This window comes from Ornithorhynchus anatinus, chromosome X1, assembly GCF_004115215.2.
Source record: "Ornithorhynchus anatinus isolate Pmale09 chromosome X1, mOrnAna1.pri.v4, whole genome shotgun sequence".
In the NCBI taxonomy this organism is placed as follows: Eukaryota; Metazoa; Chordata; class Mammalia; order Monotremata; family Ornithorhynchidae; genus Ornithorhynchus; species Ornithorhynchus anatinus.
This window is the reverse complement of record NC_041749.1, coordinates 6,414,298-6,477,459: the sequence shown is the minus strand read 5'-3', so window position 1 is coordinate 6,477,459 and position 63,162 is coordinate 6,414,298. Positions and strand designations below refer to the sequence as shown.

At 46.7% G+C, this 63,162-nt stretch overlaps 2 protein-coding genes across 4 annotated transcripts; one reads left to right on the top strand and one right to left on the bottom strand.

Moving 5' to 3' along the window:
• The first annotated feature begins 6,703 nt into the window (after nucleotides 1-6,703).
• ACP1 (acid phosphatase 1) lies at nucleotides 6,704-34,374 on the top strand. Of its 2 annotated transcripts, none has more exons than XM_003428576.5 (6): nucleotides 6,704-6,871; nucleotides 20,419-20,492; nucleotides 20,642-20,755; nucleotides 23,866-23,927; nucleotides 31,905-32,010; nucleotides 32,186-34,374. In XM_003428576.5, exons 1-6 carry the CDS (start codon nucleotides 6,829-6,831, stop codon nucleotides 32,273-32,275), a joined length of 489 nt encoding a protein of 162 aa, XP_003428624.1. In that variant the 5' UTR covers nucleotides 6,704-6,828; the 3' UTR covers nucleotides 32,276-34,374. The 2 variants fall into 2 exon arrangements, with proteins under 2 accessions (XP_003428624.1, XP_001511752.1); XM_001511702.5 differs by lacking the exon at nucleotides 20,642-20,755 and adding an exon at nucleotides 20,803-20,916 and having other exon boundaries at nucleotides 6,705-6,871.
• A 2,662-nt stretch (nucleotides 34,375-37,036) lies between these two features.
• Nucleotides 37,037-61,224, bottom strand: ALKAL2 (ALK and LTK ligand 2). 2 transcript variants are annotated; one of them, XM_029050426.2, is made up of 5 exons: nucleotides 60,888-61,222; nucleotides 58,042-58,095; nucleotides 57,872-57,952; nucleotides 46,671-46,736; nucleotides 37,037-37,724 (listed from the first exon to the last, which is right to left on the bottom strand). In XM_029050426.2, the coding sequence occupies exons 1-4, from the start codon at nucleotides 61,144-61,146 to the stop codon at nucleotides 46,672-46,674; spliced, it is 459 nt and encodes a 152-aa protein (XP_028906259.1). In that variant the 5' UTR covers nucleotides 61,147-61,222; the 3' UTR covers nucleotides 37,037-37,724; nucleotide 46,671. The 2 variants fall into 2 exon arrangements, with proteins under 2 accessions (XP_028906259.1, XP_039766071.1); XM_039910137.1 differs by lacking the exon at nucleotides 57,872-57,952 and having other exon boundaries at nucleotides 60,888-61,224.
• Nucleotides 61,225-63,162: the final 1,938 nt, after the last annotated feature.

Here is a 63,162-nt window from a genome sequence, read left to right as displayed (position 1 = left end):
AGGGGGGAAAGGGAGGGAAAGAGGGAGGGGGAGAGGGAAGAAGGAGGGGGAAAGGGAGGGAGGAGGGGGAAAGGGAGGGAGGAGGGGGAAAGGGAGGGAGGGAAGAGGGGGCGAGGGAAGGGAGGAGGGGGAGAGGGAGGGAGGAGGGGGAGAGGGAGGGAGGGAAGAGGGGGCGAGGGAAGGGAGGAGGGGGAGAGGGAGGGAGGGAAGAGGGGGCGAGGGAGGGAGGGAAGAGGGGGCGAGGGAGGGAGGGAAGAGGGGGCGAGGGAAGGGAGGAGGAGGGGGCGAGGGAAGGGAGGAGGAGGGGGCGAGGGAAGGGAGGAGGAGGGGGCGAGGGAAGGGAGGAGGAGGGGGAGAGGGAAGGGAGGAGGGAGGGGGAGAGGGAAGGGAGGAGGAGGGGGAGAGGAAGGGAGGAGGAGGGGAGAGGGAAGGGAGGAGGAGGGGAGGGAAGGGAGGAGGAGGGAGAGGGAGGGAGGAGGTGGGGGAGAGGAGGGAGGGAAGGGAGGAGGAGGGGGAGAGGAGGGAGGGAAGGGAGGAGGAGGAGGAGGTGAAGGGAAAGGGGGGAGGAGGAGGGGAGAGAGAGAGATTGAGGGCACTTCTATTTGCTGCAAGTTCCTGAGCACTCCCCAGAGCGCATTGTACCCAATGAGTGCTTAATAAATATTCCTATCAATTGATCAATAGTATTTATTGAGTGTGCCCTCCTGACGCAGAACACAAAGCAATGAAGAAGTGCAACACAATAGAGTATGCACCCTCTAGACTGTAAACTGTTGGAGGCAGGGAATGTATCTGCTTATTATTATATTGTACTCTCCCAAGCGCTTAGTACGGTGCTTTGCAAGTGCTCAATAAATACGATTGAGTAAATGAAGGAAGGAAGGAAGGAATTGACGGTTTACAAGGGTCATGTCTTATGCTGTCCTGTCATCTCCGACCCATAGCGACTCCATAGACGCATCTCTCCTGGAACGCCCCGCTCTCCATCCGCAATCATTCCCCGGTAGCGGATCCTCAGAGTTTTCTTGGGAAAAATCCGGAAGTGGTTTACCCTTGCCTTCTTCGATGCAGTAAACTCGAGTCTCCACCCTGGAGTCTCTCCCGTGCCGCTGCTGCCCAACACAGGTGACTTTTGACTTGTAGCAGATGGCCTGCCACTCGCTAGCCACTGCCCAAGTTAAGAACGGAATGGACAGGCCTCTAACTTGACTTTCCCTTCTGTAGTCAAGACGGGTAGAGTACTAGAAACTCTCCAGTGCGACCCTCAGAGGGTTTAGAAGGATAGACAGACATTAAAATAAATTACATCTGGGGAAATAATAGTAGTTATAAATGTATATGTGTGTGTACAAAGGTTCTCTGGGCCTAAGGTGTATCAAAGTTATTAACAGGTATAGAGCTAAGGTTCATTGTCGACACACAGGGGAGGGTGGATAAGAGAAATAAGTGCTTCGTCAGGGAAGGCCTCTTGGAGGGTCTGTGATTTTAGGAGTGTTTTGAAGGTGGGGTGTGCGATGGATTGTAGGATAAAAAAGGGGAGTTCCAGGCCCGAGGGAGGATAGGTGAGATGTAGGAACAGAGAGTAGGTTGCAGGGAAAATGTCTGCCACAGCTGTTATGTTGTACTCCCCCAGGCGCTTAGTTCAGTGCTCTGCACACAGTGAGCACTCACGAAATATGATTGATGGTAGAGGGATGAAATGAAATAGATTGGGTTGGTAAGGTGGGAGGGAGAGAACTGATCGAAGACCTTAAAGCTGATGGTAAGGAGTTTCTGTTTGTACTCAGAGATTCAGCTGAGACGTGAACTTCACATTTTTTCATTAAGATCATTTTTCTACAAAATTGTTCAGTCTGGGTTTCCCGACTCTTCAAGACCCTCCAGTGGTTGCCCGTGCACTTCCACCTCAAATAAAAAACTCCTCACCATTTAAGTTGTCTTGTTTTTGTCCGTCTGTCTCCCCCGATTAGACTGTAAGCCCGTCAGTGGCAGGGACTGTCTCTGTTGCCGAATTGTCCATTCCAAGCGCTTAGTACAGTGCTCTGCACATAGTAAGCGCTCAATAAATACTATTGAATGAATGATACAAGGTAGTCAATCCCCATGCCCCCTCCTACCTCATCTCCCTCCTCTCCTACTACAACCCAGCCGGCACATTTTGCTCCTCTAATGCCAACCTACTCATTGTAAAATGTTGGTATTTGTAAGCGCTTACTATGTGCAGAGCACTGTTCTAAGCACTGGGGTAGATACAGGGTATTCGGGTTGTCTCATGTGAGGCTCACAGTCTTCATCCCCATTTTACAGATGAGGTAACTGAGGCACAGAGAAGTGAAGTGACTTGCCCACAGTCACACAGCGTCAATCTCACCACTCACCTCTTGCCCACATCCTGCCTCTGTCCTGGAAAGCCCTCCCTTTTCCTATCTCTGTGGGAAAGAGCCTGGGCTTTGGAGTCAGAGGTCATGAGTTCGAATCCCAGCTCTGCCACTTGTCAGCTGTGTGACTGTGGGCGAGTCACTTCACTTCTCTGTGCCTCAGTTCCCTCATCTGTCAAATGGGGATTAACTGTGAGCCTCACGTGGGACAACCTGATTACCCTGTATCTCCCCCAGCGCTTAGAACAGTGCTCTGCATATAGTAAGCGCTTCACGTACCAACATTATTAATTACTCCACCCACCTTCACAGCCTCACCGAAGGCACATCTCCTCCAAGAGGCCTTCCCTGACTAAGCCCTCGTTTCCTTTTCTCCCGTTCCCATCCGTGTTCGGCTTTCACATGGATTCACTCTCTTGATTCACCCTTACCTCAGCCCCACAGCACTGATGCTCGTATCCATAATTTATGTATTAATGTCAGTCTCCCATCTAGACTGTACGTGTCTACCAACTCTGTGATACTGTACTCTCCCAAGGGCTTAGTACAGTGCTCTGCGCCCAGCAAGTACTCAATAAACGTGATTAATTAAAATGATCCGGGCAGCAGATTTAAGAACGAACTGGAAAGGGGAGGGACAGTCAGTGAGAAGACCCGTGCGGTAGTCAAGGTGTGAAATGATCCTCTCATCCCCCACTAGATTGAAAGTGCCTTGAGGATAGGGATCGTGTCTACGTATTCTATCGTACTCACCAAAGCACATAGTCCAGTGCTCGGAGCACAGTAAGCACTCAATAAATAACGCGTGACTTTCGGACCCGCCGTCATGTTCTCACACCTGCAGTGAGCCGATTTACTTTCAGGCAAGCTATCCGGGTACTCCAAGGAGGCCCTCTTTCCTAGTGCATCTATCAGAAAGCTCCATCTTTGCAGAGAAGCGACGTGGCTCAGTGGCAAAAGCCCGGGCTTGGGAGTCAGAGGTCGTGCGTTCGAATCCCGGCTCCTCCGTTTATCGGCCGTGTGACTTTGGACAACTCACTTTACTTCTCTGGGCCTCAGTTCCCTCGTCTGTCAAATGGGGATTAAGACTGTCAGCCCCATGTGGGACAACCTCATTACCTTGTATCTCCCCCAGCACTTGGTACAGTGCTCGGCACATAGTAAGCGCTTAACAAATACCATCATCATGATCAATCAATCAGTCATATTTATCGAATGCTATGTGGAGAGCACTGGACGAAGCACTTGGGAGAGAGTACAATATAACAGAGTTGATAGACCCATTCCTTGTCCCCAAAGACACGAGTCCCCACCACGCCCTTTCCTTGCACCCCAATAAAGTTTCCCAGGACCTGGGGTTGTCTCTCCTGGGGTTGTCCTGAAACACATCCCACTGTCAGCGTGTCCAGGAGTAGAGGAAGGCTTCCCTGGAACGGGAGAAATAAAAAATAACTAAAAGTAATTTCTATTAATGACCCCCTCTACCCATCCCTCCATATAACGATATTTGTTAAATACGATGTGCCAGGCACTGTTCTAAGCAGTGGGGTAGATGCCAGCAAATTGGGTTGCACACAGTCCCTATCACCATTTTACAGAGAAGGGGAACCGACGCTCAGAGAAGTGAAGTCACTTCTCCAAGGTCACACAGCAGATGTGGCAGTGCTGAGATTAGAACCCATGACCTTTTTATTGCCAGGCCCATGCTATCTACTACATCATGCTGCTTCTCTAATTTATAAACTCACTGTGGGCAGGGAATGTGCCTGTTTATTGTTGCAACATACTCTCCCAAGTGCTTAGTACACTGCTCTGTATGGAGTAAGGGCACATGCTCCTTCATTTATCCTCCCTCCCTTCCCCTACAGCACACACACACACACACACACACACACACACACACACACACACACATATAATTATATATATAATTCTGTATATATAATAATTGGGGCATTTAAGTGCTTATTATATGCCGGGCACTGTACTAAGTGTTGGGGTGTATACAACTAAATCGGGTTGATCACAGTCCCTGCCCAATTTAGGGCTCACAGTCTCAATCCTCATTTTACAGATAAGGTAACTGAGGCACAGAGAAGTAAAGTGTCTTGCCCAAGGTCACAGAGCAGACAAGTGACAGAACCGAGATTAGAACCCACATCCTCTGACTCCCAAGCCAGGGCTCTTTCCATTAAGCCATGCCGTATGTATCTTTAATTTATTTATCTATTTATATTAGTTTCGATGTCCCCCTCTGGACCGTGAGCCGGTTGTGGGCAGAGATTGTCTCTCTTTATTGCTGAGTTGTACTTTCTAAGCACTTAGTACAGTGCTCGGCACAAAGTAAGCGCTCAATAAATACGATTGAATGAATGAATGAGCTCATTGTGGGCAGGGCAAATGTCTGATGTTGTTCTCTTCCAAGCACTTAGTAATAATAATAATAATAATAATAATGGTATTTGTTAGGCATTTACTATGTGCCAAGCACTGTTCTAAGCGCTTGGAGAGATACAAAGTAATCAAGTTGGACAAGTCCCCATCCCCCATGGGGCTCACAGTTTCAATCCCCATTTTCCAGATGAGGTAATTGAGGCACAGAGAAGTTAAGTGGTTTGCCCAAGGTCACACAGCAGACAAGTGGCTGAAAAGGATTAGAAGCAGCATGGCTCAGTGGAAAGAGCCCGGGTTGGGAGTCAGAGGTCATGGGTTCGAATACCGACTCTGCCACTTGTCAGCTGTTTGACTTTGGGCAAGTCACTTCCCTTCTCTGTTCCTCAGTTCCCTCATCTGTAAAATGGGGATGAAGACTGTGAGCCCCACGTGGGACAACCTGATGACCCTGCATCTACCCCAGTGCTTAGAACAGTGCTCGGCACGTAGTGAGCGCTTAACAAGTACCAACATCATCATCATCATTCTCTGTGTTTCAGTTCCCTCATTGGTAAAATGGGGACTAAGACTGTGAGCCCCACTGGGACAATCTGATCACCTTGTTTCCCCCCCAGCGCTTAGAACAGTGCTTTGCACCTAGTAAGAGCTCAATAAATACAATTAACAACAGCAAATACCATCATTATTATTATTAACCCACCACCTCTGACACCCTCTAGACTTTGAACTCCTTGTGGGCAGGGAATGTCTTTGATGTTATAGTGTACTTCCCCAAGCGCTTAGTACAGTGCTTTGCACACAGTAAGTGCTCAATAAATACGATTAACAATGACACCAAATACCATCGTTATTGTTATTAAGTCACGACCTCTGACACCCAAGCTCGGGCTCTTGCCACTAGGCCATGCTGTCTTTTGCACCCAGCAAGAGCTCAATAGATACGATTATTATATTGTATTATAACTATGATAACGTTAATTTAATAATGATGACAATCAGAATGATGGACTGAAGGAGAAGGCCTAGTCTGGTAAGGGAGCATCCTGAGGCCCAGCCCAAGGTCCACCGTGCCGGCCCTCTCCCCACCCCACTCTCTGCTCCTCCCCCTCCCCTGAACACTGTGCTCATTTGTATATATTATTTATCGCCGTATTTATTTTGTGAATGAGGTGTACATCCCCTCGATTTTATTTATCTTGATGATGTTGTCTTGTTTTTGTTCTGTTATGTTTTGCTCTGCTGTCTGTCTCCCCTGTTTAGACTGTGAACCCGTCACTGGGCAGGGATGGATGGCCCAATTGTCCATTCCAAGTGCTTAGTCCAGTGCTCTGCACAGAGTACAGCATGGCTCAGTGGAAAGAGCCCGGGCTTGGGAGTCAGAGGTCATGAGTTCGAATCCCTGCTCTGCCACTTGTCAGCTGTGTGACTGTGGACAAGTCACTTCCCTTCTGTGGGCCTCAGGGATGTCATCTGGAAAATGGGAATGAAGACTGTGAGCCCCACGTGGGACAACCTGATGACCCTGTATCTCCCCCAGCGCTTAGAACAGTGCTCTGCACATGGTAAACGCTTAACAAATAACAACATTATCATTATTATTATTATTATTAATAATGAATCTGAATGAATGAATGGATGGATGGCTGAATGGATGAATGAATGAATGAATGAATGAATGAATGAATGAATGAATGGCCCGAAACCCCGGATCCCTGGATCGGCCGGCCTGGAGCCTGTCTTTGGAACGGCGCGGCCGGCCCTACTGGGCATGCGCGGGGGCCGCGTCGGGGCTGCCCGGCCCTACTGGGCATGCGCGGGGGCCGCGGCGCGGCCGGCCGTCTCTACGGAGCATGCGCAAGGGCCCCGGTGCGGCCGGCCGATTCTACGGAGCATGCGCGGGGGCCGCGGCGCGGCCGGCTCTATTGAGCATGCGCGGGGGCCGCGGCGCGGCCGGCCCTACTGAGCATGCGCGGGGGCTGCGGCCTGTCCTGCCCATCTGCCGCCCGCCTCGTGGTTGAACCAAACCGAACCAAACCAAACCGAACCGAACCGGGCCATGGCCTCCGAGGCCACCAAGTCCGTGCTCTTCGTCTGCCTGGGTAAGCGCCAGACCAATGGGATTTATGTTGATGACCGTTTATTCTGACCCGCCTCCCCCGACCCCAAACTGGGAGCAGGGATTGCCCCCCTTAAGGGGTGTAGTTCATTCATTCATTCATTCATTCATTCATTCATTCATATTTACTGAGCGCTTACTCTGTGCAGAGCACTGGACTAAGCGCTTGGAATATATAATTCAGCAACAGGTGAAAAATGTTGGGGTTTGTGAAGCGCTTCCTATGTGCAGAGCACTGTTCTAAGCGCTGGGGTGGATGCAGGGTCATCAGGTGGTCCCACGTGAGGCTCACAGTCTTCATCCCCATTTTACAGATGAGGGCACTGAGGCACAGTGAATAATAATAATGTTGGTATTTGTTAAGCGCTTACTATGTGCAGAGCACTGTTCTAAGCGCTGGGGTGGACACAGGGGAATCAGGTGGTCCCACGTGGGGCTCACAGTCTTCATCCCCATTTTACAGATGAGGGCACTGAGGCACAGTGAATAATAATAATGTTGGTATTTGTTAAGCGCTTACTATGTGCAGAGCACTGTTCTAAGCGCTGGGGGAGATACGGCGGAACCGGGCTGTCCCACGTGAGGCTCACAGTCTTCATCCCCATTTTAAAGATGAGGGGACTGAGGCCCAGAGAAGAATAATAATAATGTTGTTATCCGTTAAGCACTTACTATGTGCAGAGCACTGAGCTAAGCGCTGGGGGAGATATAGGGTCATCAGGTTGTCCCACGTGGGGATCACAGTCTTCATCCCCATTTTCCAGATGAGGTCACCGAGGCCCAGAGAATAATAATAATGTTGGTATTTGTTAAGCGCTTCCTATGGGCAAAGCACTGTTCTAAGCGCTGGGGTTGATGCAGGGTCATCAGGTTGTCCCACGTGAAGCTCCCAGTCTTCATCCCCATTTTCCAGACGAGGGACCTGAGGCACCGAGAAGTGAAGTGACTTGCCCAGAGTCACCCAGCTGACAAATGGCGGAGGCGGGATTAGAACCCATGACCTCTGATTCCCCAGCCCGGGCTCTTTCCACGGAGCCACACTGCTTCTCTAATAGTGATGATGATGGGGTTTGTGACCCACTTTCTATGTGCCAGGCACTGTTCTCAGCCCTGGGGTATATAGAAGATAATCAGGTTAGACACAGTCCCTGTCCCACATAGGGCTCACAGTCATAATTCATACAATTAAGTCATACTCAGTCATTCAGTTGGATTTATTGAGCGCTTACTATGTGCAGAGCAGTGTACTAAGCGCTTGAAATGTACAAGTCGGCAACAGCTGGAGACCATCCCTGCCCAACAACGGACTCACATTCTAAAAGGGGGAGGCAGACAACAAAACAATAATAATAATGGCATTTGTTAAGCGCTTACTATGTGCAAAGCACTATTCTAAGCGCTGGGGAGGATACAAGGTGATCAGGTTGTCCCACGTGGGACTCTCGGTCTTAATGCCCATTTGACAGATGAGGGAACTGAGGCACAGAGAAGCGGAGTGAGTTGCCGGAAGTCGCACAGCCGACAAGTGGTGGAGCTGGGATTTGAACCCATGGTCTCTGACTCCCCAGCCCTTGCTCTTTCCACTGAGCCATGCTGCTTCTCCAAAACAAGTAACATCAGTAGCATCAAAATAGATAAATAGAAGCGTAGATATAGACACATCATTAATAAAATAGGGTAATAAATAATAATACAAATATGCACAAGTGCTGTGGGGAGGGGAAGGGGGTAGAGCAGAGGGCTGGAGAAGGGGGGATGGAGAGGAGGAGGGGCAGAGGGAAAGGGAGGGCTCAGTCTGGGCTGGCCTCCTGGAGGAGGTGAGCTCAGTCATATTTATTGAGCGCACACTCTGTGCAGAGCACTATACCAAGCGTTTGGAAAGTACAGTGCAGCAATAGAGACGATCCCTGCCCACAGCGAACTCACAGTCTAAAAGCAATCGATGATAATTTCATTCATTTGTAGTTATTGAATGCTTACTGTGGGCAGAGCACTGTACTAAACGCTTGGAAAGTACAATTCAGCCATGAATAGAGACAGTTCCTTGCCCACAGGGGGCTCACCCCTTTACCCTCAGTCACGTGGCCTGTGATCAATCGATGCTATTCATTGCTAATTTCATTAATTCATTCCATCGTATTTATTGAGCGCTTGCTGTGTGCAGAGCACTGTACTATGTGCTGGGAAAGTCCAAGTCAGCAATGAATAGAGACAATTCCTTGGCCACAACGGGCTCACAGTCTAGAAGAGGGGAGGCAGACATCAAAACAAGTAAACAGGCATCGATAGCATCAATTTAAATACATAGAATTATAGATAATATATGCACCATTAATAAAATAAATAATTTGTTAAGCACTTACTGTGTTTCCGGTACTGTACCGAGTGCTGGGGTGGATAGAGGCAAAAGTCCCTGACCCACCTGGGGCTCGCTGTCTCAATCTCCATTTTACAGATGAGGGAACTGAGGCCCAGAGAAGCGAAGTAATAAGAATGATGGTATTTGTTAAGCGCTTACTATGTACCAAGCACTGTTCTGAGCGCTGGGTTAGATACAAGATAATTAGGTCGTCCCACGTGGGGCTCAAGTCTCAGTCCCCATTTGGCAGATGAGGAAACTGAGGCCCAGAGAGGTGAAGTGGCTTGCCCAAGGCCCCACAATAGACAAGTAGCGGAGCCCGGGATTAGAACCCACGTCCTCTGACTCCCAAGCCCTTGCTGCTGAGCCATGCTGCTTCTCACTGCTTAATGTTTGCAGAGTTGTCAGTCAGTCGATCATATTCAGTGAGCGCTTACTGTGTGCAAAGCACTGTACTAAGCCCGTGGGAAAGTACAGCACAATGAACAGACACATTTCCTGCCCAAAGTCAGTGATATTTATTGAGCACTTATTGTGTGCCGAGAACTGTACTGACGACTTGGGAGACTCCAGTGCAACAGAATTAGCAGACACATTCATTCATTCAATCAACCGTATTTATTGAGTGCCGACTGTGTGCAGGGGACTGTTCTAAGTGCTTGGAAAGTACAATTCAGCAATAAAGACGTCAAAACAAGTCAACAGGCATCAATATAAATAAATAGAATTGTAGACATATACACTTGAAAAAAACCAGGCATCAATAAATAAATAGAATTATAGCGCTGTGGGGCGGGGAGGGGTAGGGCAAAGGGAATGAGTCGGGGGGAGGGGGAGCCGAGGAAAGGGGGGCTCAGGCTGGGAAGGCCTCCTGGAGGAGGTGTGTCTTCAGTAGGGCTTTGAAGGGAGGGAAGTGTGATTGTTTGGTGGATGGGAGGAGGGAGGGCGTTTCAGGCCAGAGGTAGAACGCGGGCCAGGGGTCCACGGCGGGACAGGCGAGGACGAAACCCAGTGAATAGGTTATAGGTCAGCGGCAGCGGAGGAGCGGAGTGTGCGCGCTGGGCTGGAGAAGGAGAATAGGTGAGGTAAGAAGGGGCAAGGTAATAGAGAGTTCTGAAGGCAATAGTGAGGAGTTTTTATTTTATATGGAGGTTGAAAGGAAATCACTGGAGATTTTCGAGGAGGAGGGTGACATGCTCAGAATGTTTCTGTAGAAAGAGAATCCGGACAGCAGAGTGAAGTATGGACTGAAGCGGGGAGAGACAGGAGGATGGGAGATCAGCATGGAGGCTGATGCAGTCATCCAGCCGGGATAGGATGAGTGGCTTGATTCTATTTATTGCTGTTGTTTTCGTTTTTATCTGCCGGTCTCCCCCGATTAGACTGTAAGCCCGTCAGTGGGCAGGGACTGTCTCTATCTGTTGCCGATTTGTCCATTCCAAGCGCCTAGTACAGTGCTCTGCACATAGTAAGCGCTCAATAAATACTATTGAACGAGTGACTGTACTAACATGGTAGCCATTTGGGTGGAGAGGAAAGGGTGGATCTTGACGATGTTGTGAAGGTGAGAGTGGCGGGTTTTGGTGACAGATTTGGATGTGTGGGGTGAATGAGAGAGCAGAGGCAAGGATGACACTAAAGTTACAGGCCTGTGAGACGGGAAGGATGGTCGTGCCGTCCACGGGGATGGGGAAGTCAGGGAGAGGACAGGGCTTGGGAGGGAAGATGAGGAGCTCAGTCTTGGCCATGTTGAGTTTTAGGTGGCGGGCCGACATCCAGGTGGACACGTCCTGAAGGCAGGAGGAGAGACGAGCCTGGAGGGAGGGGGAGAGAACAGGGGAGGAGATGTAGATCTGGGTGTCATCTGTATAGAGATGATAGTTGAAGTTATGGAAGCGACTGAGTTCACCAAGGGAGTGAGTGTAGGTGTTGAATAGAAGGGGACCAAGAACCGACTCTTGAGGAACCTGTACGGTTAGGGGATGGGAAGGGGAGGAGGAGCCCACGAAGGAGACCGTGAATGAACGGCCAGATAGATGAGAGGAGAACCGGGAGAGGACGGAGTCCGTGAAGCCAAGTTTGGATAACGTGTTGAGGAGAAGGGGACGGTCGACAGTGTCAAAGGCAGCTGAGCGGTCGAGGAGGATTAGGATGGAGTAGGAGCCTTTGGATTTGATGAGAAGGACGTCATTGGTGACCTTTGAGAGGGAGGTTTCAGTGGAGTGGAGGGGGCAGAAGCCAGAAGAGAGTTGGAGGAGAGGAATTCGAGGCAGCGAGTGTAGACGACTCGCTCCGGGAGTTTGGAAAGGAAGGATAGGAGGGAGATGGGGCGATAACCGGAGGGCTCAGTGGGGTCAAAGGAGGGTTTTTTTGAGGATGGGGAGACGGGGGCGTGTATGAAGGCAGAGGGGTAGAAGCCCTCGGCCAGCGAGCAAGCGGTTGAAGATGGAAGTCGAGGAGGAGGGAAGGGGTGAGAGTTTTTATCAACTGTGTGAATGGGGTCTGATGCGCATGTGGAGTGGGTGGCACTTGAGAGGAGGGAGGAGATCTCCTCTGAAGCCTATAATGAGATTACAGTGGTGGGGGTGAGGCAGACATTACTATGAATAAATTATTTATGAAATATAAACTAAAATTTAAAGGCACGTACCTAAGTGCTACAGGATGGGCAAATATCAAATGCCCAAATGTCACAGATCTAAGTGTGCTGTACTAATTGCTTGGGAGAATACAATTTAATATATGGTAGATTATTATAATTAATTGGTACAGTGAGTATTATTGTTATTGTTAAGGTTGTTATGCTCTAAGCACTTTGATATTCACTGTACAACATTTATGTACATATCCTTATGCTCTGTTTCTTCTTCTTCCTGTAATTTATTAACGCCTGACCTTCCTACTAGACTGCAAGCTACCAGCTCTATTTAGTCTCTCAAGAGCTTAGTACAGTGCTCTGCACACAGTAAGGGCTCAGAAATACAAGTGATTGATCCTAAGTGAAGCTTCCCCCGGACTGCTGGGGTGAAACTAACTACTTCTCTTTCCCTCGAACTGTAAACTGCAAAATTCTAGGCACTTGTTTTGGTGTGGATTCTCTGACCCATTAGATCCTGGGTACTGTGCAGAACCCTGTACTAGATCAACCAATCCATCATATTTATCAAGCACTTACTGTGTGCAGAGCACTCTACTAAGCACTTGGGAGAGTACAGTATCCCAGAGTTGGTAGACATAGTCCCTGCCCACAATGAGATTACAGTCTATAAGGGGAGGCAGACATTAATAGAAATAAATAAATCACGGATACGTACATAAGCGCTGGGGGGCCGAAGGGGGTGGAAAAAAGGGAGCAGATCCAGGGGCTTGGAGACTACAGCCAAAGTAATCGATATAATAATAATAATAATGTTGGTATTTGTTAAGCGCTTACTATGTGCAGAGCACTGTTCTAAGCGCTGGGGTAGACACAGGGGAATCAGGTTGTCCCACGTGGGGCTCACAGTCTTAATCCCCATTTTACAGATGAGGGAACTGAGGCACGGAGAAGTTAAGTGACTTGCCCACAGTCACACAGCTGACAAGCGGCAGAGCTGGGATTCGAACTCATGAGCCCTGACTCCAAAGCCCGTGCTCTTTCCACTGCGCCACGCTGCTTCTCTATGCAGATATGGCCACTGAAGTAATCGATGTGGTCACTGTCACCAATAAGGTTACAGTAAAAGGGAAGTGACCATTAAAGGAACCTAGATTTTGAAGAATTCCCAGGAGGATGTTGGAAGATGTGTGCCGCAACACCTTATTTTTAAAATGTGATCAAGGTCAATCTACAGAATTTTAGCTACTTTTTCATTCAGCACGGTCAGGAGAAACTCCAGGGTACCTACTGAACGCCGGGCTGTACTATGTGCTTGGGAGAGTACAAGGCAAGCAAGATTCCTTGATGATTTATTCTCCGGTTTTGAGAACGTAGCTACGTTTCTGAAGAATGCTTTATTGTTCAGGTAGAGCTACTTTTGTATCGGCGGCCAGGTGTCTGTTATAGCTAGTTGTGGTCAGGGAATGTGTCTGTTGTATTCTGCTCTCCCAAGCGCTTAGTACAGTGCTTTGAACACAGTAAGCGCTCAGTAAATACCATTGAATGAATGATTCTGGCTATCTTTATTATATAATCTTGTAAGGGGGCCCAAAGAATCTTCAGGCTCACAGTTCTCACCAGGACTTTCCATATTTCCAAAGGCCGTATCCAGACTCAATTCAGTATCGGGGAAATATTATTTTTTCATTCAAATTTAATTGCTCTAATTTAATTTATGCTCCATTTTCTCCCTGGCCCAGTAGATCGCAGAGTTCTTAGTGGTTTCCTAGTTAATTGTTTCACTGAATAACCTGTTGATGAAAGCTAGTTGGGTAGGTCCTTTAAACTTGTAATAAGTAGGAATAATGGACCTACTCCTAAAAGCAGCTTAACAGCTTTCCAGAAGAGTGGATCCTGGCAGTCAATGTGTTCTGAACAATAAGCCTCTATAGTTGTGCTTATTAATAACAGCATTTATTAAGCGTGATATAAGTTCCCGGCAGGAGAGGTACAGGGTTCTGAGAGTGGACTCAGTCCCTGTCCCTCATGAAGCTCCCAATATCCCTATTTGACAGATGTGGAAACTAGGGCCCAGGGCAGAGCTTGGGACTCGAACCCAGATGTGATTCCCAGTCCTGTATTCTTTCCACTAGGCCACGGCACGTTACTGTTCTCAGCGGGACATCACTGCAGAGTAACGCAGATCACAGAACCGAGAACGGTGACCGAGGCCCGTCCGGATTGAAAAATGAGAAATGAGTTCTTGCTTTCCCCAGGGGTCTTCCACTGTTGGAGCGGGGAGACACCTGAACTCAGAACGGGCTATAGAATTCCTAGCTTACTTTAGGGAACGAATCTCCAGAATTAAGTCAGACACAGGCCACAAATCCATATTCAGAGAATCCACCGCTTAAAAACCTGGTCCAAGATTTCACGAAAGACCAAGGGTATTGTTTAAAATTCCAGGTTTCTTTCTCCTGAAACGGGCCTGTGATCTTTCCTGCTGCGTGTAGGACTCTTTTACCAGATGATAAATGTAGTCTTTTTCTGAAATGGAAATTCACTTCCCTCATACAGACTGTCTTTTGGGTATCGAAGGACCTATTTCACCCTCCTTAATGACTTAGTGATTTCTCTGTCTGTCCCGGCGTATCTAGGTAAAGGAAATCTGACCGATTTTACCTTGTTGAAAGGATAATCACTCAAAACTAGCTTTGAAAATCACCACCGTTTAAGCAGGGAAGATGAAATAGATTGTATTACAAATCAGATGAGCGTGAAGGAGATTGAAACTTCACTCAGTTCGGCCAAAAAATGATGGTATTTGTGAAGCGCTTGCTATGTGCCAGGCACTCTATACTAAGCGCTGGGATAGATACAGGCAAATCCTGTCGGACACGTGTGTTTGGGCTCGTCGGGTTGCCTTATGGAAGAATCTGCCTGTGTGTGTGGCATTCATTCATCCAATCTTATTTATTGAGTGCTTACTGTGTGTAGAGCACTGTACTAAGCCCTTGGAAAAAGTACAATATAACAATAAATAGTCATGTTCAAATGGGGTGGGGGAGGATCGTTGCTTAGTGCCAAGTTAATCAAAAACTCATTCCCTCCTGTTATAGAAGAACTGGATGCATGATAATGAGACTCTTGAGTCACCTGGATTCATTCATCTGGGCTGTTAACAATCGCTCACTGGATTGTAACAGCAGGTATTTGGGTTACTAATCGCATTGTTCTCGCTAAAGTGCTTAGCACAGTCCTCTTCCCAGAATGAATGCTCAATAAATATTACCAATTGAGTTAATTGAGGATTGAGTGGACTTGTTTTAAAGGCCAGTCTTAGGGAAAATATAAAGCTGTGGAACTGCCTCTTGTATAAAGGTGAGGCTGGCGACTCAGAGATTGCGTGCGTCTGTGTGTCGTTGAGAGTCAACCCTTTGCCAAAGCGCCCTTGAAAGTCTACCGTACCTTGCCCCGGTCATAAGTGTTCAATATAGTGCTTTGCACACGGTAAGCACTCAGTTTATAAGATTGAATGAATGAATATGGGGTGGGCATTACCTCTCGACTAGAGGTGCTGTCAAATAGAGCTGCGTGGCCCTCAACAAGAGATCAAAGTGTTTCAGGGGACCTTGGTTTAAAGCTGGGAAGAAGAGAAAGACTACTGAGGAGAAACACTTCTGCCAGCAGGATTTTCTTTGGATGGACGGGGAGGTTTTCACAGACCCGTGCATTCCCTGGACTCCAGGGCGGTTTGCTGGATCGAGTACTGGGCAACCCATGTGCAGGCTGAGGTCTTGAGACAGGAGGGTTTGGAGGCCTTATCAACAGGAGCAGATACGGGGGACACACCCATTTCGGAGTTAGAACGGAGGACAGAGATGAGATACACAGAAAAGGAGGGAGAGGATTCAGAAGGGGAATGAGAGAGAAAAGTCAGCGGGGGTGGAGAATAGACAAGAGACAACATGGGGAAGAAAATTGGGAGATACAAAAGAGGGAAAAGAAACGATACAAGAGACAAAGAGGAGGGAGAAGAGTTGAGGCACAGAAAGGGGAAAAGACCAAAGAGAGCCAGCATAGGGGAAGAGGAGACCCAAGAAACACAGAAGGGGGGAAGAAGAGGGGAAGAGAGACATGAGAATTATAGTAATGTGGTATTTAAGTGCTTACAATGTGTCATCCACACTCTACTCTCTCATTCACCCCACACATCCAGTCCGTCACCAACACCTGCCGGTTTCACCTTCACAGTATCACCAACGTCCGCCCTTTCCTCTCCATCCAAACTGCTACCTTGCTGGTACAAGCCCTCATAGTATCCCGACTGGATTATTGTGTCAGCCTCCTCTCTGATCTCCCATCGTCCTGTCTCTCCCCGCTCCAGTCTATTCTTCATTCTGCTGCCCGGATCATCTTCCTATAGAAAGGCTCTGGGCATGTCACTCCCCTCCTCAAAAACCTCCAGTGGTTGCCTTTCAACCTCCGCAAGAAACAAAAACTCCTCAGTCTTGGCTTCAAAGCGCTCCATCCCCTTGCCCCGTCCTACCTCACCCCCCCTTCTCTCTTTCTACCGCCCACTCCGTACATCTCCTCACGTCCCCCCTTCACGCCGTCCCACCGTCGACCCCTGGCCCACATCCCACCTACCGCTGTCCCGGAATGCCCTCCCTCCTCACCTCCGCCAAACTAACTCGCTTCCCCTCTTCAAAGCCCTAATGAGAGCTCACCTCCTCTGGGAGGCCTTCCCAGACTGAGCCCCCCTTTCCCTCTGCTCCTCCCCTCCCAATTCTCCCTTCTCCTTCCCTCTGTTCTTCCCCCTTCCCCTCCCCACAGCACTGTGCATATTTGCATATTCATTCATTCATTCAATAGTATTTATTGAGCGCTTACTATGTGCAGAGCACTGTACTAAGCGCTTGGGATGAACAAGTCAGCAACAGATAGAGACAGTCCCTGCCGTTTGATGGGCTTACGGTCTGATCGGGGGAGACGGACAGACGAGAACAATGGCACTAAACAGCGTCGAGGGGAAGAACATCTCGTAAAAACCGATGGCGACTAAATAGAATCGAGGCGATGTACAATTCATTAACAAAATAAATAGGGTAACGAAAATATATACAGTTGAGCGGACGGGTACGGTGCTGTGGGGATGGGAAGGGAGAGGTGGAGGAGCAGAGGGAAAAGGGGAAAATGAGGCTTTAGCTGCGGAGAGGTAAAGGGGGGATGGCAGAGGGAGTAGAGGGGGAAGAGGAGCTCAGTCTGGGAAGGCCTCTTGGAGGAGGTGATTTTTAAGTAGGGTTTTGAAGAGGGAAAGAGAATCGGTTTGGCGGAGATGAGGAGGGAGGGCGTTCCGGGACCGCGGGAGGACGCGACCCGGGGGTCGACGGCGGGATGGGCGAGACCGAGGGACGGCGAGGAGGTGGGCGGCGGAGGAGCGGAGCGTGCGGGGTGGGCGGTAGAAAGAGAGAAGGGAGGAGAGGTAGGAAGGGGCGAGGTGACGGAGAGCCTCGAAGCCTAGAGTGAGGAGTCTTTGTTTGGATCGGAGGTCGATAGGCAACCACTGGAGTTGTTTAAGAAGGGGAGTGACATGCCAGATCGTTTCTGCGGGAAGATGAGCCGGGCGGCAGAGTGAAGGATAGACCGGAGCGGGGCGAGAGAGGAGGAAGGGAGGTCAGAGAGAAGGCCGACACAGTAGTCTAGCCGGGATATAACGAGAGCCCGTAATAGTAAGGTAGCCGTCTGGGTGGAGAGGAAAGGGCGGATCTTGGCGATATCGTAGAGGTGAAACCGGCAGGTCTCGGTAGCGGATAGGATGTGTGGGGTGAACGAGAGGGACGAGTCAAGGATGACACCGAGATTGCGGGCCTGCGGGACGGGAAGGACGGTCGTGCCATCCACGGTGATGGAGAAGTCTGGGAGCGGACCGGGTTTGGGAGGGAAGATGAGGAGCTCGGTCTCGCTCATGTTGAGTTTTAGGTGGCGGGCCGACATCCTGGTGGAGACGTCCCGGAGGCGGGAGGAGATGCGAGCCCGAAGGGAGGGGGAGAGGACAGGGGCGGAGATGTAGATCTGCGTGTCATCTGCGTAGAGATGGTAGTCAAAGCCGTGAGAGCGGATGAGTTCACCGAGGGAGTGAGTGTGAGTTGCATATATTATTTATGACTATTTATTTTGTTAATGATGTGTATATATCTATGATTCTATTTATCATGATGATATCTACGCCAGACTACGTGTTTTGTTTTGCTTTGCTGCCTCTCTCCCCCATTTAGACTGTGAGCCCGTTATTGGGCAAGGATAGTCTCTATCTGTTGCCGAATTGTACATTTCCAGCGCTTAATACAGTATTCTACACATAGTAAGCGCTCAATAAATAGGATTGAATGAATGAAAGTGCTTAGTTCAGTGCTCTACACACAGTAATTCATTCAATCGTCTTTATCGAGTACTTACTGCGTGCAAAGCACTGTACTGAGCACTTAATTGACTAATCCTATGTATCACCCCACTCCCTATTATCTGCACAAATGGGGTAAGTGATATTTTGCACCATTCAATTCCACAATTAATCCAAGCCCTTCATTTTAGTTGAGGCCAAAAGCCAATTGATAGGCAGGAAAAGAAAGAGATTGAATTCTGGATTATTCATAAACTGGTAAATTAGCTTGTGGAGAAAGAGAGCTGGACTTAAATTTTCTCCATTCCAAAAGTGCCTTCACGATGACGGGGGGTTGGGGGGAGATTGGCCGTACTGCAGATCAATACTTAGGTGGGAACAGGTCTAGGGTTGATTTGTATTATTGCAGCTAGAAGTTCTTCACGAGCTTGAGAAAGGGGCCTTAAGGATACACTTTCACTCTAAAGGGCATTGTCCTTTATTAATTCATTCTTGCAGAAGTAATAAGCACAGTCTGATATTTAGGTAATTAAGTTGGGCAACTGTATGTTCCTGAATAGTTTAACCTTTTCAGCAGTATTTCATGAAGTGACTTCATTTTTATAATTCTGAAAGAGGTGGAAGATCTGAGAATAGATTTTTCTTCTTGCCTCTAACACAAGTCCCACTCTTGAGTACACAAACACCGGAACACATAATATATCGGTATCCATGCCAAATCCCTCTCTCTCAGTATGAATGTACAAAGATAAAGACACACTTGCAGGAAGATAAATAGCCCGTCGTAAAAGTGTCTGAAATGAAGAATTCTCTGTATTGCTAAGCATGAAATGGTTAATACAACTTGAACAAAATGTGAAAGTAATTAAATGACACAGTTTACCAACTTAAAATTCACAGAAGTTGGTAGCTTAATTTTTGCATTCAGAGTACATAGGGAGATAACATGTAAAAATGATGAGGCATTTAGTATCTAATTTAAAGAAAAATTAAAATGATTTGGTGTGTGAGCAATCAGTTTTGTAGTTTTTGAAAATCCTAATTATTTAAAAGTAATTACTTTGAGGGTTTTTCATCCTCCGAGTCAGACACAAAGGTTCTTATTCTGTCACTAGTGAAATAGTAAACTCAGCATCTGGAAATGAGGGGAGAGAAAGTGCTTTCTACAGCCCCCAGCTTTCCTGTAGCCAAAGAACAGGTGACCTCTAAGAAGAGAGACCTATGTCATTTGAACTTGTTTGGAAAAGATAAGTGGAAAAATAATTGGACCAATATCCTGAAAGCTTAGGTCAGATGGGAGGGAAAAAAAGAGAAAAATTTCTTGTGCTGTTGTAAGAGCACAAAAAATGAATGCGTCTCTTCCCTTTATAAACTGATCTTTCTCACCTTCTCTCTGTCTTTTACTCAAGTCTCCAAAAATTGTCTTCCCCAAATCCCATCATGATCTACAGAAACGTTCTGAATGGGATTCAGATGATATCGGGTGAGAGAGAGAGTAATTCGAGGTAGTGAACTCACTTCTTTTAATGGAAAAGAGAGCTTTACAAAGCTGATTTCTGTCATCCAAAAGCCATTTAGCCAGTTAAAAGTATTCCCAGTTTCGGAAAGAAATGGCGGGGCATATCTTCTGAAGTTGAAAAGGGAAATGTTACCACTCTGAACGCGCTACCTATAAGCTGATAACTTTTTTGTTTGTTTAAATTACAAGTGAAAAGAAAGACTTTGCTACGCAGCAGAAGCAAAATGAGCAATTTGAACCAGAAGCTGCAACCAAAACAAAACTCAGGAGTTGCTCTTACAGAAGAGCAGCAGAACCCAAAGATAAATTTACCGCATATAGCTCAGCCCAGTTGGGCTTTCCAGGCCAGCGGTAAGATGTGGACGAGAGGTCACAGTTGTCAGTTGGGATATAGAGTTGTCTGAGGGGCTTGTTTTCTTCATTTGCCATTAATTACGATTCGTAGATGTGGCCAACTGAATGGGTCTTGACAGGACCAATCTTCCATCCGTGGGTGTTTGGAACTTGATGGGCAGCGTGATGCCAAACTAATGTCTGCTAATGGAGGCCCTGACTTTTTTTACCCAGTATTTTAGCTCCTTGTCTAGCACGGCATCCTTTGGCTGGGTACTTTTTTTTGGGACCTTTAAGTTACGCAAGCATCTCACCATTTTTTTTTTCTCCCCCTTTAGGGAACATCTGCCGTTCACCGATAGCAGAAGCAGTTTTTCGAAAACTGGTAACCGACAAGAAGATTGAAAATAAGGTAATCTACGGTTCGGCTGGAACGTTTAGTGTCTCCTTGCACACAACCCCATATGGTGCCTCCGGGAAGGGGTTGGGGGCCGGAGGGTGTTTGGCGGTGGCGGGGGAAACGTGAAACATGAAACGTTACCTTTTCTTTCTCTCCTATAGTGGAGGATAGACAGTGCAGCAACATCTACATATGAAATAGGAAGCCCCCCCGATTATCGAGGGCAGGATTGCATGAGAAAACATGGCGTGACCATGAACCATATTGCCAGGCAGGTACTGTACTTCAATCAAAGTCTGTATGTATGTGTTTTGTGTTGCAGTGGTTCACCGACAGCGGTGCGGTGTCCGACTGGAATGTGGGGCGGTCCCCAGATGTGAGAGCTTTAGACTGTCTAAGAAATCATGGCATTGAGACAGCACATAAAGCCAGACAGGTAGAAAAAGAGCACTTTTAATGTTTACCGTTTAATCCGTGTCTCCAAATGTTGGTTTCCCCGAAGGCGTGAAGTAATGTTGGTCGTGGAAAACCGTAACCGAGGCCAGTTGTTTCAGACACCCGGTAAACGGTCCACGGAGCTTCTTGTTTTAGGTTACGGTCGCGGCGTTCCCGTGTTTTCTTTCTAATGTCGTGTTGTGAAATGTTATATGCCGAGAGTAGTGTTCCAGATGACCCGCACAATGAGTGCCGGTTGTATTTATTGAGCACTTACTGTGTGCAGGGCACTGTACTAAGCGCTCAGGAAAGTACCCTGTAATAGAGTTGCTAGACACATTTATTGCCCACAGTCTATAAGGGTGGTCAGACATTAATATTATTATCACTATTGGCTTTTAGAGAAGCAAAGTGGCCTACTGGACAGAACACGGGCCTGGCAGTCAGAAGGGCCTGGATTCAAATCCCGGATCCGCCACTCCTCTCCTGTGTGGCTTCAGGCAAGTCGCTTCACTTCTCTGTGCCTCAGTTCCCTCATCTATAGGGATTAAGACTGAGAGTCCCATGTGGGACAGGGACTGTGCCCAAACTGATTAGCTTGTATCCACACCAGTGCTTAGAACAATGCTTGACTCACAGTAAGCACTTAACAAATACCATCATCATGTGCCAGGCACTGAATGTGAGCCTTGATCATGTGATTGCCATGTATCTACCCCAGCTCTCAGAACAGTGCTTGGCACATATGAAGCGCTTAACAAGTACCTTTGTTAATTAGCATTATTATAAAAGATAATCAGGTCATGCGTAGGCCCTAATCCACATGGGGCTCCCAGTCTATGCAGGAGGGAGAGCAGGGATTGAATCCTATTGTACAGGTGAGGAAACTGAGACACAGAGAAGTTATGTGACTTGGTCAAGGTCATGCTCAAGGTTCTCTGACTCCCGGGCCCGAGCTCTTTCCACTAGGCCATATTCCGTTCCTACGATTTATCTCCCCGTCCCTTTTCCCCATCACCAGTTAAGCGGCCATGGCGAGACCTTTTCCCCGTCACCAGTTAAGCGGCCATGGCGAGAAAGTAGGAGGTGGCCAGAGAGAGAGTCTACAGTGGAGGTTTCGGGTTTAAGCCAAGGCAGCTTCCAGTTCCTGGGGGATAATTAGGTGGGGCCCGGACCCAGCCGTCCTGCCATCAGGAGACTCCCAGCCAGGACTCCAGAAACATTTCTCCGCCCTGTTCCTGTGTTCATTCATTCACTTGTATTTATTGAGTGCTTATTGCGTGCAAAGCCCCGTACTAAGCACTTGGGAGAGTATAATAGAACAACACACATTCCCTGCCCACAACGAGCTTACAGTCTAGAGGGTTAATCTTCTGTCAGCTCTAATGTCATACCTACTCGTCATTAGGTTAATTTCTCATGCAGTGTTCCACATTTCATTTCTTTGGATTATTTGGATGAATTTCAAAATTTGTGTTTTTTTTTCTTTAATAGTGTTTACATAAGTCACTGGGAAGTTTGGAATTTTAAGTAGAGACTAACCCTAGAAAATGTTCAGAAAATCATGTTCTTGGAGGTGTACATGATTATAATACAAGAAAAAAGATAGAAAGGACAATAAACTTGGAAAATATCCATGGAACAATGAGTGGCTAATAATTTCAAAAATGTACCAAATGCCGCACCTTTACATAAAAGTGAAAAAAGGGGGACTCAGAGTTCTGCCATTGCACTCACCAGCATTCTCTAGTTTGGGTTGTCTAGAAAAATATTTAAGCTGCTAATGGAGGAGACCTGCTTTCTGTTGATTCCCTTCCTTTGGATTCTGAGGGTTCTACATTAATGATGTCACTGTCCTCATACCATAGTCTGTTTATATTGTCTACATTTTCTTTCATTCTAATGACCCTACAAGAGCAGTTCTCCATCGCCTTAAGCAGGATCAACTCTACAAATTATGCTATGAGTAGATCAAAAATATAGAAGCACTAAAGACCTTTATTTTTCAAAAAACCGAGTGCTAGAACAAAGTAGGTGTCTTTCTCATTTTTCTCGCCAAGACAGACACCTAAAATAGTGAACAAATTATATGGATCTGAGTTTGCTTTTTGGGGAAAAAAAAAATTGAAGATTTAAATGTAGAGTTTTGGGAAGAAGTCCATTCATTCATTCAGTAGTATTTATTGAGCACTTACTATGTGCAGAGCCACTGTACTGAGCGCTTGGAATGGACAATTCGGCAACAGATAGAGACATTCTCTGCCCAACGACGGGCTCACGGTCTAATCCGGGGGGACAGACGGACAAAAATAAGACAACATAATCACAATAAATAGAATCAAGGGAATGTACACCTCATTAACAAAATAAGTAGGGTAATAAAAATATGTACAAATGAGCACAGTGTTGAGGGGAAGTGAAGCGGGGAAGGGAGAGGGAGCAGAGGGTGGAGGGGGAGCAGAGGGAAAAGGGGTAGCTCAGTCTGGGTAGGCCTGATGGAATCCAGATAGGCCAGGAATAGATTTCCAGGTTGCTTTACTTGGAGAATTCGAATAATTGGTATTATGGAACTATTGGAAACTAAAGAATAAACTTTGGCCCTTACTGTTCATAAGAATTACCATTACTAAATCAGAGCCATATTCCAGTGGTCCGTCTTCTACTGGGGCAGCCGAGTTATTGGAGGAGCAGTGCGAGTTTGGCTGCTTTAATATCTGTCCCGGCTAACAAGGTGCCTTATTAATTGCCGATAAACTCCCAAAGACAGAGCTGCTTCTCAGTATAGGATTAAGCTCTTCACATTTTAGGAATTAAATCCTGTGGTATATTATGAAAGATTCAAACTACCTTCAAAGATGAGAACTTCTAGAAAATTATTTACCACAGACAGTTATGCCTCACAGTTTACTATAAACTAGACCAAATGTACATGTGCATTTTTTTTCCCTAGGTTACCAAAGATGATTTCCTCACCTTTGATTACATTCTCTGTATGGATGAAAGCAATTTGAGGTAACAGTGACCTTTAAAGAATATTCCCCTTTCTGGTTAATTCTAAGTAAGCCAGGTGATGTACTGTCAATAGTGGCTTCTTTTATTTTCTTTTTTGAAAAAAGTATCCCCCCATTCCTTCACCCTGAGATAGTTAAAATGTATAAAGTAGTCATTGAGAATAAGAAACCAAGAGCATAATTTGGAATTGGTTAATTGGTGTATCTACATGAAGATAGATACCATGATAAGGAGAATTCCAATTAGAATGATTTCATTTGGAAAAAAAAGGCTAGGCTGCATTACCCTGTATCATATAATTAGACTTATGGGTTCTGTGGAGGGAGTTACAATGAGTTATGTTTACATTGAGCTAGGTTCAGTTCAGTTTTTCCATAAACATCCTTGTATACAGAATTTTTCCATTTAAATTGATAAAAAGAATGGCAAAAGCTTTAATGCTGTATTTTACGTGTGATGCTTTTCCCTCCATTTAAAGTCTTTAATTTCATTTTAAGAACAATTGCGTATAGTCGAGATTTTATAAAACTTTGACAAGAATCACGGCCACTGAGCTATTACAAATTACCCCCAAAAACCTGAATTAGATTTTGATTTAGCTAAATAATTTTCATAGCAATGCTGTTTTCAAAAATAGAAACATGTAGCCAAAAGTATTAAGACAACAGTATTTAATGAATTTGTTACAGTCAGTGCCTTACTATGGTCTGAATTAGATTATATCTTCCTAATGGAGAGGTTTTCAAATGTATTATGAATGAAGCTCTCAGGAATATGCGGCCCCGGCCTAGAAGCAGTAGAGGTCCTTTATCAAATCAATCAGTCGTATTTATCGAGCGCTTACTGTGTACTGAGTGCCTGGGAGAGAGGGAGAGAACAATATAACGGAGTTCATAGACACGGTGCCTGCCCGCAACTAGCTTTCAGGCAATGGAACAATTAACTAGATGCAGAATAGAAAAAATATACAAAAATTGCCTTTGCGAATTTTCACTGAAGGTACATTAAAGAGAAGTAGCACAGTCTGAAGTGAAAAATAAACAGTGACTCTCAGTCGCTCCTAGTAATGCAGATACTGCAGAGGTTTATTTCCGAGGCTTTCTTTAAAACATACTCCTGCTGGAACTGATTCTATCGTGTGAAAAGTTCAGTATACTTTTTTGGTACACTAACTTCTGATTAGAACGCCCCAAACTAGGAACCATTATATTATTCTCGCGACACCCGCAGTTTTGCTAGAGAGAGTTCGTCTTTTCCCCCGATTGCCCTTAGCGATGCGTGTATAACTTTGAGCCCGAATCTCGTCCTGGATGGTGGGAAGAATAAGAAGGTTTCCTTCCCCAAGTTTATGCAGGGGAGGGTGCTCCATCTTTCTCTCGGGAGGGAGGCGGTGTGGCCCAGTGGAGAGAGCTGGGATTGGGAGCCAGGAGACCCGAGTTGGAGTCCTAGTCTGCCTGGGCCTGTTGTGTGACCTTGGACGGGTCATTTAACCTCTGTGGGGCTCAGTTTCCCCACCTGTAAAACGTGGATCGGGTAGATGGCGATGAGGCCGGTGTGGGACAGGGACCGTCACCAGTTTGATGACCGTGGCTCAACGTCGTCTTTTCCAAATAGAGGGTTGACTGGTGGATCTGAGCCCACATCACCACCATTCATTGAGTATTCACTGAGAATAAGAAACTCAAAGCATAATTTGGAATTGGAGGATAGATGTATTTACAAGAAGATGGATACCACGATAAGGAGAATTCCAATTAGAATGATTTCATTTGAAAAAAAAGGCTAGATCGCATTACCCTGTATCATATAATTAGACTTATGGGTTCCGGGGAGGGAGTTACAATGAGTTACGTTTACAGTGAGCTAGGTTCGGTTCAATTTTTCCTCAAACACTACCCCACCACTACTTCTAGAATAGTGTTTTGAATTCAGGTATCATGTGCTTATATTTTTGCCAAATATCTCCTCCATTTTCCTGTTTTACCTCCAAAACATTGCCGTGAGGTGGGAATAGACAGGTATTCTCACCCATTTTGCAGATAAGGAAATTAGGAGCGTAAGATCACCCAGTGGGACAGTTATAATAATAATAATAATTATGGTATTTGTTAAGCGCTTACTCTGTGCCAGGCTTACTAGGTGCTGGGGTGGATACCGGCAAATCGGGTTGGACACAGTCTCTGTCCCAGGTGGGGCTCCCATTCTCAATCCCCATTTTTCAGATGAGGGAACTGAGGCATAGAGAAGTGAAGTGATTCGCCCAAGGTCACACAGCAGGCATGCGAAGGAACTGGGTTTAGAACCCATGACCTTCTGACTCCGAGGCACATCCATTACGCCATGCTGCTTCTCAGTTGCGGAGCTAGGGTTAGGACCGGGCCTCCTTTCCTTCTTCCATTAACCCACGGTGCTTAAGAAGGGATGTGGCGAACCCCTGCACTGGGTAATAATAATAATAATGATGATGATGGTATTTGTTAAGTGCTTATTATGCAGCACTGTTCTAAGCACAGGGTAATCAGCTTGTCTCACGTGAGACTCACAGTCTTAATCCCCGTTTTACAGATGAGATAACTGAGGCACCGAGAAGTTAGGTGCCTTGCCCAAAGTCACTGACAGGTGGCGGAGCCGGGATTAGAACCCATGACCCCTGAGCGTGATCATCCAAGAAATTTGGTGCTGGTAGACCAGTCTGGCTCAGAATTCCAGCGGCCTGTGTTTTTAGCTGTTTTTTGTTTCTGTTTTTTTGTTTTGATGGTATTCGTTAGGCGCTTACTCTGTACTCAGCACTGGGGTAGATACAAGCAAATCCGGTTGGATGCGGTCCATGTCCCACATGGGGCTCACAGGCTTAATCCCCATTTTACAGATGAGGGAACTGAGATAGAGAGATGGGACGTGACTTGCCCGGGTCACCTAGCAGATGAGTGGCGGGGCCGGGATTGGAACCCAGGTCCTTCTGCCTCCAGGCCTGCGCTCTATCCACCGAACCACACTGCTCCTCGTGGTGCCCATGAGTGCGTGGGAGGGGTGACTGAATGCTACTCAGCAGCTCTCCGGGGTGTGAAGTTGTCACCTCAGGGAGCCATCACAGTTGTACCCGGGGGTAAAGACACTTTGAGTCTCATACTCAATTCTTCAGGTGTCGACACCCTCGCCAAGGCACAAATGATTTTTCTTTTGGTTCCTTGGGGAGCACTTTTTCCTCCCTGGCGAGCACTGACAGTGATTGCAGAATAAACTCACTCTTGCTTTAGGTCTAGTTAGACAGGCAGATAGATAGATATCAGCTCAGCAGGGGCTGGTTTGTTCATTAAAATGCCCCAAAATTGTGAAATAAAGTAAGTCAAGGATAGACGGGTTATGTACCCTCAACCTCACAGCACTTATGTACTTCTCTGTACTTTATTTATATTGTCTGTCTCCCTTTCTAGACTGTAACCTCCTTGTGGACAGGTATTATATCTACCGATTCTGTTGTCTTTTATTAATATTAATAATTATGGTATTAAGTGCTTACTGTGTGCCAGGCACTGTACTAAACGCTGGAATAGATCCAAGCAGATCGGGCTGGACACAGTCCTTGTCCCATCTGGGGCCCGCGGTCTCAATCTTCACTGTACAGATGAAGTAACCGAGGCCCAGAGAAGTGAAGTAACTTGCCCAAGGTCACACAGCAGACAAGTGGCGGAGCCGGGATTAAAACCCATGACTTTCCGAATCCCAGGCCCGGGCCGTATCCGTTCTGCCGTGCTGCTTCGCCCGAGCGCTTAGTATAGTGCTCTGCACGCAGGAAGCGCTCGGTGAATACCACTGATCGGTAGATGGCCGCAGTCTCTCAGATTCTCTCCCCGCGATCGTTCTAGTATTTCATTCTGTTTATAGTTTATTTGAAATCGGGGCTTTAGCTAATTAAATATATCGACGTAATTGATATTAAGCCTTTATATTTCTATTTCGTAGATAAGAAATAAGTACCATTGGGTACAATAACTTACCCTGGGTCACATATCAATTTAATGGCAGAAGCGGTTAGAACTCTTACTTCATAAGTTGTTCGGGTTTCACCCGGCGTGCTGAGACGTTTGACTTCTGGGTGGCTTGAATGGTAAATTTGCCTTTCCGAAGGCTTACGGTGCCTGCTGCAGTTAATCTACGCTGTATCACTTTACACTAGTTTCATAACTTAATAGGGCTGCCTTACCATGAAAAATAAAAGCAAAACAGTTATCTGGGGTAATTGTTCAGTGAATTAGGAAATTGACATCTTCGGAAGAGAAATCGATCTCTAGCTCTGTACGAAGTAGTTCAAGTGAAAGGTCATGGATCGTTAATCGTCAGACATAAATGATGCTGCTTATTTCAGTGTCGGAAGATTCCGGAATTAGGTGATGCGATGGCCCAAAGAGGTTGACGAAGAGCCCAAGACTCAGCTCTCAGTACGGTGCCCAGCGCTTAGTACAGTGCCTCGCACACAGTAAGCGCATAACAAATACCATCATCATCATCATCCTACAGAATAATAATAATAATAATGTCGGTATTTGTTAAGTGCTTACTATGTGCAGAGCACTGTTCTAAGCGCTGGGGGAGATACGGGGTCATCAGGTGGTCCCACGTGAGGCTCACAGTCTTCATCCCCATTTTGCAGATGAGGGAACTGAGGCACAGAGAAGTTAAATGACTTGCCCCAAGGCAAGTGGAAAGCAGAAAAGTGGAGGACCTGGGATCAGAGCCCTGGTCTTCCGACTACCGGTCCAACCATATTTCCACGAGGCCACGCTGCTCTTTTTACACTCCACTACTAGTTGTAGCTGTTTACATTCCCCAATCCCACTATTTATACATAATGATGTTGGTATTTGTTAAGCGCTTACTATGTGCAGAGCACTGTTCTAAGCACCGGGGGAGATACATGGTAATCAGGTGGTCCCACCTGAGGCTCACAGTTAATCCCCATTTTACAGATGAGGTAACTGGGGCACGGAGAAGTGAAGTGACTTGCCCACAGTCACACGGCTGACAGGTGGTAGAACCGGGATTCGAACCCATGACCTCTGACTCCCAAGCCTGTGCTCTTTCCACTGAGCCACGCTGCTTCTCTAATAGCAGGGCCAGGCGTGTCAGAGCCGTAGCGGATGGGGGCCTTTCTGATTCTTGCCCCGGCGCTAGTGGGGTAAAGCAGGGCTGTACATCGTGGGTCTAGTTCTTTCCAATTTATTCTACTCAAGATGGTCCATAAACTCTCCCGCTGCACCGCTGTGTCTTCAGCTTCCAGCGGGCCAGATAAATTTGGGGATTTGTCTGCTCTGTGACCTTGGGTAAGTCACTTACCTTCTCTGTCCCTCAGTTACCTCATCTGCAAAATGGGGATTGCGACTGTGGGACAAGGAACTATGTCCAACCCGATTTGCACGTATCCACCCCGGCGCTTAGTACAGTGACTGGCACATAGTAAGCGCTTAACAGATGCCATCGTTATTATTTAGACGTCAGTTCTTTCGTCAACGAGAGAAGCTGGTAAGGTATCTTCTTGACCTTGGAAGATGTTAGAGTCTTCCTTTAAGACCTCGGGCCTTCTACACTCGTCTTCATTACTAATGTTATCGTATGTTCTCATTTAGTCCTGTTGGAAAATCATTGTTATTTAAGTGCCGGTTTAAATAGCGTGTTAGGTTAAAATCACTAAATAAGGGTATACAAATATGCTATTTCCAACAGAGCCAAGATTTCTAGCAATCTTTTCGACTTTGACAAACCGGGTGGATTTCCCGAGTTGACTTTGAGAACTGCTAAATAAGAAGTAACATTCAGGGTCCTAGCAGCTTAGAGTCCAGTCACAGCCTCAGGAACCACTGTGACAGCACCGCTACTCTTTGAGCACCTCGAGTATGCGGAGCACTATACCGAGCACTCGGCAGAACTCAACGAAAGGGAGAGACACGGTCCCTGCCGCCCAAGATCTTTCAAGTTGCGAGGCGGACGTAAGCAGCGTGGCTCGGTGGAAAGAGCCCGGGCTTGGGAGTCAGTGGTCGTGGGTTCGAATCCAGGCTCCGCCACTTGGCAGCTGTGTGACTGTGGGCAAGTCACTTCACTTCTCCGTACCTCAGTTACCTCATCTGTAAAATGGGGATTAACTGGGAGCCTCACGTGGGACCCCCTGATGACCCTGTATCTCCCCCAGCGCTTAGAACAGTGCTCGGCACATAGTAAGTAACAAATACCAACATTATTATGTATAAATAGTGGGATTGGGGAATGAAAGCAGCTACAACTAGTAGTGGAGTGTAAAAAGAGCAGCGTGGCCTAGTGGAAAGATGGTTGGACCGGTAGTCGGAAGACCAGGGCTCTGATCCCAGGTCTACCACGTTTCTGCTTTCCACTTGCCTTGGGGCAAGTCATTTAACTTCCTCTGTACGTCAGTGGGCTCATCTGGAAAATGGGCATTAAATCCTACTCCCTCCTGCTTAGACTGTGAGCCCCACCTGGGACAGGGACTATGTCCAACCTGATCGGCCTGTGTCTGCCCCAGAGTTTGGAACAGTGCTTGACATACAGTAAGCACTTAGGTGACGGAATGCTTATTATTATAGCTTGTCCCTCTAGACCGTAAGCTTGTTGTGGGCATAGAAAGTCCATTCAATAGTATTTATTGAGCGCTTACTATGTGCAGAGCACTGTACTAAGAGCTTGGAATGGACAATTCGGCAACAGAGACAATCCCTGCCCATTGATGGGCTCATGGTCTAATCGGGGGAGACGGACAGACAAGACAATAGAAATAAATAGAATCAAGGGGATGTACACCTCATTAACAAAATAAATAGAGTAATAAAAATGTCTGTTTTGGTGTTATACTATACTCTCCCAAGCGCTTAGTACACTGCTCTTCACACAGTAAACACTCAATAAATGCGATTGACTAAAATGCGGGTTAAATACTTGATCTCTCTCCCTCTTAGACTGTGAGCCCCATGTGGGACAGGGACTGTGTCCAACCCGATTGATTCGTATCTATCCCAGTGCTTGGAACAGTGCTTGGCACATAATAAGCCCTTAACAAGTGACACAATACTTATTATTATCGCAGCTTGGCCCTCTAGACCGTAAGCTTGTTGCGGGCGCGGAATGTGTCTGTTCTGTTGTCATACCGTACCCCCCGAAGCGCTTAGTACACTTCTCTGCACACAGTAAGCATTCAGTAAATACGGCTGACTAAAATGAGGGTTGAATACTTGATCTCTCTCCCTCTTAGACTGTGAGCCCCATGGGGGACGGGGACTTTGTCCTATCTGTACTACACGGTAGCTCGGCACGTAAAAGGCGCTCGACGGAAATTGTTATCACTATCGCTAGAGAAGCAGCACAGCCCACTGGATAGAACACGGCCCTGGGAATCAGGATCACCCGCCTCCTGATCCCAACTTGGCTACTTGTCTGCCGTGAGACCTTGGACGAGTTACTTCACTTCTCTGGGTCTCAGTTACCTCATCTGTAAAATGGGGATTAAGATCGTGAGCCCCGTGTGGGACGGGGACTGTGTCCAACCCGATTTGCTAGTATCCACACCAGCGCTTGGTACAGTGCCTGGCACATGGTAAGCACTTAACAAATACCATAATTAATAGCCACAATTAGTAGTAGTAGTAGTATATGACCGAAGCAATAAACCAGCTAGTCTGAGTAAACTGATAGGTATGTAAGGGTGAAAAGTCGCATTATAAGGCTATATGCTGTTTGATCCATTCCTAGAAGAGCCCGTTGAAATATGGAGAATTGTTTTAGACTGCCCTTCCAAGGAGACTTCAGTCCCGTCATGGCTGCCGTACGATGATTCACGTCGATCTCCCAGGATTTTATTTTGCCTAGCTGCTTTTGCTGGATTTGGATTCGAGCACTTCATATAGCCATAGCAGATGTCTCTGTTTCCCTTGAAACCATAGGCTCGAAAACTAAGTTCGTGTTTTCGTTTTTCAGAGATTTGAATAGAAAAGGTAATCAGGTTAAAAACTGCAAAGCTAAAATTGAACTCCTTGGAAGCTATGATCCTCAGAAGCAACTTATCATTGAAGATCCGTATTATGTAAGTATGATTTATATTTCCAGTTGAAAGCCGCTTCCCTTCTCTGTTTGCGGGTGGAAGGTAGGAGGAGTGGAAACCTGTTTGTCTTGCAGCCTTTGGGAAATCCATTAGGGATGCTTTTAAATTGTTCCCGTTTTTGTTTTTTTTTCCTCCTCCTTTCTCCGTATGATTTTAGGGGAACGACTCCGATTTTGAGACTGTGTACCAGCAGTGTGTTAGATGCTGCAAAGCATTTTTGGAACAATCTCATGGAGGGCAAGAGTGATGAACATCTGCCTTTGAAGTAATATCCACACTTGATTTGGTCGATGTGCTAAAGTGTAATGTCTACAGTTGAAGGTGATAGTCGTTCTTCTAAGTTCACTAAATAGTACACACTCTGATCTAAAATATTTTCAAATGAAGCGTGATCATTATTTTTGACAGTAATCTAAATGTTTAGATTTGGAAAGGTAGAGTTTATAATAAGCGTAAATACATTCAAGTCCACCATTCTCCAGTACCTCAAATACAGACACTAAAGTACACATCAAATTTATGATTATCTGTAAGCATTTTTTCAAAACTTTTTCATTAGAGATATAGAAACTTTGTTTTCATTTGACTGTACATCTAACTGAGGTATTTCTAATATAACAAAAAGATCCTTTTAATGATTTGTGCCCCAGAATTATTTGGAGCCATTGGACAGTTAAAAGAATCCCAGCTCGCCTACACTGTTGTTGCTAACTTCATGAAAATCCCCCATTCTCGACTTTCCCTTCGTTTTCAGTTCCCAATTCCCAGAGCCGTTCTATTTCTGGGGCTACCGAGAGCATAAAAATAAACACATCCCTTTCTGCCTTCATTTCTCCCATACGAGCATAAGGTATTTATCTCATCCTCTCTTTTAGGGGAGACCCGAAGAGGTAGAAAGAAATGCGAAGCAAGTTCAGATTAATAGGCAGAATCTCCTAAAGTGACGATTTTGTTTCATGGAAATAGAATGGATTTTTTCAGGGCGAAGTTTGACAGAAACCCATCTGTTGACACAGTGCTTTGCACACAGCGCTCAATAAATGCGATTGAATGAACTTAAGCACTTTAGGACTTAGTAAAAGGAATCACCATAGTGCTAAATTTTGAGTGTTTCAGAAAATGAATGTTTCGCTCTTGGATTACCTGAAACCTCAAATATCCAAACTGGGCTGTGGAGGATTGAGTTGATTGGGAAGATCGTATACTTTAAAAATGAAAGGCGATTTTTAAATAAGTACCATTCTTCTGTCTGAGTATAACATATTTTTATAAAGTGTGTTGAATTTTGTGCAGTTGCTTTTGATCACTTGATAGTCTAATTGTTTTCTAAGGTAAACAGTGCAGTATAAAAATAGGACTTACCTACACACATGGTGTTTATTAGTATTTTGAACCTGAGCAGAGCTGTATAACAACACTTAAAATTGTTTTTCCTCACCCCCTCATCTCACTGATCTGCGTATGAAGGTACAAGAATATTCCATCCAGTATGAAGTGCCAGAGGACAGTGTGATTGATGGTAGCTAATCACATTGTTGGGAATACAATACTAAAGGTGGTGTGATCTACTTCTCTCCAAAATTTTGAATGCAGTTAGGAAACTTGGATAAATCGGCTGTGTCCCCTCCACGGAAGAGACTAAAGAAATTGAAGTTCTGTTCACCCGTGGTTTTTTGACTTAATAACGAGACCACTGATATGTTTCTAAACTACTCTATCACACTCTTCCGTTGAATCTGGTTGTTTAAAACAAAGGGAATGCTTTTATATCAATTCACTTGAATCTGGATGATGGAATAAATCATCGGTACCTCAATATTTGCATTACCAGTCTACTTAATGTTGAATATTGCTGTGGTCCATTTTATTAGTATCAGTTAATCATGAATATGGAAGTCTTAGAACCTTGAGACCCAAGTTATATCATTTAATCAGTGAAGTTGAAGTCAGGAATTATAATCCCATGCTTGTTCTAGCCAAAAATTAAGTATTGGACAAATAATTTGTCTTGACGCATACATTTTGAGTTTACATTTTGAATTAGAAAATGTAGCGATAGGTAGCTGTCTCCAAAGGCTGTCTTTCTCCTGTCCATGGAGCAAGGGAGTAAGAATCTGCTGCTCCTTGGACATTTGTGAATTAAATTTCTAAGCGCTGGTCAAAAGAAAATAGGGGAAATAGGAATAGGTTCAAAGAATACATTTTGATCTTTCCAAATAATGAAGGCCAAACTATTTCATTTGTATTAAAAAAGGATAAAAAGTCTTGATACAAATAGCAAAACATGTGGACTATCTGTACTGTATTAAATGGAAATAAAATAAGACGCAGGCGGCCTACCTCTTACTAGTGTGTTGATTTTGTTTCCTTATTTGTTCATTTACCTTTCCAAAAGCCCTTTTTCCAGAGAACGTATTCTTGATTATTTGGAGAAAAGACTAGGTAGCCCTCTGAGCCAGAAGCAGCGAACTGAATTTAAGGTCCCTGTCGTCTTTACGAGCGTATGACGCTCATTCCATCTAATCTAACATCAGTGTAAGCTATGTTGCACATGACCAGTTTGAGGCCTCTGCTTGTTCAGTTCCCTCCTGCTACCTGAAGGAACTGAAGATAAGAAAAGAAGATGGGTGGGGTGTGTGATGGTGACCATACTGTTCTATAATGGTGCCTTCAAAGTTATCTCGTTTGAACATTTTCACCAGTGACCCGAGTGAGGGGCTGGGCTTAACGTCATTCTCATTGAGGTCAAGGAAGATGCACACCAAGGAAGGATTATTTATAATTAAAATTCAACAAGATGAAAATGATCATATTGGCATATTATACTCTCCCAAGTGCTTAATACAGTGCTCAATAGCTATTGTAGAGTAAATGAAGATTAGAAATAAAGACTAGAAAACTGCATATTGAAGCTGTTAGGATGGGGAAATGATGGAGACGATCTGGCAGAGAAATACCTAGGGGATCATAAAGGATTACTAACCCAGTGTGATTTTACACACAGAGTCCCGAAATGAACAGAGTGTAATGCTAGGATGTCTTCACAGAAATATAACATGCAAGAACTGAGGCATTCCTCTCACTGTATTTTGCAAGTCTTAGGGACCTATTGATTTATAGGGTCTATACTCTGTGATATTAAAGCAATTGGGGGCACCTCAATTTTATCTGGTTTCTAAAATAAAGTCAGTTAAGACATTGGAAGAGAAAAACCGAAGAGTGATCAATTGTCCAGGAATATAAATCAATCTATCAGTGACACTTATTGAGAGTTTACTGTGTGTGCAGAGCATCATACTAAGTGCTGGGGAGAGTCTAATATAACAGACCCATTCCCTGCCCTCAATGAGCTTCCAGTCTAGAGGATGAGCTTCCAATCCAATGGATGAGCTTAAAATCATAAAACAATTTTGAATTGGGGTCACCTCAAGCCTATTGCATGAGCACCTCTTACATGTAATCAGTCTTATTTATTGAATGCTTGCTGTGTGTAGAGCACTGAACTAGGAGAGGACAATAGAGCAATGTAACGGTAATAATATAATTATGGTATTTGTTAAGCGCTTACTATGTACCAAGCACCGTTCTAAGCGCTGGGGTAGATACGGGGTCATCAGGTTGTACCATGTGGGGCTCACAGTCTTCATCCCCATTTTACAGATGAGGTCACTGAGGCACAGAGAAGTTAAGTGGCATGCCCGAGGTAACACAGCAGACAAGTGGCACAGCCTCGATTAGAACCCACATCCTCTGGCTCCCAAGTCCGTGCTCTTTCCGCTAAGCCACACTGTGGTAGACACAGTCCTTGCCCATAGCGAGCTTATAGGGCTCTGTTTCTAATGATTGGAAATGTAAAAAGGGAGAAAAGATCATGGCACTTTAGCAAATTCTGGAGAGATTTACCAAATGAGGAGATTACGTAGACTTTTTCTGCAATTATTTTAACCTTGTAGGCTGAATCTTTTGAACTCATTCTTTCCATCTGGGATGATGAAATCCATAAAGGATCGTATCTCTCTATGAGTCTTAGATTCCAAACTATCATCTTAAAGAAGTAGTGGTTATTCCACTATTTGAAATTCATTAAAAAAAATTTAGTCATGAGGCCAGAAACAGAATTTCTATCTTGGTTCCAGAAAAAAGCATTTGCTCTCCCATTCGTTTTGGCCGGAGTCCACAATAATCACCTCTGTGTAATGTCCATTGGTTAAAACCACTCAAATATATTTGAGTTGATTTCATTGACTATTTCTAGAAAGAGAGTTTTAGACTGTGTCTGATTAGCTTGTCCCATTTCGATAAGAATATCGACTGAATTTTTCCATCGTGAAGGCCCACACTCTCTTTCCATTAGGTCATGCTGCCTTCATAGATCTTGAGCTGTGCCTAAATCTTGAGTCGGTGGTACAGTATTCCGGATCCCAAAATACCTATTAGGTGTGTTGAATTTGGTCTCGTCTCTTTGCGCTGTTGAATCGAATCCTGCCTAGGTAGCAGAATTGAGCGAGGGTCTTCAACCTCGTATCCCCAGTGGAGAGACCCTTGACATTGGAAGGGTATGCGGGGACAGTTTTGTACATAACTTTGGCCTTCAGATGATTGGTAAATTGAATAATGCTTTGCTGAGTCTCAAAATATACCTAACCATAATAATAATAACGTTGGTATTTGTTAAGCGCTTACTATGTGCCGAGCACTGTTCTAAGCACTGGGGTAGGTACAGGGTCATCGGGTCGTCCCACGTGAGGCTCGCAGTTAATCCCCATTTTACAGATGAGGTTACTGAGGCACAGAGAAGTTAAGCGACTTGCCCACAGTCACACAGCTGACAGGTGGCAGAGCCGGGAGTCGAACCCATGACCTCTGACTCCGAAGTCCAGGTTCTTTCCACTAAACCACGCTGCTATCATCCTGGGGGTGTGGTTAGAAAGTTACTTTAAAAGGTAGTTATTCCGATTTCTAGTTTTAATGCTGATATGGATGAAGAAAATCACCTCACAGGGTCAACTTACTATACCAAACACTTCATTTATTTCTCATATTTATTTACAGTATTTACATATTGCACATTAGCTGGAATGTTTTATACATTTATTGTACCTAGAGCAAATGAAATTAGCCTGGGTATGCTTTCACAAATCCATACTCCACTGTCTCCAAAAGATGATTATTCAGTTGGCTTTTTGAGTTTTACATGCAATTTGAAATAAACTCGAAGGGTAATTGTAAAAGAGGTATAGCTATCGAGTACCAATACCCTCTGTTAAAAGCTTTCTCTTTCAAACTAAATCCGATTATACAAAGAGCAAAAGAAATACTCCATGAGGTCTCAGAACAAGTCGATAAGATTGAAATTTCCAGTTGAAAAAGATGCATGTTTTGTCTGTATTTGGCAGGACTACACATCAAAAGTTGACTGTTACCTTTTTTTTTTTTTTTTTTCTCTTGAAAAGGAGTGCCGACAGTACTACTGGCAGTTAGATTAATGTACAGAATATAGATTTGCAAACAGTGTCGACAGCATACAAAACACATGTTAAAGGAATTATGGAAGAGTCTTTTGGTCTGCAAAAATAAATCTCTTGTTCACAATGGAATATGTTTAAAAAGGTAGAGAGTTCTATTTCCCTGTCAGTTTCCAAGGCACTTCTCCTGGTTCTTGGTGTTTGCTCCTTTACTGGAGGGTAGTCAACCACCTGGAGAAAAAAAAAAATGCATTCAACCTTTACTCTTAAATGTAACTCCGCTAAACATTTTCTACCTGGAGAATACAAAATGCACACTTTGCAGATATACACATTTAGGGTTCGTTTTTAATCACATCTTTCTTGGAACCCTCCTTTAGGATCAAAATCATCCTTGTACGGTAGTAGAAGTGTGTATTATCCTCCCATTAAAGATCTTTTCAATCGACCTCTTATGGAACCCTCTCCGTTTCTTCCAACCACCTCGATTGTGCGGGTACTTAAATATGCATAAATTTACCATTTCCAGCCCAATTAGGTCTAACATTTATAACTTGAATAGAGAAGCAGTAATCGCAGTTTATGTCGGTAGCAGTCACATATTTAAAGTACAAAATATAATGGTTTTTTTACACTTTTTAAATTAAAGTATGCTCTGTTGACAGTTTAGTTATAGGGAAGCAGCATAACTAGAGTACGGGTCTGAGAGTCGGATTTCAGCTCCACCATTTACCTTCTGTGTGACCTTGGACAAGTCACTTCTCTGTGCCTCAGTTTGGCTCCTTGAGGGCAGGGATCTTGTCTCCCAACTCTGCATCCAGTAAGCACTCAATAAATACCCTTGATTGATTTCCTCTTCAACAAAGTCAATCAATAAGTGGTGTTTGTTGAACACTCATAATGTGCAGAGAACTGTACTAAGCACTTGGGAGAGTAATAATAATAATGATTGTGATACCTGTTAAGTACTAACTCTGTGCCAGGCACTGTACTAATCGCTGGGGTGAATACAAGTAAATTGTGTTGGTCACAGTCCCTGTCCTACACAGGGCTCACAGTTTTAATCCCCATTTTACAGAAGAGGTAGGTAACTGAGGCACAGAGAAGTTAAATGATTTGCCCAAGGCAGACAAATGGTTGAGTTGGGAATGGAACCCAAGTCCTTTTGACTTCCACTTCCAAGCTTTATCCACTAGGCCCTGCTGCTTCTAAAATACAGCAGCCTACGGTAAGCTTACAATTTAGAGGGGGAGAAAGACATTAGATAAATAATTTAGAATATATAATTTAAAGATATCTACCTAGGTGCTATGAGGTTGAGGGTGGGGTGAATATCAAATGCCCAAAGATCACAGATCCACCTGTTCTCCCACCCTCTTAGACTGTGAGCCCTGTGTGGGACAGGAATGGTGACCCAACTGATCCATCTTGTAGCTAATACAGCACCTAGAACATAGTAAGCTCTTAAATACAATTATTTTCATCATTATCACTATTATTATCATCATTATAGGATCCCAGTGTTGAATGGTGTGAGATGAGAACAGTTATTTTGATCAACTCTGGGTCTATATCATCATTCATACTAATAGTAGTAATAGTATTTATTAAAGGACCTGCTCTGTGCAGAGCAATCTGGGAAGGACTGACAAAGAATACTTGGCTGAGAATTAGATACAGTGAATCAATGTAGTGCTTATTGAGCGCTTACCATACGCCGAGCACTATGCTAAGCGCTTGGGAAGCTACAATAAAGTTGGTTGCTCATCATTCCTGACCAGGAGATGCTTATAGTCTACAGGGGGAGACAGACATTGAAATATAATAATAATAATGGCATTTGTTAAGCGCTTACTACGTGCAGAGCACTGTTCTAAGCGCTGGGGTAGATACAGGGTAATCGGGTCGTCCCACGTGAGGCTCGCAGTCGTTATCCCCATTTTACAGATGAGGGAACTGAGGCACAGAGAAATTAAGTGACTTGCCCACAGTCACACAGCTGACAAGTGGCAGAGCCGGGATACGAACCCATGAAATAAATTACAAAGAAGGGAAAAGGCAGAGTTTCAGGAAAGTAAGTGCTGAGTTTCAATTGGAAAGGCGACAGGAGGGAGAGCAGGCATTAGACAGGGATGGCCTCTTGCGTGGGAGATAAGATTTCCAGATGGCTTTGAAGGAGGGGGGCAGGAGTTCAAGACCAGAGCAAGGGATTGGGAGTGGGGTAGACAAGATGAAGGTACAGGGACAAGGTTGGTGTTATGTGGGGAGAGGGTTGGCGACCCCCTGGATCAACTGACATTTAGGGAAAGATGAAACCAGAAGTATGAAAGACAAAGACGGTGATTGAGTAGGCATGTTCTTTCATGGGTTTGCAGGTGGGAAGAGTTAGCCCCAAAATTTGACACTCATTTGGAGAAGCGGCGTGGCTCGGTGGAAAGAGCCCAGGCTTGGGAGTCAGAGGTCGTGGGTTCTACTCCCGGCTCTGCCACTCGCCAGCTGTGAGACTTGGAGACTTCTCCGGGCCTCAGTTCCCTCATCTGTAAAATGGGGATTAAAACCGTGAGCCCCACGTGGGACAACCCGATCACCTCGTATCCCCCCAGCGCTTAGAACAGTGCCTTGCACATAGTAAGCGCTTAACAAATGCCATTATTATAATTATTATTTGGGCTTCCTAATGAAGTGATAGCTCAACCAGAGATCTGTCCTGGGATGAGGGAAACAGAAGGAAGGGAGTTTGAAAGAAACAAATGGGATTGACATGATTTATGGGCGCTTAAAAACTGCTTCTCTAGACCCCTGGCCACAAGAGACCTTCAAGGTTGAGAAATTGCCATGTGATGAAATGGGAACAAGGAGATTGTTCTGGCCGTTCTTGTGCTTTGCAGTGTTGAAATAGTGTGAATAAGGTGGAAAGACTTTACCACTATAATATTTGATAGTTCTGTGTCCTTTCAAGAGCTAGTATGCCTGAAATTTTTTTTCTAACCCCTCTGTCCTCTCTCTCTCTCTCTTTTTTTAACCTTGTAAGGTCTTCTTGACACAAAATGCAAATTCTCCTCCCTGGCTATTCACAGTGACTTAGATATCACCTTCAGTGGGTTTTCAGGGTAAGCAAACTTCAGATAAACTAAGCAATATTAATGATAGTATTACAGTGAAAATTGTCTATCTTAATACCAGTTACCCAAACTATCTAAGCACAAGCTACTGAAGAATAATCTTTTTTAAAAAGTGAATAAATAATAGACATAGGCACAAATTTGATACTGAATGTAGGATAATCTATAAAAATGATGACTGTTTAGTTTGGAAAGACAAAACCAGAAAGGAAACGTGACTGAAATTTATAAAAGCACAGAATTGTTGTTCACCAAATACCAAAGTGTGAATACTACAAGGAACCTGTTAAAACTTGGTGATAAGCTGAGAAAAAAAGGCAAAAGCTCATGACCCAGCAGGTGAGAAAAACCGAGTTTACCAAGTATAGAGAAGCAGCGTGGCTCAGTGGCAAGAGCCCGGGCTTGGGAGTCAGAGATCGTGGGTTCTAATCCCAACTCCACCACTTATCAGCTGTGTGACTTTGGGCAAGTCACTTAACTTCTCTGGGCCTCAGTTCCCTCATCTGGAAAATGAGGATTAAAACTGTGAGCCCCATGTGGGACAACCTGATTACCCTGTATCTACCTTGTATCTGGCTTAGTGACAAGAGCCCGGGCTTGGGAGTCAGAGGTCACGGGTTCCAATCCCGGCTCTGCCACTTGTCAGCTGTGTGACCTTGGGCAAGTCACTTCACTTCTCTGGGCCTCGGTTACCTCATCTGTAAAATGGGGATGAAGACTGAGCCCTACGTGGGACAACCTGATTACCTTGTATCTACCCCAGTGCTTAGAACGGTGCTTGGCACATAGTAAGTGCTTAACAAATAATAATGTTGGTATTTGTTAAGCGCTTACTATGTGCAGAGCACTGTTCTAAGCGCTGGAATAGATACGGGGTGATCAGATTGTCCCACGTGGGGCTCACGGTTTTAACTGGTTGGTAATAATACCAACATTATTATCGCGTTTACCACCATCCTAGGGAGTTGTGCAAGACAACTATCAACTGGTTCAAGAGGGGTTTGAATACATTCATGGATGAGTAATATTAGTGTGTTAAAAGCAAACTTTGAGAATGTCAAAGAAAGTAAGAAATGTCAGGTTGCACATCCCTAAAGATTAAGGCATGTATCATTGATAGCAAACCATCACATTATACTGACGTTTCTGTTATTTATGTGTTCTCTCTCGGTCTCTGTCTCTCCTTCTTCCCCTCTCCCTTCTCTACCTTTATGTATTCAAAATATAACATGCTATGTGCGTTCTACTAATTTGCCCACTCCAGCTCAACTTAAAAACATTTAGAAGTATTCCATGTATCCACTTTCCTCTCCCACTCCATCCCATTTTATACTCTCTTTCTCCCAGCTAAACTAACTTTGTATCGTTTGCAACTCTACCATCTCCAGCTCATTGCCCCATTACTCATGTCTTTCTCTGCCTTGAACTCCTTCCCTTATCAATTCCGTAAAACCACAACTTCTCCATTTTCCAAAATCCTCCTAAAAATCCCATCACAGAGTTTTAGCCTTTAAGTGGCAGCGTGGCCTAGTGGATAGAGCTTGGACCTGGGAGTCAGAAGGACCTGGGCTCTAATCGTGCCTCAACCACTTGTCTGCTGTGTGACCTTGGGCAATTTACTTCACTTCTCTGGGCCTCAGTAACCTCATCTGTAAAATGGGGAGTAAGAGTGAACCCCATGTGGGACAGGGACTGTGTCCATCCCAATTTGCTTGTAGTAATAATGTCCATCCCGATTTGCTTGTGATAATAATAATAATCATGGTATTGGTTAAGCGCTTACTATGTGCCAGGCACTGTATTAAGCCCTGGGGTGGATACAGACAAATCGGTTGGGAAACAGTCCCTGTCCCACATGGGGCTCGCAGTTTCAATATCCACCCTACGGCCTGTTACATAGTAAGCACTTAAAAAATAGCGCATTTATTATTAGAGTATAAGCTCCTTGTAGGCAAGAAACATGTTGATTCTTTGTTGTGAATTTCCCAATTACGCTGCACCGTGAGTGCTTAACTGTTCCCGCAAAAAAAAAAAAAATCGATTTTTTCCTTAGAATCTTCTCAATCACTTAGGACAGCGCTCAGCTCACATTAGATACTTTGTTGATGATGATTATGACAAGTGCTTAGCACAGTCCTCCTCACATAGCAGGCACTCGGTAAATCCTGTTTATTTTGACCTTAATATGCTTAAGTGTAGGGAGAAGCACTACTAACTCAATTTTACAAATGACCAGTACAAGGGAAGGTAAAGGTCTTTGGGCACAGCAAATGTGTCTACCTGAGGAAAAGTATATGACATTTTGAAAATGTGGAGAAAGTTAATGGAGCCACCCTGTTTCTTAATGGAGCAAATATTTTCAAGCTAAACTAAGGGGCTCTAAGCTTTTGTTTCTTTCCTCCCCTTCTCAGTCAGCCAAAAAGGTGGGAGAATATTAGGCTGGACTTGTAGGAGCAGGGTAGTTTGACTTTAAGGTGACTCCCATATGCCCACTTTCTGATTAACGTCTAGATTATAAGGTCCTCCCTGTAATAATAATAATAATGTTGGTATTTGTTAAGCGCTTACTATGTGCAGAGCACTGTTCTAAGCACTGGGGAGATACAGGGTAATCGGGTTGTCCCACGTGGGGCTCACAGTCTTAATCCCCATTTTACAGATGAGGGAACTGAGGCCCAGAGAAGTGAAGTGACTTGCCCACGGTCACACAGCTGGCAAGTGGCAGAGCCGGGTTTCAAACCCATGACATCTGACTCCCAAGCCCGGGCTCTTTCCACTGAGCCACGCTGCTTCTCTAGACTGTAAGCTCCTTGTGGGCAGAGAACATGTCTACCAAATCTGTTATATTGTACCCTCCCAAGCTCCGCACACAGTAAGTGCTCAAGAAATTTGATTGATTAATGGGGAAATGTGTCCAGTTAATGGCTCCTGATCAGCTCAAATCTCATCTCTGGCAATGTAGGGACGGGCCAAAGTCTGGAAGTTCATTAACTGTCAGCAGAAATGGTTACATCTGGCCTTTGGGGAAGAAAATTGCTTGCCCAAGTTCTGAATGTCCGTTTGCTCTCTATCATTCCGGAACTGCCACTGTTTGTCCCATGTTGAAATGCATCCAAACTGTAGAAGAGCAAGTGGGAAAGAATGCTGACTTCGTTCCCTTTGCGTGAGTCATCTGGCAGGTTTGTAAATAATCTTGTTGACATATTTCCAAAGTCGAATGATGGGATTCTGTGCTAAATATATTTTTCTACCTTCTCACAATCGACTATGAAGGAAAGTTATATTTTATATTTCAGAGATTAATTCCTAATGGGTCTCTGGACATTTTTTGTGACTGGTGGTGGGGGCTTAGTTTTTAAGAGATCGTGGTTATGTTGGGCCCTTTAGTTTAACTGCATCCTGACAGTGTTTTACTCTGTTTCTAAAAGGGAAACCGTTATCTTGGAGGAAGTTTAAAATATTAAAGTCATAGTCACGAGAAGCAGCGTGGCTCAGTGGGAAGAGCATGGTCTTTGAAGTCAGGGCTCAGGAGTTCGAATCCCAGCTCTGCCACTTGTCGGCTGTGTGACTGTGGGCAAGTCACTTAACTTCTCTGTGCCTCAGTTCCCTCGTCTGTAAAATGGGGATTAAGACTGTGAGCCCCACGTGGGACAACCTGATTCCCCTGTGTCTACCCCAGCGCTTAGAACGGTGCTCGGCACATAGTAAGCGCTTAACAAATACCAACATTAGATGGGCTGGTGGAAATAAGGGACTGGGAATCAGAAGACCTGGGTTCTAATCTCAGTACCACCACTTGCCTGCTCTGTAGCCTTAGTCAAGACGCTTAACTTCACTATGTCTCAGTTCCCTCATCTGTTAAATGGGGATAAGATACCTGTTCTCGTTCCCCCTAAGACTGGAAGCCCTCTACCGGGCAGGGACTGGGTTTGAGCGGATTATCTTGTATCTATTTCAGTGCTTAGCACAGTGCTTGGAATCCAGTAAGCACCTAAACATCATTATTATAAATTAATGCTGTGATGTAGGAAAGCGGTACTGAGACACACACCGGTTTGCAAAATATGTGCCAGTGAATGAGACCAAAGGGTTGGATGACATTGAATATACCAGTATTTATGCACAAATGAGCAATTGCTGAAATCATCTGTGAAAATCGTAGAATCCAAGTTACTAAGAGTCCTTGAGGGTCATTATAGAGAGGCAGCATGGCCTAATGAAAAGAGCGTGGGCCTGGGAGTTTGAGAACCTGGGTTTTAATCCAGGTGGTCCTGCTAGGTATCTGCTGTGTGACCTTGTGCGAGTCACTTAACTTCTTTGTGCTTCAATTACCACCTCTGTAAAATGGGGATTAAATCCTACTCCCTCCTACTTAGATTTTGAGCCCCATGTGGGACAGGCACGATGTCCAACCTGATTGACTTGTGTCTACACCAGTGCTTGGCACATAGTAAGCACTTAAGTGACACAGTAGTTATTGTAGTGTGTCTCTCTAGATGTAATCTCATCCCTCTAGGCTGTAAGCTTGTTGTGGGCCGGGAATGTGTCTGTTATATTGTTATATTGTACTCTTCCAAGCGCTTAGAACACTGCTCTGCACACTGTAAGCGCTCATTAAATATTTTTGACTGACCGACTGTCATCGTCTGATCCAGTCCCCTGCCTCCCGAAAAGTGAATAATTTACAATCTAGAACTGTTAGTTGTCTGTTTCCTCTTTAAAGACCTCCTGTGATGGAATCTAATTTTCATGGGTAGATTATTCTTGGCCCACAGTGGTAATAAACCAGAAGTTCTTCCTTGGATCTAACCACTTTCTCTCTTATTTTACTTTAAGTCCATTTCCTTTCGGCGATTTCCTAGAGGTCATAGAGGGCTGAACAGCCTCTTCTTAACATATTGCTTTTCTCTGGACCATCCTTCAGTTTTGTTTTGGTTTTTTGGTGGTGATTTTTTTTTTAAGAACTAACTATACCAGGGACTGTACAAAGCCCTGAGTAGATTCAAGCTAATCAAGTTGGACACAGTCCATGTCCCGCATAGGACTCACGGTCTCAATCCCAATTTAACAGATAAGGTAACTGAGGGACAGAGAAGTGAAATGATTTGCACACAAGGTCACGCACCGGACAAATGGAGTCAGGATTAGAACCCAGGTCCTTCAGACTCCCTGAGAAGTGCTCTACCCACTAGGCCATGCTGCTCCTCTTCATTTTCTCTGCACTCTTTTTAAAGATATCAACCCAAACTAAACAGAAGACTAAAAATAGCCTACTTCCTGACTCTTTACCTCCTACTCTTTCGAAGCATCTCGGGGTCTTATCGTTCAATCAACCCATCAATCAATCGGTGGCTTTTATTGAACACCTACTGTGTGCTGAGCCCTGTACTAAGCTTTCTAGTTAGTCCTATTTATTGAGCGCTTACTGTGCGCAGACCACTGTATTAAGCGCTTGGGAGAGTACACTGTAACAGACACATTTGTAAAATACCACTCTCCAGTTCTTTTTTCTGGTGTAATTTTCCATCCTTTCACACCAATTAAGATTCCCCCTAGCCAGCTATTCCTTTTGATCACTTTGAGAGAAAATAAAAACACATTTTAAAAGTCCCTGCTTTTCAGGCACCTGTTGTTAACTTTCCCTTTCTGCCTCCTGGGAGGTGACATTTTCCCTTGGCCTCTTTGCCTGGTAAAACCGACTCTTGTTTTTGTTACCTTTTATGCTCTTTCTAGTTGCAGTTCCTTTCCAGCTTTTGCCATTCCAATCTTGTTGATGTGCAGTTGTTCCACATAAACAAATCCAATATGTGCCAACTCTATATGCCTATGAATAATTTATCATGCTGCCTGGGGGTGCTTATAATGTGTTTCAGTATGGATGCCTTTTATTTACGGCCAATATTTTGCCAGATCAAGACAGTTACGTCAACCTTACTGAAAGGGGGACTCCCTTAGCCAAGGAATGATTGTTTTCACGCTGATGAATTTTTCATGTCCAAAACATAGGATTCACAGCTTTGGTATGCAGCCCGATGTGATTACATAGAGTGCTTACCTTATCCTTCCATGCACATTGGACTTACAGCCAACCGAGTCAGAAGCCTGGCACATCTTTTGTAGTCTAAATGGAAAAGAAATCACAAGTGGAGCCAATTAGTAGGGCAAAGTCTTGGAACGCCAAGGGGGAAGGAAAAAAAAAATATGCCCTATGGGTTTTCTGCAAATACCTGTCATTAATACACTGTAATTCCTTAGGAGCCATGGAAAAAAAGCCTCCTGGAATCACAGAGTCTACATCTAGTTAACGATTTGAGCTTTGGCCTCACCCAGCAGAAATCTGTCAGTTTGATGGTACTCGGTAAGCCCTTATTACGTGTCAAACACTGTTCTAAGTGCTGGGGTGGGTACAAGTTAATTTGGTCGGACGCAGTTCCTGTCCCACTGGGGGCTCACAGTCTCTAAGCTCGTTGTGGGCAGGGAATGTGTCTGTTTATTGCTATATTGTATCCTCCTAAGCACTTCATACAGTGCTTTGCACACAGTAAGGTGCTCGGTGAATATGATTGAATGAAGTAGGAGGGAGAGCAGGTATTGAATCCCCACTTGACAGTTGAGAAAACTGAGGCACGGAGAAGTTAAGTGACTTGCCCAAGATCACACAGCAAGCAATTGCCAAAACCCATCCTCTGGCTCCTAGGCCCTTGCTTTTTCCCCTACACCACGCTCTTATGTTCCAAAGTAACATAATTCAAGGAAGGGAAATTCGTGATTGAGAAATATCGTCTTTTTCCCAGTTGCTCACCACCCCTCATTGTTCGTGGAATAATAATTTTAATAATGGTGATTATAGTATTTGTTAAGTGCTTACAGTGTGTCAAGCACTGTTTAAGTTCTGGGGTTGATACAGGGTAATCAGGTTGTCCCATGTGGGGCTCACATTCTTAATCCCCATTTTACAGATGAAGTAACTGAGGCCCAGAGAAGTGAAATAATAATAATAATAATAATGTTGGTATTTGTTAAGCGCTTACTATGTGCCGAGCACTGTTCTAAGCGCTGGGGTAGACACAGGGGAATCAGGTTGTCCCACGTGGGGCTCACAGTCTTAATTCCCATTTTACAGATGAGGGAACTGAGGCACCGAGAAGTTAAGTGACTTGCCCAAAGTCACACAGCTGGCAAGTGGCAGAGCTGGGGTCTGAACCCATGACCTCTGACTCCAAAGCCCGTGCTCTTTCCAGTGAGCCACGCTGCTTCTCTTGCCCAGGCCCACACAGCAGACAGGTGGCGGAGGCGGGATTAGAACCCACGTCCTCTGACTCCCAAGCCTGGGCTCTGCCATTTCCAGTTTTGCTCCCGTGCCCCAAGGCCCTTTGTAAAAATGGACGCTTAGTCCCCATTTGAAGGAATAATGCAGAGGGCTTGGGACTGGAAGTTTGTAGGAAAAATGGCTAGGAGTTAAAATTGTGAGAGCAGAGATGGTTTCATTTGCAGAGAGAGAGAAAACAAAACACTTCTTTTAGTTACCTACAATTGAGGCAGCTTGATCTCGAGTCCCAGACCTCTTAGTGCCCTGCTCAGTGCCTTTGGGCAAGTTACTTAACTTCTCTGGGCCTCAGCTCCCTCAACAGTTAAACGGGATTAAGGGAGATGCGAGTCCCTCGCGCAACAGGGATTGTGTCAACCCCAGTCCTTAAAATAGCGTAGGTGCTTAATAAATAGCTATTTTTAAAATTTTTATTTAAGCTCGTTGTGGGCAGGGAATGTGTCTGCCGACTCTGTTGTATTATACTCTTCCAAAAGCTTAGTACAGTGTTACGCACATAGTAAGCACTCAATAAATACCATTGATGAAGATGGTGATTATCATTATTATACCTGAAACCGAAAGGGGAATTTTCACCTTTTCATTGTGACAAAAATATCACTGGATATTCTCTTAAAGAATTTTGTGGGGAAAAACTTGGCAATTCCTGTGGAATTAAATGACTGGAAAAAGTTTTCTAATGAACAGGAATATGCAGCTATTAATTTATGGGGTCATGAATATCTCTAAACCAATTGTAGAGTAAAAAAAAAAAAAACCCAAAACTACCATTTATATGTCCAGACTTTTGCCAATGAAAGTGTATTTTAAAAAATATGGAACCTACAAGCTTATTTTAGGCTTCGCTGAGAGACAGCTGATCTAATTCGTAGAACACTGGTCTGCAAGTCACGTGACATGAATTCTTGGCTCTGTTGTATTATTTAGGGCAGATCCTTTCATCTCTCAGTTTTACCTTATTGGAGAAATTGAGTAATAATCCATGCCACCACACTAATCGTAAAACACTTTGAATTCATCAAAGTGTGAAGGGATATGTATATATAAAGTATCCTTAGCTTATTCACATTTTAAAAAACATTTTATGACAATTTACTGAGTGTTCCAACACACCCAAGTTCAGAAAAAAACCTCAGGTGGTTGAACTCAGCAGTCCGATTTAGACGTGAGCAGATGGAAAAAGGAATGCTGATCACGTATTAGAACAGCTGATTCATTCATTTTTTCAGTCGAATTTATTGAGCACTTGGTGCAAAGCACTTTACTAAGCGCTTGGGAGAATACAATATAACAATGATCAGGCACATTTCCTGCCCACAGTGAGCTTACATCATATAGTCTTCCATTCCCTCCATTCTCTTGGAGCGTGGGGTTGGGTTCTTTTAAGAACCCGCGTCGAGGAAAACTCACACTGCGGTGCTCACCGAGTCCACGGATGCGTACACACCCCGACACACAAACCAAACGGGCTCTAATGGTCATATTCCCTAACAGCGATCTATTATTATTATTGTGGTATTTGTTAAGTGCTTACTCTGCGCCGGGTACCGTACCAAGCGCTGGGGTAGATACGGGTTAATTGGGTCGGACTCAGTCCCCGTCTCACGTTGGGCTCACGGTCTTCATCCCCATTTTACAGATGAGGGAACCGAAGCACAGAGAATGAAGTGACTTACCCAAGATCACACAGCAGACAAGGGGCGGAGCAGGGATTAGAACCCAGGTCCTTCTGACTCCCAGGTGTGGGCTTTCTCCATTAGGCCACGCTGCCCAAGTGCCTAGGGGAATCACTCCCCTTGGCAGGACTAAGCGTGTCTGAGTTGGCCTTTTAAGATGACTTTCTGAAGCTGTCAGATCCACACTGGTTCAGCCGAGTGCTGCCTCTCCACCCCGAAGGGCAGATAAACTGCCCCCTGCCCCCCGAATCAGTCTTCCCCCTCCAGCCAGTCTGTTCCTGACTATGGGAGAGACTTACTGGGCTCCTGAAGGGAAGATAAACTGCCCTCTGCCCCCCGAATCAGTCTTCCCCCTCCAGCCAGTCTGTTCCTGACTGTGGGAGAGACTTACTGGGCTCCTAGGAGCAGCCTGCACTTTAGCAGTGTCAGCTGCTGTGACAGGAGAAAATCTACATTCACTTTAAATAAACAAGCCCTGTCGCTTTAACTCTCTGGGTGGCAGGAATTTGGAAGCTGTGCAGTTCAGCCTTTCCCGACTACGCTGTTTCGGAGGGCTGTCGACCGGGCCAGTCCATTAGGCCCATTGCCAACACGCACTGGACCAGCGGGTAACACTCCTCAAAGCCCACCTCCTCCCGGACGGCTTCCCCGATTCATCCCCAACGGTCCGAGTCGTAGCGCTCCGACAGCTGTGTCCGGCACTTGGGTGTTTCTTTAAGAGAAGCATCGTGGCGTAGCGGATAGGGCACGGGCCTGGGAGTCAGAAGGTCCTAATCCCGGCCCCGCCACTTGTCTGTTGTGTGACCTTGGGCAAGTCACTTGGCTTCTCTGGGACTGAGTTGCCTCATCTGAAAAATGGGGATTGAGAAGGTGAACCTCACGTGGGACAGGTATTGTCCAGCTCGATTTGCTTGTGTACACCCCAGCGCTTATTAGCACAGTGGCTGGCACATAGTAAATCCTTAAAAAATACCATCATTACTATTTACGCCCATTCTCAGCTCTTCTGTATATTTTTATCGACAGTTCTATGTTCCAGTATTCATTCTGATTCCACTTTTTGCAACACTTTATATCGGGTATCCCCTGTCAGAGCGTGAGCTTTTTGTGGTCACGGAACACATCTGGTGCTCTCGTCTTTCCAAAGCACTGAGCACAGCGCATTTTTTACAGTATCTGATAAGTGTTTACTATGTGCCATGCACTGTACTAAGCGCCGGGGCAGATACAGGTTACTCGGGTTGGACCCGATCCATATCCCCTATGGGGCTCACAGTCTTAATCCCCATTTTACAGGTGAGGTAGGTGAAGTGAAGAGACTTGCCCAAGGTCACACAGCAGACAAGTGGCAGAGCTGGGACCAGAGCCCAGGTCCTTCTGACTCCCAAGCCTGTGCCGTATCCATGAGGTCGTGCGGCTTCTCACTCTATTCTGTGGTATTCAACGGATACTCTTATTTTTTTAGGACACCTATGGTTCCATTATGTGCAGAAAGTGATGTTGGGGGCATCAGAGGGAGGGATGGGAGGAACAGGGCAAATCTCTGAAATAATAATGATAGGTGCTATTTGTTAAGCACTTGCTCTGTGGCAAGCACTGTGCTAAATGCTGTGGTAGAGATACAGGATAATCAAATTGGGCACAGTCCTTATCCCACATGGACCCACAGGCTAAGGGCGGGAGGGGGAACGGGTGCTGAATCCTCATTTTGCAGATGAGAAAACCAAAGCTCAGAGAAGTTAAGACATTCGTCCAGGTGAGTGGCGAAGTCACAATTTGAACCCATGTCTCTTTGATTGCCAGTCCTGTGCTCTGTCCACTAGCCCTGAAACTTCTGTCTTTTCTTTGTTATCGAGCTGCTTTGGATTCGGATTGGTTCGGTTTTCCTAAGTTTGGCATAAATGCATAATCAGTGGCTCAGTGTAAAGAACCTGAGCTTCGGAGTCAGAGGTCATGAGTTCGACTCCCGGCTCTGCCACTTGTCAGCTGTGTGACCGTGGGCAAGTCACTTCACTTCTCTGGGCCTCAGTTACCTCATCTGTAAAATGGGGATTAACTGGGAGCCTCACGTGGGACCACCTGATTATCCTGTATCTCCCCCAGCGCTTAGAACAGTGCTCTGCACATAGTAAGCGCTTAACAGATACCAACATTATTATAACAGGCTTGTTCTCCTGGTATTCCAGCAACCCAATAGTTGAGATTTGGATAATCCATCATTCCATTCTAACCGTGAGATGACAAAAAGCTTGGGTAGTCAGGTGACTACTTGGTAGCTCATGGGCTAGAATTCAATAAGGAGAGTAGCCTTTTGTCCACAACAATCTCCCTCTCGCACCCCAGGGACTAAGAGAATCTTGGCGGATAATACGAACACAAGGCAACTCCTTTGACTTCTCAGCATGCTTTTCCTGGGGGCCCCAGAATAAATGATCATTTTAACCTGCCGTTGGCTCACTCTGACCTCAAAACAAGCCATTAAAGGATAGGAACTCCTCGATAATAATGATAATGAATATGGTACTTGTTAAGTGCTTACTATGTGCCAAGATCTGTTCTAAGCGGTCGGGGTAGATACAAGGAAATCGGGTTGGACACAGTCCCTGTCCCCCCGGGGGCTCACACTCATAATCCAGCTGTGTGACTTGGGGCAAGTCACTTTACTTCTCGGTGCCTCAGTTCCCTCATCTGTAAAATGGGGATGAAGACTGTGAGCCCCGCGTGGGACAACCCGATCACCTCGTATCCCCCCCCCCAACGCTTAGAACAGTGCTTTGCGCATAGTAAGCGCTCAATAAATGCCGTCGTCATTATTATTATTAGTCCCCATTTTACAGATGGAGTAACAGAGGCTCAGAGACGTGCCCAAGATCACACGGCAGACATGTGGCAAAGCCGGGATTAGAACCCGGGTCCTTCTGCATCCTAGAACCGTGCTCTATCCACCAAGCCACGCTGCAAGGTTGTTCAGAGAGCATAGTTATTATTACATTTGAAAATGGTTTTAGGATATCTACACGATCAAAATAGAAGGCTCTTTGGCCTTCACAAGAGAAGGCTATTTTGAAATAGCCGCACAGTAGTACTATATCCTATTCCAGCAACAATTACCAGATACCACCGTTGTAATAATTCTTACTGATAAAAGCAAAAATGGCAGATTACAAGTTTCTTGTGGGCAGGGGACATGTGATTTACCTCAATTGTACTGACCCAAGTGCTTGGTTCCAGTTCTTAGCCCTCGGAGACAATCAATCATTGGTGCTTAACAACTGCTTACGGAGTACTGTACTAAGCGCTTGGGAGAGAACAATATGACACACACATTCCCCGCCCACGACTCTCTTGGGAGAGTACCGGAGAGTCGATAGACACAGTAACCGTCCGTAAGGAGTTTACACTCTAGTCCCGCGCTTTCCACCCAGTAGACGCTCAATCAATCTCATTCTGGATTCTTACAGTCAAACCAAAAACCTACTGAACTGAGCCACTTTGGCAGTGTTGTCTAACTGTGAGCTGGTTTTGTCAGGGATCGTCACTATTACTGGGGTAACCGTTCTTTCCCAAGCGCTTAGTACAGTGCTCTGCACGTAGTAAGTGCTTAGTTCGAATCCCGGCCCTGCCACTTGTCAGCTGTGTGACTGCGGGCAAGTCACTTCACTTCTCTGTGCCTCAGTTACCTCATCTGTAAAATGGGAATTAAGACTGTGAGCCTCACGTGGGACGGTCTGATTACCCTGTATCTACCCCAGCGCTTAGGACGGTGCTCTGCACATAGTAAGCGCTTAACAAATACCAACGTTATTATTGTTAATAAATACGATTGAATGAAAAGGGACTCTGTGGTACCGGAAGCACAGTTACATTTCCCAAACTGCCTGAACTGCTGCTGACGCTGTTTTATTTAGGGTTATCTGGGGGGGCAGGGAGGCCGCCTAGGGGTTGGGGTCTCGCTTTAGGCGTGGATGAGTGGAAAGAGCCCGGGCTTGGGAGCCAGAGGTCATGGGTTCGAATCCCAACTCTGCCACTTGTCAGCTGTAAGACTGCGGGCAAGTCACTTCACTTCTCTGGGCCTCAGTTCCCTCATCTGGAAAATGGGGATGAAGACTGTGAGCCTCACGTGGGACCACCTGATTAACCCGTATCTACCCTAGCGTTTAGAACAGTGCTGTGCACATAGTAAGCATTTAAAAACCAACATGATTATTATTATTATTATTATTATTTAGGGTTTTGGCTTTTCATCAGAAGCGGCCTCGCAGTCCGCTTTTAAATTGATTGCATTTACAGGCTTTCCCTCCCTTGCCCCGGTGAAGCTCACCGGCCGCATGGGCTCCTCTTCACTTGTCACCGGGAGGCTTGTGAGGCTCTTCCTCCCTTACTTGTCTTCTGTGTGACCGTGGGCAAGCCACTTCGTTTCTCTGTGCCTCAGTTACCTCATCTGTAAAATGGGGATGAAGACCGGGAGCCCCATATGGGACAGGGACTGCGTCCAATCTGGTGATCGTGTCTCTTCCCCAGTGCTTAGAACAGTGCCACGGTAAGCGTTTAAGAAACACCGTCGTCATCATTATCGTCATTATGCCTACCGGGAAACTTGTGAGGCCCACGGGCTCTTCCTCAATCACTTGTCTGCTGTGTGACCTTGGGCAAGCCACTTGGCTTCCTCTTGCCTCGGTCACCTCGTCTGTAAAAGGGGGATTAAGAGATCACGAGCCCCATTTGGGACAGGGACTGTCTCCGATCAGATGATCCGGCATCTACCCCAGTGCTTAGAACAGTGCCACAGTAAGCGTTTAAGAAATACTATCGTTATATCGTCGTCATCATTATTATTATTACTACTGGGAGGCCCAAGGGCTCTTCCTCACTTGTCACTGGGTGGCCCTCACAGTTCCATCTTTATTCTTTCCCATGGTGGCAGCAAGGGCCCGGGGGTGCGGAGAAGGGGTTGGGCGCTCGCGATAATGGCCCTGTCCATAGGGGCCCAGACCTGGAGGGAGAAGCAGCGTGACTTAGTCGATAGAGCCCGGGCCTGGGAGTCAGAAGGTCATGGGTTCTAATCCCAGCTCCGCCACGTGTCTGCTGTGTGACCTTGGGGAAGTCACTTGGCTTCTCTGGGCCTCAGTTACCTCATCTGTAAAATGGGGAATTAAAGAGTGCGAGCCCCCATGTGGGACAGGGACTGTGCCCAACCTGACTACCTTGTATCTACCCCAGCGCCTGGAAAGGTGCCTGGCACATAGTAAGCGCTTAACCAGTATCATAATTATCATTCATTATTTACCAGGGAGGGATTCTGTGCCCTTCCCCTCTTCCGGCTCCTGCCTTGTCCTGCCCCGGCCGCCTCTGGTTGCCACCCCTTGTACGCCTTCCTCCCCAACCAGGATCAACTGCTCTCTTCCCGCCCTATGTCATCATCCCCCTTTCCGCCCCCTCCCCCCACCCCCCACAAACTCCTGCTTCCCACCCTGCTTAAAGAAACGATTTCGGCTTCGGGCCTCACGGTCAAATTCTGTTTTCTGATGTCAACCCATGGGTCCATGAGGCTGGGCCACCCCGGTAGGTACAATTCAACGACTCTTGGGTGATGATGACGATAGTAATAATGGAATTTCCATTGGCTTTAGAGCACCCAAGTACTTGACCCCCTCCTACCTCACCTCGCTACTCTCCTACTACAATCCAGCCCCACCCTTGGCTTTTCTAATGCCAACCTTTCCGCTGTACCTCCATCTCCATCTCACTGCCGACCTCTTGCCCACGTCCTGCCTCTGGAGTGGAACTGCCTCTTCTTTTCTGATAGACATTTACTCTCCCCGCTTCAAAGCCTTATTGAAGGCCCATCTCCTCCCAGAAGCCTTCCCTGACTAAGCCCTCTTTTCCTCTTCTCCCACTCCCTTCTTCGTCGCCCTGATGCCCATGCCAGCCCCACAGCACGTACGCACATATCTGTCATTTATTTATCTGTATTAATATCTGTCTCCCCCCTCCAAACTCATTGCGGGCAGTCATAGCGAAATCTCTCCAGCGCTTAATACAGTGGTGCTCCGCCCATAGTAAGTGCTCAATAAATACGACTGGCTGAATTTGTCAAGCGCTTAGTCCGTGTCAACCGTTGTGCTCAGTGCTGCGGTAGGTTTAAGATAACCAGGTTGGACACAGTGTCTGTCCCACGTGGGGCTCCGACTCTAAGGAGATTTCCCTCTCAGACCTTCTTACGCGTTTCCACGTTTTAATCTCCACCCACCATTTGATCACTTGGCGGCATACGGCGCACACCCTTTGCCAGAGTAGAAATTTGGTGTAAAGGAAAGTGGTGTACTGGGAAGCAGCATGGCTCAGTGGAAAAGAGCCTGGGCTTCGGAGTCGGAGGTCATGAGTTCGACGCCCGGCTCTGCCACTCGTCAGCTGTGTGACTGTGGGCGTGTCACTTCACTTCTCTGTGCCTCAGTTACCTCCTCTGTAAAATGGGGATTAACTGTGAGCCTCACGTGGGACGACCTGATTACCCTGTATCTACCCCAACGGTTAGAACGGTGCTCTGCACATAGTAAGCGCTTAACAAATACCAACATTATTAAGGAAGAAATCCTCTGGGAAGTTTCAAAGATTGTGAGCTTCTGCAGTTTGGGAAAAAGAAGGAGTGTGGCCTAGTGGAAAGAGCCCGGGCCTGGGAGACGGATGACCTGGGTACTAATCCCTGCTCTTCCGCTTTCCTGCTGTGTGACCTTGGACAAGTCTCTTAACTTGAGCACCGGCTTGCAAGTCAGAAGACATGGGTTCTAATCCTGGCTCCTTGTCTGCTGTGTTATTTGGGCAAGGCACAGCACTTCTCTGGGCCTCAGTTCCCTCCTCTGTAAAATGGGGATGAAGACTGTGAGCCCCATGTGGGACAGAGACTGTGTCCATCCTGATTACCTGGTATCTACCCTAGTGCTTAGAACATTGCTTGGCACATAGTAAGCGCTTAAAAAATACCATAATTATTAAAATTATTAAAAATAGTGACCAAATACCTGTCTCCCCGACCTTGTACTCTGAGCTCCATGAGTCCAACCAATCTCATATCTACTCCAGTGCTTAACGGATATCACAGTTATGGGGAAGCAGCTTGGCTTAGTGGATAGAGCACGGACCTGGGAGTGCTAATCCTGGGTTCTAGGTCATCGGTTCTAATCCTGCTCTGCCACTTGTCTGCTGGGTGACCTTGGGCAAGTCACTTTGCTTCTCTGGGCCTCAGTTCCCTCATCTGTAAAATGGGGAGTGAGATCGTGAGCCTTAGGTTGGGCAGAGACCGTGTCCAACCGGATTACCGTGTAATAATAATAATAATATTGGTCTTTGTTAAGCGCTTACTATGTGCCAAGCACTGTTCTAAGCGCTGGGGGAGATACAAGGTCATCAGGTCGTCCCGCATCGGGCTCACAGTCTTCATCCCCATTTTACAGATGAGGAAACAGAGGCACAGAGAAGTGAAGTGACTTGCCCAAGGTCACACAGCTGACAAGCGGCAGAGCCGGGATTAGAACTCACGACCTCCGACTCCCAAGTCCGTGCTCTTTCCACTGGAGCCATGCTGCTTCTTTAGCAGCGCTTTGAACAGTGCCTGGCACATAGTAAGCACTTAAGAAATACGATAATAATAATAATAATAATAAGGAGAGCAGGTGGAAGCTATGTCAGTGGGGAGGGTGGTGAACCCCGCAGCGAGAGGATTGGAAAAGGGGTTACAAACTAGAGGCCTCCTTAGACAGGAGAGTGTGAGGCAGCCCGCACTGCTCCCTGGAATCAATCAGCCCAGCTACTCGGGTATTTACACCCTAGAGTATAACGCTTGGCAGCCTCTCCTGGAGTAATTCATTCTTCACATTTGTTTGGTTTTTGTCTTCAAGCAGATACAAACATAGGCATCATTCCAGGATTCGTAAACAAATCAAGGATGAATCAAAGGTCCGTCCCCACAACCGCTAGTTAAATTCCTCTCGGCGGCGGTGATTCTCCGTCCTCTCCGCTCGTCCTTCCAATAGTCAGCCGTCTCTATCAACATCAGCCCCTCTTTCGACATCCCCGCCCTAGTCCGATGTCTAACTCCACAGTGATGAAGGAACGTTTCTTAGTAAACGAGAGAAACGGGAGAAAGGTCCCCTTTCAGTCAAATCAAAGGACATAAAGTACATTCCCTAGAACCACTCCATCTGTAGCTCACTCTGGTGTACCGAAACAGCGGATCACATGACTGCTGGCACTTACATGCTGGGATGGTGCAGTCTCTGGTGTTGTGATAAAGTCTATGAAAGTGTTTACTGCATTTTGGACTAAAATAGAGAGGACCTGAAACATGGAAGAAGAAAACAAGCCATGAGGGTTCTGCGTGCGGCAAAAGAATCAGCCCAAGTCTGGAAGGAACGACTGAAACTCACCGGTCAAGTGTTTCAAAAACTTGTCTTTCATCCTCAGATCCCGAGGGACAATTTCTGTCGGAAAGAAGGAGAAGGGTTTTAACCACGTCACCCGAGAGAAACCTTTCCCAGCGTACTGAACTTAACGGGCCCCGCTTCCTTCGAGGGGGAGGTCAGGTCCGCCAGCTGGGGCAGACTTGGACCGCCCTGAGCTCACTGAGGGCAGAGTCGACCGTAATGCGATCGGCATCCTGTGATGCGTTTCTCATCCAAGAAAAAGAGCATTTATTAGGGGCCGGATGCTAGGGTACTGTTTTTGAGGTCTGCAGCATCAGACTGAAAGATGGTGCCTGTGAGCCAGAATGTAGAAACGTCTCTGACTCACCGACCGGTCCCCTCTGAACCTCAAATACCATTTGCATTTGCGGATTGTTTTGGAGCTGTGCATCCTGCGGTGTTCAAAATCTGGGGGAAGATCGGCTTCTTTCGCTTTTTAATCGGGCCTTTGCTTCTCTCCTCCAGAAGTGGACTATGCTTGTTCGGTCAGATGTTCCCAACATCTTCGCTTTGGGTCCTGAAGGGACCGAAGACGAAACGTACCAGGATCCCCATCTTGAGGAAAAGCAGAACGATGCTCTCCCCGTCTTCAGAGCCCTTCTAAAATCACATCTCCTCCAGGAGGCCTTCCCTGACTAATCTCTCGTCTCCCCACCCTATTTCCCTCTACTGGCACTTTGGTCAATGAATCGGTGGTGTTTGTCGAGGACTTTAGGCGCGCAAGGCTCTGTACTAAATGCTTGGGAAAGTACAAGAGAAGCAGCACGGCTCAGTGGATAGAGCTTGGGCCTGGGAGTCAGAAGGCCATGGGTTCTAATCCCCGCTCCGCCACTTGTCTGCTGTGTGACTTTGGGCAAGTCACTTCCCTTCTCTGTGCCTCGGTTCCCTCATCCGTAAAATGGGGATCAAGACTGTGAGCCCCGCACGGGACAGGGACCGTGTCCAACCCGATTATCTTGTATCTACCCCAGTGCTTAGAACAGTTCCTGTCATGTAGCAAGCGCTTAACAAATACCGTTATTATTACAATACAACAGAGGTGGTAGACATGATCCCTGCTCACAAGGAACTTAGTCTAGAGGGGGAGACAGGTAGCAGAAGCGATTACAGCTAGGGGAAATGGCAGAGTATGAGGACATGGACATACATGCTTTGGGGCTGGGGGGGTCTTCAGGGGTACAGACCCAAGTACATATCTGAGACCCAGGTACGTGGGTGATGCAAAAGGGTAGGGGGCAAATGGGGTGGGGAAATCAGTTATTCAATCAATGACTTAGGAGGCAGGGCACTATACCAAGCCCTTGGGAGAGTACAACAAAATAGATATATCCCTACCCTCGAAGAGTTTATAATCTAGCTGGGAATAATAATGATTGTGGCATTTGTTGAGTGCTGTACTAAGCGGTGGGGTAGATGCGAGATTATCAAATCCCAGGTGGCACAGTCTAAGTAGGTGGGAGAACAGGTATCAATCCCCATTTTGCAGAGGAGGGAACCGAGGCACAGAGAAGCGAAGTGACTAACCCAAGGTCAAACGGGTAGGTAAGTGGCGGAGTGCTGGATTAGAACTCAGGTCCTCCGACTCCCAGCCTCTGCTCTTTCCACTAGGCCATGCCGTGCCCTAAATACTTGGATACTAACCCTCTCTACTCCCACAGTGGTTACTTCCTTCTCTTTAAACTCCGTCGCTTCTCCCTACCTGTAATTTATTTAGTTTAGCCTTTAGTTTGTAGGCTTCTTGAGAGGAAGGAATGTGCTCACTAACTCTGTCGCACGCTCCCAAGCGAGTAGTACGACGCTCCCTACAAAGTAAGCGGTCAAATACCCTCGATTGGATCGCCAGACAGATGATCCGCTAAGCCCATTTTAACCCTTCCATCTCTAGGTTTGATTTCTCCGCACTTGGATTCTAAGGATCCCGAAAGGAAACGTCTCGTTCCCCAAATTCAGTGCCTCTCTCTCTTGTGTTGACCAGAAACTTGGATCATTTTCATTTGTCTGCCCCTCACCCGTGTCGGTGAGGATCGTGGGTGACCCTTTACACTTCATTTCTCTACGGATGCTCTGCCTGGAAGTGGCTGTTTAGCTCCCTCCACCATTCCATCTGAGAGAACGTGCCCATCCCGAACTTTATTCGACCCTCAGTTTAGACATTTCCTCCGAAGCCGGTCTTCATTCACCTGTAGCTTGAGTCTAAATAAGATCGACCTTGTCGTATCTGTCCCGATTACACCCTAAAGAACCTGAAAGAGCTAAAATACTTATTTTGGAAGTTCCCGGTGGGACGGACCTCCTGGGAAAGTTTCCCTCTAAGAGACTTCTAAAACATTTCTTCTTCACAGGCTTCTGCTTTGCTCAGAGTATTTTCCATGTTGTTTTTTTTTTTTAAAAGATAGTTTCTGTTCAGAAACTCATAACATCGGTAACAACTAGCGTGTCTGAGAAGAGGATATAATGGGATTATTTTTCCATCACCTATGCAAACAAATGTCTCTCCTTGTTTTTCTAAACTGCCACTTGTCTATTAAACTGTCATCCGAGCCATCCTGTTCATCTGTTCAAATGAACAGATCTCCCTAGTCTCACTCTTTCCTCCAACCTAATAACCCCGGATTCGGGAACGCGTTCAAGCCTTCAACTCGGTGCAACGGCAGCGCTCCGATTCACATCATCCCGGAGGAATCGGAGATCTCGGAACCGGGAATCCAAACCCCACGCCTTTCCTAGCGGATCTGGGTTCTCCGACCCCTTCCTCCCCGCTGGCGTAAACACTGGAAAGGAGGAAGACACTACTGTAAAGGGAGACTTACCGACCCTCTGTTCATCCGGATAGACCCCGTAATCGGTGACTTCCCTTCGGCCCAAAGTGTAATCCTGTTTGGAGAAGAGTTGCCACCTGCCGTCCTGGCCCAGGCGGTACTTTTGGAGTTGCTGAATGATCTCCATGATTAGGTTTAGGAGGGTCCGCTTGTCCCGAAGCTGTCCGGATTGGGTCCTCCCCTGGCCGGCGGTCGCGGTCAGCAGCAGCAGCAGCAGCGCGAGAAGCACCGGCCCCCTCCGGCTGCCCATTGCAGAGGGCACTGCCGGGGAGGGTCGCCAAGCTCGCCGAGGCCCGGGCGGGCGGGGAGGGAAGGAGGGAGCCTCCACCTCGTCCTGGAAGGGAAGGACAAAGGAGAGAGAGAGACGGTCAGGGAGGATAAAGAGGAGAAGGAGGAGAAGGAGGAGGAGGAGGGAGATGGGGGAAGGGGGCGGGGGAAGCCGAGGGGACGGCCGAGCCGGAGAGGAAAGTCCACTCAAACGCTCCAGGCCAATGCCGGGGGCCTCTGGGGCCAAGCCTCCTCCCTCTCTCCGCCCTGACTTCACACCCACGTGCCCCTCCCCGGGCTCACATGGCATCGGCTCGCCTGGCCCCCGAGAGGGACGGCGGCTCGTCCAGCCCGGGCGGAGGGCCGCGTCCACGCCCAGACGGCCCCTCCTCCCCCACCCCACTTTGGGAGGCCAGGGGTCCTCCCCGCCCCCAGCCGAGCAACACCCGGGGGCAGGGGGCGAGGAGGACCGCGGCCACCCTGCGTCGCACGTCCGGGCCACGGATGCGACCCCCGGGCTCCAACCTGCGACCCCCGTCCGCCGCCGGTCTCCAGATCTCCAGCCTCGACCTTCCGGCCCCCTCCGGTCTCCAGCCTCCATCCCTCGCCCTCCGCCCCGTGGGGACAGAGTCGGGACGAGGGGAGGTGGAGATATTCCCACCCCACACCGAAACCGGAAAACGCCTAGAACCCCATCCCCCTGCCGGGCTCCTAACGGAGTTTGGGAGAACCTTTAGACTTCCAGGACTCAGGGATCCCCAGTCCCAACCCTGTCAGGCGAAAAGCCGGTCTGGCCTTCTCCTTCTCTTGGTTAAACCCGTCAGATCTTTTTTGATCATCATCATTATATCTCTCTCGTGCTTTAAAAGACCGTTGAGGTTTCATGGCCGGTTAAGTGCTTCGGGGTTTCTGTTTCTTTCAAAAGCCGAGTCGAAACTCATCCACATCCTACCAGCTGGGTCGATAGGAGTTTTGGGGAGAGCGGCCGACTCCGGGGACTGCTTCTCGTGGGAAGTTTCCAGCGCTCACCCGCCCCTCGCCCCCAGCCCCCCAACAGCCCCCAGTCCCCTCGGCAGCCCCCAGCTCCCGCGGCAGCCCAAGTCTCTGGACCTCTGAGCCTGGGACAGCCCGGGGGAGCCCAGCCTGGGCCCAACGCACCGGCCCCGGCGCCGCCGGCCTGGTGCTTCCGACCCTGGGTGACTCTGACCATGGGTACCACCGACCCCGGGAACCAGTGACCCCAGAAAACTCTGACCAGGTTACCGCCGACCCCGAACACCGCCGACCCCGAACACCGCCGACCCTGGGTACCACCGACACCGGGAGCCGCCGACCCTAGATACCCCCGACTCTGGGCGCCACCGATCCGGGGTGCCACCGACCCTGGGCGCCACCGAACCCGGACGCCACCGACCTCGGGAGCCAATGACCCTGGATACCGCCGACCCCGGGTACCCCCGACTCAGGGCACCGCCGATCCCGGATGACCCCGACCCTGGGTACCACGCAGCGGCGGCATCTCCGTGGTTCCTGGGTACCCCCGACCCCGGCCGTCCCTCTCCCGTTCCCCGGGTTGCCCCGGCCGGGGGGGGGGGGTCCCCCTCCGGGCGCTCTCCCGGCGGAGAGGGGCTGGGAGGGGATCCCCTCTCCGGACCTCGTCCTGAGCGTCACCCCTCTCCGAGCCGCCCCGTCCGGGGGTGTCCCCTCCCTGGGCCCTGCCCCGGGGATGCTCCCATCGGGACGCCGCGGCGGGCAGGGAGAAAGCGCGCCGGACAGCAGGTCCTGGCGGCCCTTTGGCTCCTCTCCCCCCTGGGCTCCCGTCCGGTCCTATCCTGTCCGGACCCCGTGGGAGGCCGAGGGGAGGGACTGGTTACCTGCCTCGCCTTCCTCCCGGGACCCGCGGCCGCCGGCCGTCGCCCGAGTGGGACCACCGGCTCACTGTCCGTCCGACTGTCCCTCCTCCGGAGTGGCCCCTCGGGTCGCCTTCTGTCCGTCCCCC

What these genes read in the sequence shown, in the direction of transcription:
- ACP1 (XM_003428576.5), top strand. Translation starts at nt 6,829, where the DNA reads ATGGCCTCCGAGGCCACCAAGTCCGTGCTCTTCGTCTGCCTGG. An exon ending in CGTGCTCTTCGTCTGCCTGG is followed by an intron (nt 6,872 to 20,418) that starts GTAAGCGCCAGA and finishes CTCCCCCTTTAG; the next exon opens with GGAACATCTGCCGTTCACCG. An exon ending in ACAAGAAGATTGAAAATAAG is followed by an intron (nt 20,493 to 20,641) that starts GTAATCTACGGT and finishes TCTCTCCTATAG; the next exon opens with TGGAGGATAGACAGTGCAGC.
- ALKAL2 (XM_029050426.2), bottom strand. Translation starts at nt 61,146, where the DNA reads ATGGGCAGCCGGAGGGGGCCGGTGCTTCTCGCGCTGCTGCTGCTGCTG. An exon ending in TCCGGATGAACAGAGGGTCG is followed by an intron (nt 58,096 to 60,887) that starts GTAAGTCTCCCT and finishes TCTTTCCGACAG; the next exon opens with AAATTGTCCCTCGGGATCTG. An exon ending in AGACTGCACCATCCCAGCAT is followed by an intron (nt 46,737 to 57,871) that starts GTAAGTGCCAGC and finishes TTTTCCATTTAG; the next exon opens with ACTACAAAAGATGTGCCAGG.